General features: G+C 43.2%; 1 protein-coding gene and 1 long non-coding RNA gene across 4 annotated transcripts; both read right to left on the bottom strand.

Moving 5' to 3' along the window:
* Positions 1-30,760: 30,760 nt before the first annotated feature.
* On the bottom strand, positions 30,761-35,775 carry LOC311010200 (uncharacterized protein). 2 transcript variants are annotated; one of them, XR_014596748.1, is made up of 5 exons: positions 35,567-35,775; positions 35,017-35,385; positions 34,222-34,359; positions 31,366-31,415; positions 30,761-31,285 (listed from the first exon to the last, which is right to left on the bottom strand). XR_014596748.1 is itself a non-coding variant. In XM_084004808.1 (5 exons), exons 1-5 carry the CDS (start codon positions 35,601-35,603, stop codon positions 31,166-31,168), a joined length of 726 nt encoding a protein of 241 aa, XP_083860934.1. In that variant the 5' UTR covers positions 35,604-35,775; the 3' UTR covers positions 30,761-31,165. The 2 variants fall into 2 exon arrangements, 1 of the variants encoding a protein (XP_083860934.1); XM_084004808.1 differs by having other exon boundaries at positions 34,222-34,371.
* Positions 35,776-42,288: 6,513 nt separating this feature from the next.
* Positions 42,289-46,776, bottom strand: LOC311010220. 2 transcript variants are annotated; one of them, XR_014596750.1, is made up of 5 exons: positions 46,568-46,776; positions 46,018-46,386; positions 45,223-45,372; positions 43,192-43,241; positions 42,289-43,111 (listed from the first exon to the last, which is right to left on the bottom strand). It is a non-coding gene; the product is annotated as an uncharacterized lncRNA (long non-coding RNA). The 2 variants fall into 2 exon arrangements; XR_014596751.1 differs by having other exon boundaries at positions 45,223-45,360.
* Between the last annotated feature and the right edge of the window lie 25,313 nt (positions 46,777-72,089).

Raw genomic sequence — 72,089 nt, 5'->3', positions numbered from 1 at the left:
AAGAAGTCTTATTGGTCTTAGATTTCCACATTTGTTGCAAGGTTTACCAGGTTTGGGCAGTAGAGTTATCAGAGCTCCTCTTAGTGAAACAGGGAGGATTCCTTTTTCAAATGAATCCGAAAACATGTCAAAAAGAGGGGAGAGCAAGTTGTCTTTAAATTTTTTATAAATTTCTGTCGGCAGCCCATCTGGGCCTGGGGTTTTGCCTGTTTTCAAATGATCTATCGCTATAGATAATTTGTTATAGCTCCTTAGTTATAGCTGCCCGAGGATCTGCACTTATTAATCCTGAAATGTTAGGTATTTTGAGAGTATCTAAGAAAATATTTTGTTCTTGCCCCACGTGCGTTATATCTGAGCTGTATAACTTCTCAAAAAAGATCTTAAAAGTTTCACTGATTTCTAGTGGGTCAACAATAATCTGTCCGTCACTATTTTCAACTGAGGTAATGTTTTTCTCATTTTGTAATTGTTTGAGGCGCCAGGCCAATAGTTTCCCGGGCTTCTCCCCCTGGTCATAAAATGCCTGCTTAAGACGCAGAAGATGTGAAGCTGCTTTAGAGGCAGAAAATTTGTTATACTCTGTTCTTAGTAGCAGAAGTTTTCGATGAATGTTTGGACATAATGATTGATGGTATTCCCCCTCAAGCAATTCAATCTCTGTTTCCAACTTTTTTGTTTTCTGATAAGTTTGTTTTGCCTTAAAACTCGTAAAACTAATTATCTGACCTCTTATGTAGGCCTTAAAGGCTTTCCACCTTAAAGAGGGTGGTGTTTCATCTTTATTCGTTTCGAAAAAGATATTAATTTGGTTATCTATGAAAGATATAAATTCTGAGTCTAGGAGCCATTTTTGTTTAAATCTCCACCGGGGGGGGTCTCTTCTTAGTCTTAAATCTTCATATATTAATGAATTTGGTGCATGATCAGATATTAAGATGCTATCATAGTGACAGTCCTTTATTTTATTTTTTAAGTTAGCAGAAACTAAAAAATAATCGATACGCGAGTATGATTTATGTGTATTTGAGTAACAGGAGTATTTTAAACCCTTGGGATTCATATCCCTCCAAATGTCTGTCAAATTAAGTTCCTCCTTAAAGTGTTGAATAGTTTGTCTACTTTTGTTATGAGAGTTATCAATACCTGAGCTTCTATCCAGTTCTGGGTTCAATGTGCAATTAAAATCCCCTGCTATAATACAGCTACCGGCCAGAGATGAAATTGTAAGAAAGAGATTATGAAAAAACTTTGGGTCATCAATGTTAGGAGCATATATATTTATCAGGTTTATTTTTTTCCGTCATAAGTGTGCCCTGTAGAATAATGTATCTCCCAGTCTTGTCTTTAATAACCCTTGTCACATGAAATGGTATGGATTTATCAGTCAAAATCATAACCCCTCTTGCCTGGGAAGTAAAGGGTGCTGAATATATATTGCCCTGCCACCTCCTCCTAATCTTCGCCTCTTGACTAGATAACAGGTGGGTTTCCTGAAGTAGCATAATATCAGAGTGTATAGATTTCACCCTAGTCATTACCTGTTTTACCTTTTTCAGTTTTTGTAGTCCCCTGCAGTTCCAAGAAGATATTTTAATTCTTAATCCACCAGACATAACGTATAACATTGCATTGGTTTCTCAGTACATTCTGATAATTTAAAGACAGAGGGCCCTAGTTTCGTGGCGCAGCGCAGGGCGGCGCAGGGTGGCGGAGCCGGCGCAATGCAAGTTTCGACCCGCGCAGCCTTGCGCACGGTCAGTTTGGCAGTTTGGTGGATCGCCTGCGCCAAGATGGGTGTGGCGGCGCAGCAGGGGGAGGCGTCACAGATTCAGCTTGGCGTAGCGGAAGTTTCGTGGCAAAAAGCCTCGCCGAGACTGCGCTGAAAGCTCGCCAGCTCCAACCTGGTCTACTTTCGGCGCAAGGCGCAAGGCGCAAGGCGTAAATAAAGTCCATTCATTCAAGGGGAATCACAGCTGGCGGAGTGGAAGTTTGGCTGACGGCGCGCAGTGCGCACACGTCACCGAGACCTCACAGGCAGGTTTCCACAGTTCCAGGCACATTTAAATGCAATAAATAATCACAACAAACACTATTTAATGCAACTAATTGAATCAACACGTGAATTTATATCTATATAGATTGTCCCGTCACATCTGACGTCAGATCAAAGGCGGATGGCACGCGTAACGGAAACTCAGCCTCTCGGACCAAAACATCTCCCTCTCTCTCTCCTGTTTTAACTCAGCCTCTCGGACCAAAACATCTCCCTCTCTCTCTCCTGTTTTTTATAATATCGGCATTGTTATTATTATGATACGCGCGCACATCGCGTGATGCGCGTGATGCGCGTGGTGGGAGCGGCGGCGCTGCTTCTGTCATCGGGTTGTCAAGTGACGGATCTTGCACTGCACCTCCCCTAACACATTAAAGGAGAGGAGAGGAGCTCATTTGATTGGTGAAGATCTGAATCGGCTGTGTTAATCCTAGTCCACGCCTTGTCTCCTCCTCGTCTCCCACTCACGCCTTCTTCTCCTCCCTCTTTCCCACTTGCGCCGGTGGGCGAGACGGGAGGTGTGCCTGCGCGAGCCTGCGCGGTGCACGAAACTTGCAAAGTCCAGGTGGACACACCCCGTCAGCGCGGCGCAGGTGCGCTGAAAGCTGACTGCGCCTGGTCTACGAAACTAGGGCCCAGAGAAACAAGAAAACTCCTGGATGTTAAAACCGACATCCATAATAATAAACACTGAACAATATTCCCCTTTTTAATTTAAAACTTTGAACTTTGTTACCCACCTCCCTCCCCCTATATATATTGGTACCTGTCTAACAGCTAAAGGCTGTTCCACACAAAAGTGAGGATCAACCGACTGTGCCTGAACACGGTTCCCCTTACCCCACCCCGCTTTTTACACAGGAAACTCGCTATTATATACTTTCAGAAAATTAGGCTACAGTATTAATATTAGCTGTGAGCCTCATGTCAAACATAGTAAGCAAATTATTTATCTCCTCCTTTTTCTTCTCCTTTTTTTAAATTTATTTATTCATTTTTATATTTTTTATTAGTTAACTTAAGGCTCAGTATTTATCCACCCATATCCATAGGCCTACACTGTAATGTGATGGTGACTACTTATCTTACCCAGGTCCACTTTCTGCTCTCAGATTCTTAACAAAGTTCTCTGCTTCTGCTGGCTGGTTAAAGATGCGAGACTGTCCGTTGTGTGTCACCAACAGCCGTGCGGGAGGAATCATGCCGTATCGGATCCCCATGCTCGGAGCTGCTGTCTCACAGCGTCAAACTCTTTCTGTTTTTTGTGTACGCCGGTTGCGAGGTCTCTTTGCCCTGGCAGCTTTTATCACGGTCGTTTTATCCTTGTAATTTAAGAACTTCATGATAAGAGGCCTTGGTGCAGCAGCATTTGATGTACTCTTCATGCTGACCCGATGCGCTCTCTCCACTATCAGAGCGGTGCGTAACGGTGCCAAGTTCAGAGCATCGGGTAGCCAGTTTTCCAAGAAGGCGCACGCTTCCTCTCCCTCTGCGCCCTTGGGTAGGTTAACCAGTCTCAAGTTAGATCGTCGCGATCTGGCCTCCAGATCCCGCACTTTTTCCTCAAGACCTTTATTTTTTTTTCAAGAGCTTGAACGCTGGCTTGCAGACTGGTGATGCTGTCTTCTGCTGTGGATATCCGGATTTCCGCCTCACCGACCCGTTCAGTACACTCATTAACATCTTTCTTCACATTCTCTATTGCTGACAAAATGCCATCTAGTTTGGAGGAAAAATCAGATTTCAAGTTTGCAATTGCAGCGAGTATTGCGTCTGAGCCTACTTCGGCCGTCATTCTCTTCTCAGTCGGCTCGCTGTTTTCCTCCTCCATTGCCTCGCGTGTGCTTGTATTAGCCTCGTTAGCTTCTTGGCTAGCTTCAAGGTTCAGCTTAGAAGTGAAGTTGGATAACTTAGACTGAACCGGTGGCTTGCTGGTGGTTTTTGAGTTTCTTGTAGTGTGAGGCATCACAGCTGTCCTTAGACGTCGTTCAGTGTCTCATATACCGAGTATTGTCCAGAGGTTTACAGAAAGATAGCGGAGCCAAAGCAAGCACGTCCTCTCAGCAAGCCGCCATTACCGGAACTCCCACATGTCTTTCTGAGTCAATCTCAAAACTCACCATCACCCACAAGAACTCCCCCGACAACCTGGTCAACTGCTACAACTCATCACTCTCATCCTGCCTTGACCAGCTTGCACCCATTCAGTCTAAATTGGTCTCATTTACCCACTCTGCCCCATGGTACACCGACAAACTTCACCGTCTCAAATCCAAACAACGCCAACTGGAACGGCTTGCCATGAAAACAGGTCTTACTGTCCACCTGGAAATGTACAACACCTCAAGCTATACAAAGACACCCTGAACTCAGCCCGCTCCTCTCACTACTCTGGAATCATCGAGTCTGGCAGCAGCAATCCAAGGACCCTCTTCAATACCATTAACACACTCCTCAAGCCAATGGACACCATCTCGCACTCCTTCTCAGTTGAAAAAAATGCAATAACTTCCTATCCTTCTTCAATGACAAAATCATCACAATCCACAGCCAGTTGACCACTTACCCCGCTCCACATCCCGAACCTGAGCCCCCCCTTACCACCGGTCAATCCTTCTCCACATTTGCTACCATCACCTCCTGGGACCTCTCCTCCATAGTCTCAACCATGAAATCATCAACCTGCAACCTGGACCCGCTTCCCACCACACTTCTAAAGGCCTGTCTCCCCACTCTCTCCACCCTCATCACAACCACTGTAAACTCCTCTCTTTGCTCTGGCCATGTCCCCTCCTCCCTAAAGCTTGCTTCAGTCACCCCCGTATTAAAGAAACCCAGCCTGGATCCCGATTCCCCTAACAACTACCGCCCCATTTCCAATCTGCCTTCTCTGTCTAAAATCCTGGAACGTGCTGTTGCCAAACAACTCATCACCTACCTAGACTTCTCAACGAATGAAAGATTAACTATTCACCTTTAAAAGATATACAGACAAAGGTCCCCTCGCAGCAGATGAGTAAACATTCTCCTTCAGGTCACCGGACCGACCTGGAGGAAATGTGAGGCCGCTTTATGGCTCGGTTAGAGGATTTACGAACCCTTAAATCAGAGCATCTACAAGTTCTCCACGCACCCCCGAACAAGGAGGACCAGACCTTCAGAGTCACCAGACTTTAAGGCACCTAAACGCAGCTGGAAACTGATTAACACCTTTGTTTGACAGAGAGGATAACACCTTATCTCTTCCTCACCATTTGCTCCTAAGTCATGTTGAAGACCCCTTCCTCCCCTCTCGGAGTCATAAACTAACGACCTGGTCTGCTGGCATGTAGAGAGAGGTCACATGAACTCTGCAGGAAATCATGTTCACATTTTGACCAATCCAAGAAAAGGATGAGATATGTGTTCAATATTAGTTTATAACCATCCATAATAATCATTGAGGAATTATAAGCATACTGGCGAACTTCCCGTCGTTCTACGCCGAAGGACAGAGAAGTTACCAAAAAGGCTAAAAATTAACATTGTCATTGTAATGGACTTAACTACTGCACTCACGCAGTCAGACGAAAATATGTTTGCTCATTAATCTGGCCGTATCACCAAGGACAAAATGCTTACTAAGTTACCAAACTTGTTTGGGCTAGCTTGATAGGTTTGCATTGTATGTGTTGGTTCAAAGTTCCTTTCAACTCTACCAAAAATGATTTGTACAGAGAAATGTTTACAGTTCATGTTTCATTTGTTTTATCATTCTGTGTGAGAACTATATGCAATGTGCCAACTTTGACCATAACGGCGAGATGGTGTTCAAACGTTCTAGTCATAGGATTGCATTTCGTTTTGTTTAACCGTTTAAATCACAAATATTTCGGACTGTAACTCGAACGGGTCCCTCCTGGACACGCCCACTCGGTCAGCATAAAAGCTGCGTGTTACAGACACCCGTTGCGCTGGGCTCCCAGCTCTTCCCTCCCGGGCGTTGGCCTCCCAGCTCTTGCATCCCGGGCTCTGGCCTCCCCGCTCGTGCTACCAGGCGCTGGCCACCCGGCCTTCGCCTTTGCTCTTACCCTCTTCAAGTTTCTTACTTTTCTTAGTTCCCAATTTTTACCCCTTTTATTGGAATAGTTCGTTCAACATTAGATTCTTCATTTTTGCATTTTTAGCTTTTCTTTTTCCGCAAGCCTTTTTGATCACTGCTAACTCAACCAGCGGCCGCAAGATTTTGTATATTGACTAACGCTTATACCTAAGTCACCCAAGGCCGAACTGAAGAAGAAGACAGCTGTTGAACTAAGACGTATTACGGCAAAGAAGGACGCCCGTTACGAAACTACCGCAGATCGGCGCTAACGGTTCCCTCGGGCCACGGCAAGGAAGGTCTCTTCGGGTCTACGTCACCGACGGAAGAGCGACCGCTTGGAGTTTCAGTAAGCCGAGAAGAAGCGTCCCAAAGTAAGACCGAATCCGCATTCAACAGGAATGACCGAGTTGCAGGGTGAAACTAAGTATAGCGTCTGTTAATATCTAATATCTGTGAGGTCATTTATCCCATTATTCACCTTTTCCTCTTACTAAGGAGTCAAAATTCTTAGGAAGAACACACTCGCCTTCATCGCCAAACGTGCTAGATGAGCTGTTAATCACATTTCCAGTTATATTTCTGGCGTTGTATTGGTGTTTTGTTTATTACATCTGTTCACTTTTGTTTAATCCCTAGTTAATCAATAAATTCCCCTAAAGCATAAAGTCGTTGTCCGTGGATATTTCTTCTGTGCAGAATACAAAGATCCCTATTTGAAGAACTTATGATCTAAGGAAATGAGACTGATTTATTAAATGATATTGATTAATTGTTAATTAATTAATAAGTGGTCATTAGAGTCATTAACGTGAATTCTATAAAGTTCTGTCTGACCAACAGATGGTGCCCCTTTTACGAGAGCAGGTATTCAAATTGTAGATTAATACACATTGATATACATATTTTAATATCATCCTTAGTCTCCTTACATACACAGTTTACATAGGTACCATTAGGTATTAGGCTACCTTGTTTTCCTACACCAATGACACACAGCTTTACCTCCCCTCCAAAACCATCACTGCCTCCACCCTCACAACCCTCTCAAACTGCTTGACTGACATTAAGACCTGGATGCAAAATAACTTTCTCAAACTCAACTCCAACAAATCCGAAGTCCTCATCATTGGTCCTGACTCCCTCACCCACTCCACTCAGAACTTCTCCCTCAACATTGGCTCCACCATCACCCCCCTCCACCACCACAACAGGTCTCTCTTGTAAATGAGACCCTGGGTCTCAATGAGATTTTACCTGTATAAATAAAGGTTAATAATAAAAATTAAAAATTATCCGTAACCTTGGAGTTATCCTGGACCCCACTCTCTCCTTCCTCCCCCATATCAACCATATTACCAAAACAGCCTTTTTCCACCTCCGAAACATCGCCCGCCTCCGCCCCAACCTGTCAACTACTGCTGCTGAGACACTCATCCATGCTTTCATTACATCCAGGCTCGACTATTGCAACAGTCTTCTCTACGGCACCACCACCAAAGTCTTAAATAAACTCCAATACGTCCAAAACTATGCTGCACGCCTCCTCAGCGGTACCCGCTCCAGAGAACACATCACACCTGTCCTCCGTGAACTTCATTGGCTTCCAATTAAACACCGGATCAACTTCAAAATCCTACTCACCACCTACAAGGCCCTCAACAACTTAGCCCCCCCCTACATTGCTGACCTCCTTCATCACCACGCCCCCTCCCAGTCCCTCAGGTCCGTCTCTGCCAATCTGCTGCAAGTCCCCCGGACAAAGCGCCGGACTTGGGGTGATCGGGCCTTCTCAGTTGCTGCCCCCACCCTATGGATTTCACTCCCCTCCCACATCAAAGTCTCCCCAACCCTCTCCTTTTTCAAATCTGCACTCAAAACTCACCTTTTTACACTAGCCTTCCCCACCTAGCTCCCACCCTATTCTTCATGTTTTAACCTCTGTTTTGTTTTTAACCCTTGTATAAATAAATAAAGATTTGTCTGCATAGTTTTAATAGGGCAATATTGTAAAGCAACTTTGAGTACCACATAAAGCGCTATATAAATGTGATTTATTATTATTATTATTATTATAGCTTTCCTTTGTGCTTTTGAGGGTGAGCATCGTTATGGAGTATTGGCGTGTCTCGCCATGTATGCATGTGACCCCCAGACTGCATACTAGGTAGGGTAATTGGGCGAACTCCGGCCGCACAAGTGTCACCAGTTGAGGGGGAGGCGCCGTGCAGGGTTGACCCGGCGCACCCTTTCATTGTCAGCAACAGTGTTGGGCAAGTTACTTCAAAAGTGTAATGCATTATTTATTACTTGTTACTGTCATTTCAAAGTAATTAGTTACATTACAATATTACTGTCTTTGAATTGTAAGGCATTACACTACTTTTACATTACTTTTGCATTACTTTTCGCCAAAATAAAAGGAAATATGGATTTTTTGTTCTCAATAGATCTTCTTGTGTTCAATGCAGCTCATTACACAGCAGGAGGTGATGTTTTTCGCTTCAAAATAAAAGAACGAAAAACGGTAAATGACTCGTATCCCGTTATTCGTTTTAAAAACGGAAAACGAGAAATGGAAAACGACTCGTTAACTGATATTAGATATTGTGTTCATGAATGGGATTCGGGGATGAAATAACAGTGCCATTTTTCATTCCAGATTTGCCGTACGTCTTTTTTAATGACCCTGAAGGCGCTGCGAAATTACCTGAAAGCCTACCTGAGACATTTAGGGGAGCTCTAAAACACTGTTCATTAACGCTCTGACAGCGTCTGACGCTTGCCTTTTGAAGTAAACCGACTGTTTTAAACTCGCACCAAAAGCGTTATGACGCTGACATAAAACCGGTTCAAAACCGACAGGGAGAATCGGAGCCTCTGCCTCTTCGCTGCCGCCTCTCAGCTGTTGATCCTCGGTGTGCCGGGTCGGCTGCGCTCTGACTGACCGGGATCCGCTCCGTGAGTCGGTGTCCAGCTCATGGAGCCTGTTAACAACAGCGCTTAATTAACATAGTAGAGTTACACGGACCGGCTTTCACACTTTTCCAAAAGTGGAGCGTATGGCCATCTCGTGATCGCGAATGCATTGTACTGAGATTTGTACCGAGTAAAATATTACCAGTTTTTTTTTTGTAATGCCTTACATTACCGCGTTACAGCAAAACGTAATGCATTACAGTAATGCATTACTTTTGTAACGCGTTACTCCCAACACTGGTCAGCAATACATTGTCAGTAATTGAGGAATCAAACTTCCTCAAATACTCAAGCAATACATTAAATACATGTTGGTAAAGGAGCAGTAGGATGTCATTTACCTTCAGATCTGACCACTTTTTCGTAAGTTCCGCCACCAGCTGACGCCGACTGCAGCAGTAATGTGTTGCCACTCGCACTGCGTCTTTTTATTCATGATCAATAATTTAATTTAGTGGCCACAGCAGCGGGATCACGAATTAAAAGACGCAGTGCGAGTGGCAACACATTGCTGCTGCAGTCGGCGTCAGCTGGACCGAGCGGACGGTGGCAGAACTTACGAAAAAGTGGTCCGATCTGAAGGTAAATTACATCTTTCCGCTCCTTTACCAACATGTATTTAATGTATTGCTTGCGTATTTGAGGAAGTTTGATTTTTATGTGACTTTGACGGGGATTGTGTCTGAAAAGGAGGGAGACAGACGCAACCATTAGACCAGAGGGATAAGGGTGAAAAGATTTTAAACTTTTATTGTATATAAAACAAAACGTTAAATAGTTTCTGTCCTTCCAGAGTGCGCTGCTGTTTGCGCCGGACCCGGACGCTGTGCTGAGGGCATGGCACATCAAGCGGTCAGGTGCTCACTGATGCCGTCCTGCAACTTCAGCGAGACACAATTGCCGCCATCAACAACGTTGCAGATGAGCTACAGCAAACGTGCACTGTGATTAATAAAAGAATACGTTTACAATGAACATTGTTGTCTTTATTATCTTACAAACGCATGACATCCTCACGGATTCTTGCACCCTGTTGATACCCCTCCAGTCGGGCAGGGGGCCGTGGCTCGGGGTCATAATGCTGGGGACTCTACCAGCTTTGCCGGATGGTGGAGTCTGCCTCCTGAAGTTCGGTAAAGTTGCGCTCTCCACGCTCCACGACTGAGCGCGCACGAGCGTGGCACTCATTATAGCGCATTTCCTCTGCGCTCTGGTGGTTTAAAAACGAGGATAAAGTGTAACAAGTATACGATGGCTTAATGGCTGTATGTATGTGTGTTGATGACATATGCACAGTAAATAAGGAGAATGTTTAGTTATTCTGCAGTGATCTAATGGAGGATATTTATTGTATCCTGTATTACATGCAGACGGGCCGTCTCCTCCTGCTGCGGTGACAGCGCTAATTCAATATTTCGAAATTATTTTGATTAAAGATACAAGTCAGATTTTAAAAGAAGGTGTTAATATGAAAAATAATATCACTCCGTAAAAGTGTCACTGCTGGAGTTCATCATGATAACGCGGATCTAACGTATAATATGGAGTGAAATTTAATGTGTGCGAGCCATCTTAACTGTAATAGTTGTTCTCACGTTTACTTCCTACAATCTGACATCTGTATCCCTGATTCCCCTCCAGTCTCCAGAATGTGCGTACCGGTACGCATGACTCAGAGTTTGCTTACGGGTACGCACACTTTCCCGTCAAGTTTGGTTTTTATAGATCACAACCTTTGCGTGGAAAGTGGCGTACGCACGCTTTACGCAAGCTTTATAAATGAGCTTTATGAGGCAAAACGTTAAATAGTTTCTGTCCTTCCAGAGTCTGCAGCGTGTGGCGTAGAGGAGGGTGATGTGAGGCCCCTGCCTAGCCAAGCCTGGTGGGTCTTGTGTCTGTATTTTCCCCACAGATCTATGGGTACCTGGGAGGCTGTGGGTGTGGCAGTCAGCGTTGATTTGGAGCACCTGTGCCTTGCTGCCACAGATGATAAAAGGCCCTCCCCCAGTGCTGTTCGCTCTCTGCTTTTGATGCTTCCACCGGCCAGCAGCCGCAGGCCTTTTGTTTGTTTGATTCTGGTTCTGTTTTCACTCCACAACACCCTACACTTCATTATTCACACACCCACACTTACATGACTGATATTACTGACTAACACACCTATTTGTACATTATTGTTTAGTTGTCTATTTTGTTACAATAAATATCTTTACTTCCCTGCCATCCTTTGCGTCCCTTTCTGTATATGTCATGGCCTAGGAGCCGGGTTATGACATGTTGGGGGCTCGTCCGTTTTTTTTTTTCCCCGATTTGTCCGCATTTCTGGGTAAGATTTGTGAGTTTGTAGTTTTGGGGTATTTGGTGTTTAGTTGTGCGTCGTTTTTTGGCTTGTCTGCAGCTTTGGGATTTGTTAAAAAGAAGGCACTACATATCCATCGTGGCCTGTGTGGCGCGGATTGTAGGGGTTTTTGTGCTGCGGACTTTGGGATTTGCTGCTCTTATGCGTAAAGTTGGCGCGCTCGTGGCGCGCTCTGAGCCTTTGTTCCATGTGCGTCAGAGCACGCGTACGCTCAAGGCCTTTGTTACCTTGTTTACCAGTGCAGGTAAGCTATTGTCTGCTCGCGTGGGGCTGTGTATGGAAGGACGGTTCTTCGGGGATGGCTTTGTAGGGTAAGTTGAACCACTTGTTTATGGCTTTAGTTTTGTGAAGCGTTTGTTGTGGTGTTTCTTCATCGATTTTGCAGAGAGAGTTTGTTTGCTCGTTGTTTATGCTGGTAGCAGCAGGGCCTGATGATACTGTGTTGTCCCGTGCGTAGTTGTGTGTGTGATCTGGCGAGGAGTTTTTCCCCTTGTAGGCTGTGGCGACGTTCTTCTTTGAGTTCGTTGAGCTGGGTGTGGGATAGTGTTGTGGCGAACGTGGCCGAAGCTTTGCTTGGGAGCATGTCCGTGGTTTCGGGAGAGTTACGAGCCTGCTAGTCGCTCTCCTGATCCAGCGGTCTTTAGTGCGTAAGTACCCACCATAAGTGGCCACATGAAGACTTGGGGGGAGTTAGTTAGATGGACTTCTGGTTAGATAGCGGGGAAACTCCAAACCGGGTTTAGGATTATTTTTTAGTGCGCACGGGTAAGCCCTGTGTCTGTTGGGTCCGGTTGTGTGCGTAAAGTTTGATTTGCTCAGTTTCTCAGCTTTGTACACAGTGGAAATGTCTGAAATTAAGGACTTTATTACTGCTCCATCTCAGGAGTTGTTAGATTTGTTTACGAAGGAGCAGTTGCTCATAGTTGCTGAGCATTGTCGGAGACAAACGCCTTAAAGAAAATATTAAAGCGGCTATAAAAACAAAATTGGTTGAGGAGGGACTGATGCCTGGAGACAAACGGGAGTCTCCAAGTCCTGCTGCTGTACAGTTTTTGACACAGGGATTAACTTTCGAGCAGCAAAAAGAGATTATGGTTTTGCAAATGGAACATGAAAAAATTAAACAGGAATTGGAGATAAAAAGGCAACTTGAAGTAGAGAGAATCCGCCAAGAATTTGAGAGGGCAAAATTAGACCTGGAGAGGCAGCGCTTGGCTTTGGTCAGAGATGGCATGTTGTCTAGTGAGGATCAGGGCAGACAGGTGGCTAGCTCTTCTGCTCATCGCTTTGATGTGAATAACTTGCGCTTGCTACCTCAGTTTAATGACAGGGATCCGGACACTTTTTTTTCGTTATTTGAACGTGTGTCTAAAGCTAGAAACTGGCCTGATGCAGACTGCGCCCTTATGCTGCAGTGTGTCCTCTCAGGGAAAGCGCAAGAGGCTTATTCATCCTTGAGTCTTGAGGATAGCTCTAGCTATTCTAAAATAAAATCTGCGGTGCTTAAGGCATATGAGCTCGTGCCCGAGGCATATCGCCAGCGCTTTAGGTCCTGGGAGAGGAAAAATGGCCAAACATACGTAGAGTTTGTTAGGGATCTGTCAACTCACTTTAAGCGGTGGTTATCTGCCCTTGATGTCACTACGTTTGAGAATCTGTGTGATGTGATGATTCTGGAGCAGCTTAAAAATTCTCTTCCAGAGCGCATTGCGAAATACATCACAGAGCAGAAAGTCACTGCCGCTGCTGCTGCTGCAGTATCAGCAGATGAGTATACGTTGCTTCATAAGAACAGTTTCAGAGAGCGCTCTGTGGGGCGTGATGCTTTTGGTGGGCGAGGAAATTATTCCGACACTGTTTCGGCTGAGATGCAACCTTCAAAGAAAGTTGTTTTGAAATCTGATTTTAAAACAGGCGGCAACACTGACAGTGGTAACCTTTGTAATTATTGTCATGAGAAAGGGCACTGGAAGGCAGATTGTCCTGTGCTTAAGGCTAAAACCAGGGGAATGAGAGCGAAGCCTGCTGCGTTCGCTGCCCCAGTTAAAAGCTGCTGTGTTTCGGAGGTGCCGGTCTCTCATGCTTGTGAACCTGGTGTCTTGGCGGCTTATGCTCCTTTCATTCGGGAAGGGCTTGTGTCAATTGTAGGAGGTGATGTTAAGGTCCCGATAAAGATCCTGAGGGATACGGGGGCTTATGATTCCTACATTATCGACTCTGTTTTGCCTTTGTCCGGAGAGACGGATACTGGTGGCTGTGTTCTCAGTCGTGGGATGGGGCTGAAAATTCTTCCTGTTCCTTTGCATAAGATGAGTTTGAACTGTGAGCTGGTTAATGGTGAGGTGGCTGTTGGTGTGCGGCCAGCGTTGCCTATTGAAGGTGTGCATTTTATCTTGGGCAACGGTTTGGCTGGTGGCAAAGTTTGGGCTGACACTCCTCCCTCACCTGTGGTTACATCTGGTCCATCTAATTTTGTGTCTGGGGGCCCCGGTTGCACTCCAGAAGTCTTGCCATCGTGCGTAATTACGCGCGCTATGAGCAAGTCGGATCCTGACGCGACATCTGAAGGTGACAGTGATATATTGTTGGAGGTTCCGTCGCTGTCAGAGCTCCCTGTGTCGCTGTCACATAGTGAGGTGGTGCAGGAGCAAAGTAATGATCCCTCTTTAAAAGAACTATTTGAGCGTGTTTTGCCGACCTCGGAGATAAGTAGTGCGGCAACTGGATACTTCTTGCATAATGGTTTGCTGGTTAGAAAGTGGGTTCCGGTTAGTGTAAACGGTGTGGATGCTGATGTTTTCCAGATGGTGGTGCCAGTTAAATTCCGCCCTCTTGTCTTGAAAGTGGCACATGATGAGTGTGGACACTTTGGTGTGCGCAAGACGTACCTTAACATCCTTAAACACTACTTTTGGCCGTGTGTCAAGCGGGATGTTACCACATATATTAAAACCTGTCATGTGTGCCAGCTCACAGGAAAGCCTAATCAGAAGGTCAAGCCTGCACCACTACAGCCTATTCCGGTTGTGAGTGAACCGTTTACACATCTGATTGTGGACTGTGTGGGTCCGTTACCATCTGCCAAGTCTGGCTGTAAATATCTGCTCACCGTGATGTGTCAGAGCACCAGATATCCGGCTGCGTATCCCCTGAGGTCAATTACAACGAAGGCTGTGGTTAAGGCATTGGCTCAGTTCATTTCAGTTTTTGGCATTCCTCAGGTGGTCCAAAGTGACCAAGGTTCAAATTTTACATCTAAAATGTTTTGGCAAGTGTTGACGCTTCTGCGTATTGCGCAGAACCAATCATCGGCTTACCATGTGCAGAGCCAGGGTGCTTTGGAGCGGTTCCACCAGACTCTTAAGTCTCTTCTGCGTGTGTAACCTTCTTCTTAGTCTTCTCGGGTTCTGTCTGATCAACTAGGTTCGGATAAGGAGACTGGCAGTAGCACTGAGCATGAGAGCAATTGATCTCCAACCCACATAACACACAACACAAAATATGGTATAAATGTTTATATTCAAGTATTCAGTTTTGTTTCTCAACTTAAATTGTTCAGCCTTGCACACATTAAATGAAATGCAGTTCGCTTTCACATAAATTAAATTCGCAGAATGAAATAAAATTAGCTGACCAGGTAAGTACCGGTATAGAAAATAATAAAGATAAAATAAAATAAAATGTCTCTTTCCCCTTTAATGGGTTGAATTGTCCTTTTTATTCCTCCAAGGAGAAAACAGTTCTTTAAGTTCCTTTGTCAGTTTGTTTTTTAGCAAAAAAACGTAAAAAAAAATAGGAAAAAAGTCAAAAATAGGAAAAAGTCAAAAATACTGAGATCTCAGAAAAGAAAGTGCAGATAAAATGTGTTACTCCTCAGGACTGAGTCCTGTCCTACCACACTGGTGCCACACTGGTCCCGATGAACCAAGAGTCTCCATGCAGCATGGCGGTGGTACAGGTTGCAGTTGAACCAAGAGCCTCCGCGCGGCAACGGCGGTGGTTTGGATCACAGTTGAACAGAAGAACTCGTCCCTCAAAAAAACCAGCCTGCATAACATGCAGCGTAATTATTCATCAGCTTAATTTACTGTCTGTTTACTTTTCCTCAGTGCACATTACACAATACAGCTTCATTAAATGAAATATAAGCAACTCAACTACAGGAAATATGAAATACATTAAATGCTGCATCATTTTAGCATCTGAGCTACGGCGACGGCTGTGGAGCCGTGCTCGGCCTCGTTAACAGGCCGCAGCTGAGCTAACAGCTCTGTAAATTGCTACACGTTCGTCACGGTAACACACAATAACAACATATCGTCACAGCATCACAAAAAAACATTTCTTAGTACCATTAAACATTTGACTATTCTGACTGGCTTTCTTTCTTTGTGTACTAAACCAGAATGATACTGCTAATTGAGCTAACGAGCTATCGGTGCAGCTAACTCACCAAAATAGTTCAGAAAAGTCCGAGGAAACACTCGTCCGAGTCACTCCCGAGATCGGTTTCACTTCCACCAGGTAAGTTTCTCTTCACACTCACTTCCTAACGACAGTTTTATCACAACTTCCACGAAATATCATCACTTTTCTCTGTCCCTCACCTTCTCACACACACCGAGGCCTGCAGGTGATGCGTTCAGGTAAGCTTGGAAATTCTACTATCGGACGAAAAACAACTACAATACAGGAAACCTATGATGTATTCAAGGAAACTGGTATTTCTGAGTGTTGTAATTCTAACCAGGGTTACACTCTCCCCCTCTAGACTGCATGAGTCCCTGCATGCATACCTGCCCCTACAGGTACAGATACGTGCGAAATGGCAGTTCCTAAAGCCTGAAAGAACGAACTGATGGCCAAGGTTAAAGGCTTCCCCAGCTCATCATAAGTGAGTTTCCGAGGCGGACGTCTCTCCCTAACAGAACGCCTGACATTGGTGTTCTCAGACTCTAGACTCTCAGATGTTACATTGTCAGTGTCTGCAACTACAGGGTCTGTGGTGATGAGATCTGTGTTCTCTCTAACAGGTGAGATGTGTGTCATATCAGGTCCTGGAATGTCAATAACAACATGGTCTGGGGGCCTACAGTGTGAAGTAGGATGTGTAACTGAACTACTACTCTCAGAACTGACAAGAGGAGTTTCTGGTTGAAGCTCGTGAGTAGGTCTCTCAGGTAAGTGTGTGGAGCTTTGGGGCACAAACGAAGGGGTGTCAGGGTTTAATAACCTGGAATCTGGTTGAGGCTCACTGAAGCCACCTTCCCTCTGTAGGAAAGGACCCCTAGTGATGATTTCTGGCACCCATGGGCTGGGATACAGTTCATCCTCATCACTGTACGACTCGTCCTCCTGACAGTCAACATCCTCTTGTGCGTCTTTTGTTGTTTTGTCCCGCAGTCTCATTTTCTTTGCCGTGTCAGTGGGATAACTGTGCTCTCTGATCTCTGTTACAGGTAGGAACCCGCACGGCAGAAGAAGATCTCTATGCAACGTGCGGTGCGGACCCTCCCCTGTTTCAGGTTTGATTACATAAACAGGACTGTCTCTAATCCGTCTGACAACAACATGGATTTTCTGTTCCCACCGATCTGCTAGTTTGTGTTTCCCCCTGATATTCACGTTTCTCACTAAGACCCTATCCCCCTCTAAGAGTTCAGCTGCCCTGACCTTCTTGTCAAACCTAGCCTTGTTCTTCCCTCCCATCTTCTGGAAGTTTTTAGCAGCTAAAGAGTAGCTCTCTTGTAGGCGCTGACGAAGGCCCTTGACATACTCCGAGTGAGTCTTGTGGTTCCCCATATCAGGGTGGATTCCCAGGACTAGATCAATTGGCAGTCTAGGCTGCCTACCAAACATTAGTTCATAAGGCGAAAAGCCTGTTGTATCGTTTCTCGTGCAATTGTATGAGTGAACCAATGGTTTGACAAAATCTCTTTGACAAAAAATGATTCAAAGTCTCTGCCTTGGTCGCTGAGCAGACGACTGGGGAACCCGTAGTGAACAATAAAGTTTTCCCATAAAGCCTTTGCGACAGTTTTGGCTTTCTGATCTCTAGTCGGCACTGCCACAGCGAATTTTGTAAAGTGGTCAGTGATGACTAAAATGTTTCTCGTGTCTCTGTTATCCGGCTCAAGGGATAGATAATCCACACAAAGAAGCTCGAGCGGGTAAGTAGCGGAAATATTCTCCAAGGGCGCAGCCTTTTGAGGCACAGCCTTCCTCCTGAAACAGCGTTCGCACTTTTTGCATTTCTCCTCAATGTCTCTGGCCATCTTTGGCCAGTAGAACCTGGCACGAGCAAGATGAAGTGCGCGCTCAGAACCAAGATGGCCAACATCAGGATGTTCAAGGTTTGTCTCTCTGAAACTGGGTTTTACAGCTCTCCTTACAAAGGTGATGACACGTGAGATAGATGGATCATTATTTTGAGCATTACACCAGTCAGAGTTAGTCATGGATGGTAGAGTGTCCTCGCCAAAAACATCAGGCACAATAGAAGGATCAACAACAAGAGACTCTGCAACGACTGGTTGCTCTGAATGATGGTGGTGTTCACCTTTAAATATCACAAGATGACGTTGACACAATGCAGCGAACACTTCATGACCCATGTCATCTCTTGTCTCCATGAGCCGTTTTTTCATGTCCTCAATTCTCTCCCTTTCTTTAGTGAAAGCTTCATCCTCAAAAGGCGGACCTTAAGGTCGCCGGGACAACCCGTCTGCATCGCGGTTGGCCTGCCCTGCTCTGTACTTGATGGTAAACTGGTAAGTAGAAAGAGCGGCTAACCAGCGGTGTCCAGCAGCGTCTAACTTTGCAGATGTCAATATGTATGTGAGGGGGTTGTTGTCGGTAAGTATAGTGAAACTTGATCCATAAAGGTAATCATTGAACTTCTCACAAACCGCCCACTTTAAGGCCAAGAATTCGAGCTTGTGAGTGGGATAGTTTCTCTCGCTCTTGGAAAGACCTCGACTGGCGTACGCGACAACTCTGAGCTTCCCCTCCTGCTCTTGGTAGAGCGCAGCGCCCAATCCGTCGCAACAAGCGTCAGTATGTACAACATACGGCAGTTGTGGATTCGCAAAGGCAAGGATGGGCGCAGACGTCAATTTCTCGATCAAAGTTCTGAATGCATTCTCACACTCGGGAGTCCACTCCTCACCAAGTGGTACATTGGGGCTCACAAGAGGCGTGGTGCGCTCCCTCTTGTACACTTTGCCTCTCTTCTTCGGTGGGTAGTAGCCTGCTGTCAGGCTATTAAGAGGTTTGGCTATCTGGGAATACCCATCGACGAACCGCCGATAGTAACCAGCGAAGCCTAAAAAACATTTTAGTTCTTTCCTGTTTAAAGGACGAGGCCAATCTCTCAGGGCGGATACCTTGTCAGGGTCTGTATGAACTCCCCGCGCATCGACCACATGGCCAAGATACTTGACTGACGTCTTAAAGAAGTGACATTTTTCTGGAGAAAGCTTTAGACCGTAGTCCTTAAGACGGTTCAGCACCTTCATGAGCCGTGCTTCGTGTTCTTCCAATGTGTCTGAAAAGACAATCAAGTCGTCCAGAAACACTAATACCTCATTGAGGTGCAAGTCGCCGACACACCTCTCCATAAGGCGCTGGAAGGTGCTTGGCGCGTTCGTGACACCCTGCGGCATGCGATTGAATTCGAAGAAGCCGAGGGGACAAGTGAAAGCGGTTTTAGGCTTATCTTCTTCAGCCATCTCAACCTGGTAATAACCAGGTCCATGACTGAGAACAATTTAGCGCCGCTTAGGGCCGCAAAGGTCTCCTCAATGTTCGGAAGAGAATATGCGTCTCTGATAGTTCGAGCATTTAGCTTCCTGTAGTCGATGCATAGTCTGATTGAGCCATTCTTTTTTCGCACTAAGACTACTGGCGACGCGAAAGGGCTCTGTGACTCTTTAATGATTCCTGCGTCGAGCAGTTCTTTAAGATGTTGCTTGACCGCCTCCCTGTCGCTGGGATGAATAGGCCTTGGCCTCTCCTTAAAAGGAGTCTCGTCATGAAGCCTGATGTGATGTCGCACAGCAGTGGTGTGACCATGTGACAGGTCACCCACAGCAAAGACTTCTGAAATGGATCTAAGCTTGGTGGCGATACGGTCTTTCCACTGTTCAGATATTGGCGAATCTTCGAGATTGAACTTGAGTTTGTCAATGTCAGGTTTGTTGTGACGAGAGTCACCTTGCTCTGGCCCAAGCGGTGTGATCTGCTGAGTTGCACATATTTGAGCAATGATGCATTTTGGCTGCAGTGTAACATCGTGGTCACTAAGGTTACGCAGGACGACAGGGACCTTGCTGCTGGACTTTAAGGGAATGTCCATTAGTGCAGCTTCAAGGAACACGCCACCTGGCAACCTATGACGTTCGTTGGGTTCAAGTACAAATGTAGTTTGACTGTTCTTTTTCAGCCTGACATCACCTGTGACGCAGCAATTTTGTTTTGCAGGGATGGTGATGGGATTTCCACCATGCAACCTGACAGGATGTGCATGGTTGTCAAGGTCATGGATCCGGGCAATGTGCTGGAAGATCACCGCAAGGTCTCTAGAGGTGAGTTGGCGAATGAACTCTGGACCATCTCGTTCAAGTACTTGTTCATAGAGTCGTAATAACACGTTAGTACCAATCAACAGGGGCGTCCTGCTGTTGAACTGACACTCTGGCACCACGAGTGCTAACACAACTAGTTCCTCTTCCCTGCCAGGAACGGACAGAGGGAAAGAGACACGAGCTTCTATGTAGCCAAGGTAGGGGACCTGCTGTCCACCAGCTCCCTCGATTTCAAGAAGAGCATGAATTGGATGTACAGGTAAGTGAGATAGATGGTTCTTATGAAAACACTCGGACACTGTTGTAACTTGTGACCCGGTGTCCATGATGGACTCACACAGTACACCCTCAAGGAAGACAGAAGCTACACAACGAGGACCTATAAGTCCTGGAGGTATGGATCGCTCTGTGCCACGGTAGGTTTCAGTCATTGTGTGTGTTATAACTTTCTTTTGTGTTTCAGCACCATTAACTGATCTGTCGGGACAGGGGTTATCCTCAACTACAGCTCCTGGATGTCCCATGGCAGAAGCTGCTGCTAGTTTAAAGCAAATGGAGAAGCAGCCTGCTGAGCTAAGAACTTATCCTGCCTCTCTCTAAGTTCTGCATTTTTCTTGCGAACTAGTGTGGGGTTGGGTTCGTTTGAGCAATGAGCAGCAATGTGGTTGTCTTCCCCACACTTAAAACAAAACCACGGCCTGGGCATCCCAGGCACCTTAAAGGGTCTCCTCATGTTATTACTACTGATTGCGAAGCAGTCTTTCCTTTGAGTACTCTCACTCTCTCTCTGATTTTGTGCTAGTTTTTCAACTTGCTTTGTCAGTTCAGCTATCTTGTTCTCAATGCTAGAGGTTTCATCTTGCTTTGGTTTTACCACTGGGGGAGGGTTAGCTAGAAAGCTTAGCTTTTCTAGCTGTTTAGTTAGCTCATTCACTTTCTTTTCAAGCTTTGATGCCTCATTTTGTTTTGTGTTAGGCAATGGGACAGGTTCACAGTCATAAGAGGGCATATCAAAAACATGGTGGGCATACATGTTAGCTTTTGAAGCACCTAAATGTTTTTTCATCCTATCTAACTTTGCCGAACGACGGTCTTCCTCAATTCTCAACATGAGGAGGAATTCGGGGAATGTTGGCGGATTGCTCCTTTTGCACTCTAACTGTAGGCCTATGATGATGCTCTGATCCCAACAGCCCCTACAGAATTGTCTGAGCAAGTGGTCGTTGGAATTTTCAGCTGAGACTCCCCCTCTAGAAATTGCCCTTGTGAGGAGGCTATGGAGCCTGTTCAGGTATGCTGATGGCTTCTCTCCATTATTTTGGTTAGAGCTGAGAAATGCAGCGAATAACTCCTCTCCATCCTCCACGACACCAAAAGCAGAATCAAGTTGAGTGACGTAGACGCTTGGTGGTGAAGAGATGCCAAGAGGCTTCACAACATCAGCTGCTGGACTCAGCAAGCTCTCAAGAATCCTTCTCACCTTGTGAGCGTCGTTCAAGGAAGAATCGTTAAGGAGAAGATCAGCTTGGGTGCGCCACGTTTCATAATCCACCTCACCATTTGGTCTTGGCATTCGTCCAGAGAAGGTGCGCATCCTTATTTGTGGGGATGATGAAGTGGTGGACTCACTTCGGATGACATGCTCCACAATCATTTTCTGGATCTGGGGGGGATTAAAAACATTCTCATTGACGTGGGCTGGGCTCATTGGTACACTAGCAGGTGCACTATGAACATGTGTGGGCTCTGCAGGCTCATTTTAATCATTATTAGGCGTGTTATCATTTTGAGTTGCATGTGGCGTATTAGCACTACTGTGTACATTGTGTGATGTGCTCTGGTTTCCCTGCAGCTCCCCCTGAAGCACACTCAAGAAACCTGCCCTGCCACTACCTGCAACAGACTCTAGCTCATCCAGGTATCTGCGAGCTATTTCCCTCCCCATCTCTTCCTGACAAACATCTCTAATGGTTCTCGCAAACCACGACACAGCAGGGTCCTTTGGACTTGGTAAGGTACCCAAGGTAGTGGGGTCGATTCTATAGATAGACCTGTCAGATGCGTACTGGATCAGGGCTCTACCCTCTGGTTGTCCTGATTCATCAGGGATCCAGACTATTTTAGAAATGTCTCCATTAACTCTGAACACAGTATTTATTTCTTCATCTGTGTAATCTGATCCTATACCTGTTACATATAGGGAGTTCTGACCATTAACCTCAAAACGGTTGCAAATATCCATATCTGACTCAGTGAACTCAAATCTCAAAGGTGTGTATTGTGGGGTGGAAGATCAAAAAGCTACTATTTGACCAATCTCCTGGCTGGCTCGCCACTTTATGTAACCTTCTTCTTAGTCTTCTCGGGTTCTGTCTGATCAACTAGGTTCGGATAAGGAGACTGGCAGTAGCACTGAGCATGAGAGCAATTGATCTCTAACCCACATAACACACAACACAAAATATGGTATAAATGTTTATATTCAAGTATTCAGTTTTGTTTCTCAACTTAAATTGTTCAGCCTTGCACACATTAAATGAAATGCAGTTCGCTTTCACATAAATTAAATTCGCAGAATGAAATAAAATTCGCTGACCAGGTAAGTACCGGTATAGAAAATAATAAAGATAAAATAAAATAAAATGTCTCTTTCCCCTTTAATGGGTTGAATTGTCCTTTTTATTCCTCCAAGGAGAAAACAGTTCTTTAAGTTCCTTTGTCAGTTTGTTTTTTAGCAAAAAAACGTAAAAAAAAATAGGAAAAAAGTCAAAAATAGGAAAAAGTCAAAAATAGGAAAAAGTAAAAAATACTGAGATCTCAGAAAAGAAAGTGCAAATAAAATGTGTTACTCCTCAGGACTGAGTCCTGTCCTACCACACTGGTGCCACACTGGTCCCGATGAACCAAGAGTCTCCATGCAGCATGGCGGTGGTACAGGTTGCAGTTGAACCAAGAGCCTCCGCGCGGCAACGGCGGTGGTTTGGATCACAGTTGAACAGAAGAACTCGTCCCTCAAAAAAACCAGCCTGCATAACATGCAGCGTAATTATTCATCAGCTTAATTTACTGTCTGTTTACTTTTCCTCAGTGCACATTACACAATACAGCTTCATTAAATGAAATATAAGCAACTCAACTACAGGAAATATGAAATACATTAAATGCTGCATCATTTTAGCATCTGAGCTACGGCGACGGCTGTGGAGCCGTGCTCGGCCTCGTTAACAGGCCGCAGCTGAGCTAACAGCTCTGTAAATTGCTACACGTTCGTCACGGTAACACACAATAACAACATATCGTCACAGCATCACAAAAAAACATTTCTTAGTACCATTAAACATTTGACTATTCTGACTGGCTTTCTTTCTTTGTGTACTAAACCAGAATGATACTGCTAATTGAGCTAATGAGCTATTGGTGCAGCTAACTCACCAAAATAGTTCAGAAAAGTCCGTGGAAACACTCGTCCGAGTCGCTCCCGAGATCGGTTTCACTTCCACCAGGTAAGTTTCACTTCACACTCACTTCCTAACGACAGTTTTATCACAACTTCCACGAAATATCATCACTTTTCTCTGTCCCTCACCTTCTCACACACACCGAGGCCTGCAGGTGATGCGTTCAGGTAAGCTCGGAAATTCTACTATCGGACGAAAAACAACTACAATACAGGAAACCTATGATGTATTCAAGGAAACTGGTATTTCTGAGTGTTGTAATTCTAACCAGGGTTACACGTGCATATTGTACAGAGCTAGATAGAGACTGGGAGGAGGGGTTGCCATGGCTTCTGTTGGCTGCTAGGGAGGCAGTACAGGAGAGTACAGGCTTCAGCCCAAATGAGTTGGTCTTTGGACATGCTGTGCGTGGTCCCCTGGCTGTGCTGAAGGGGGACTGTGTGGATATGAATCCACCTACTAACCTGGTGGAATATGTGAATGGGTTCAGACATCGTTTGTTTGTGGCTGGTTGCATGGCGAGAGAAAAGCTGGGCTTGTCCCAGAGGAGAATGAAAGAATTGTATGACCGTCGTACAGAGCGCCATGAGTTCAATCCAGGAGACCAGGGGCCTCATGTACTAAGAATTGCGTGGATTTCCTACTGAAAAATGGCGTACGCTAGAATCCAGAAACTGTCGTACGCACAAAAAAAATCAGATGTATCAAAGTGTGCGTACACATGGATCCAAGCACTTTTCCTTTGTACATCCCAATCAACGTGGAATTAAGCGCACATGTGGAAGTGCTAAACTCCTCCCTGTCCACGCCTCCATTTAAATATGCAAATGAATTTAAATAGGGCCTGCACCGGGGATTCCCCTCTCTGCACCATCAGATCTACAAAATGAAAAAGGGAAGAATCGCAACTTCACCGAGTCTGAGCTCGAAACGCTCTTAAACGAAATCGAGACTCGAAGAACAGTATTATTTGGTAGCCTCTCATCAGGCATTAACACAAAAAAAAAGAAATGTGAGTGGGAGCGTGTGTGTGAGGCAGTGAACACTGTGGGGTCGGAGCAGCGCACACTCCCTGAAATAAAAAAGAAATGGTCCGACGTGAAGGTGGAGGTGAAGAGGAGGATTTCGGCCCACCGCCGAAGCGTGACCGCAACGGGCGGGGGGACAGGAGGATATTAATATATTATATATTATATTATCATATATATTAATGACTGCAGAAGTGCGCCGTGGCTACAGTGTGTGACATTTCCAACTTTACGCACGCGTTTATCGACACAAATACTGAACACAAGGAGACAATAAAGGGCTTGTTAGATAGCTCTGCAGCTCTATTTTCACCAGGAAAAAACAAATGCACATATTTGAATGCACGTGCCCAAATGGGCATTGTGCTGGTTTACATTCGGGGCGCAATTAAACGGATACATTTACTCACCGAGAAGCCACCCATCGCGCACCGTGCCAGCCTCCAGCCTGTTACCAACCATGCTATTAGTAAGAATGAACGAGCGTTGAACCAGGCCACCTTGCCACGATGTTGGTGAGCTGCATTTGCGCATCACATATTATTTGAACATTTATTGAATGAAAATGTTTCCTGTTGACAAAAACAAATTCATCCTGTGATGGCGCTTTTATAGCAACATGTGTGCAGTCAATAGCTCTGATTACATTAGGGAAACCGGCTCTTGCTGCAAATTGCGCTTTAATGTTGGCCTGTTCAACAGCATTGTATGGGAATTTGATGTACCTGGATGACATTCTTATGATCCCGTTCCACACAGCTGGCATGGCTAGGCTCAGAGTGGACTGGCACACTCCTGACCGGTCGGCCAGTTTCCTCTGGAAGGCTCCTGTTGCCAGAAACCCCAGAGTGGTCAGCACCTGTGTGGGCACGGACAACCCCTGGCTCCTGGCTGTGTTTCTTTCTAGGGCCGGCCGCAGCTCTGCGCACAGCAGTAACACTGGCCTCGGCAACCTTAAACGACTCATGATCAGTTGTCGTCATTTGCTAACATATCCTCCCGTTCTCTAAACACCCTCTCACGTCTGATGTTACCGTTTGCGATGTCTTCTAACAAGGCCAAGGCTGCCATTGTTAATGCCATTTTTTCATCACTTTGTGCATGCTTTTATATCCAGGGCCCTCATTTATAAAACTGAGCGTAGGATCCTTACTAAAAGTGTACGTACGGCAAAAAGCCAAAGTTTACGTGAGCCGAAAAAAAATCTGATTTATAAAACTGTGCGCACCCAAGCTGTACGCAATGTTCCCTTTATAAATCACAGGATCACCTACAAGTGTGAGTACCTGAATCCCGCCCTGTACACGCCCACTTTTTACTATGTTAATGAGCCGGCATGCAATCGTTTCCGTGTGGTGAATCACGGCGACAGGAAATGTAACTTTTCAGAAACGGAGAAGGAGACACTTGTTGGGGAGGTGGAGGCCCGGACAATAATTTAATTTAGTGGTCACAGCAGCGGGATCACGAATAAAAAGAAGCAGTGCGAGGGCAACACATTGCTGATGCTGTCCACGGCGTCAGTGGGATGGAGCGGACGGTGATCTGAAGGTAAATGACATCTTTCCGCTCCTAACATGGATTTAATGTATTGCTAGAGTATTTGAGGAAGTTTGATTTTGATGTGACTTTGACGGGGATTGTGTCTGAAAAGGAGGGAGACACAGACGCGACTGAGACCAGAGGGATAAGGGTGAACAGATTTTAAACTTTTATTGTATATAAAACAAAACGTTAAATAGTTTCTGTCCTTCCAGAGTCTGCAGCGTGTGGCGTAGAGGAGGGTGACGGTGGGGAGGGTGATGTGAGGAGGGTGAAGGTGACGGGCCCTCGGCACAGCGTCCGGGTCCGGCGCAAAGCAGCAGCGCACCCCGGACGAATGGCACATCAAGCGGTCGGGTGCTCACTGATGCCGTCCTGCAACTTCAGCGAAACACAATCACCGCCATCAACAACGTTGCAGATGAGCTACGGCAAACGCGCACTGTGATTAATAAAATAATACGTTTACAATGAACATTGATTGTTGTCTTCCTTATCTTACAAACGCAGCATGACATCCTCACGGATTCTTGCGCCCTGTTGATACCCCTCCAGTCGGGCACGGGGCCGTGGCTCGGGCTCATCATGCTGGGGTCTCTACCACCTTTGCCGGGTGGTAGATTCTGCCTCCTGAAGTTCGGTAAAGTTGCGCTCTCCACGCTCCACGACTGAGCGCGCACGAGCGTGGCACTCATTATAGCGCATTTCCTCTGCGCTCTGGTGGTTTAAAAACGAGAATAAAGTGTAACAATTATACGATGGCTTAATGGCTGTATGTATGTGTGTTGATGATATATGCACATAAATAAGGAGAATATTTAGTTATTCCCGCTGTGTTCTACAGTGATCTAATGGAAGGTATTACATGCAATTGGGCCGTCTCCTCCTCCTGCGGTGACAGCGCTGATTCAATATTTCAAAATGATTTTGATTTAAGATACAAGTCAGATTTTAAAAGAAGGTGTTAATATGAAAAACACTATCACTCATTAAAAGCGTCAAAAACATAGCTGGAGTTCATCATGATAACGCAGATCTAACGTATGATATGGAGTATAATTAAATGTGTGCGAGTCATCAAAAATATATAGTTCTTCTCAGGTTTACTGCTGATTCCCTTCCAGTCTCCAGAATGTGTGTACCGGTACGCATGCCTCAGAGTTTGCTTACGGGTACGCACACTTTCCCGTCAAGTTTGGTTTTTATAGATCACAACATTTGCGTGGAAAGTGGCGTACGCACGTTTCCAGCCCCGTTTTGTGCGTACGCAAGCTTTATAAATGAGGGCCCTGGGGCCTCATGTACTAAGAATTGCGTGGATTTCCTACTGAAACATGGCGTACGCTAGAATCCAGAAACTGTCGTACGCACACAAGAAATCAGATGTATCAAAGTGTGCGTACGCATGGATCCAAGCACTTTTCCTTTGTACATCCCAATCAACGTGGAATTGAGCGCACATGTAGAAGTGCTAAACTCCTCCCTGTCCACGCCTCCATGCAAATGCATTTAAATAGGGCCTGCACCGGGGATTCCCCTCTCTGCACCATCAGATCTACAAAATGAGTAAAGGGAAGAAGCGCAACTTCACCGAGTCTGAGCTGGAAACGCTCTTAAACGAAGTCGAGACTCGAAGACCAGTATTATTTGGTAGCCTCTCATCAGGCATAAACACAAAAAAAAAGAAATGTGAGTGGGAGCGTGTGTGTGAGGCAGTCAACGCTGTGGGGTCGGAGCAGCGCACGAATCACTATTACTTTTTGTAAAATATATATATATATATGCTACCGTTAGTGGGAAACAAACAGAAGGACAAAACAACTTCATTACAAGGATTGACAAGACTGATCACACTTATATTAATGACCGTGGCTACTGCAGTGTGACATTTCCAACTTTACGCACGCGTTTATCGACACAAATACTGAACACAAGGAGACAATAAAGGGCTTGTTAGATAGCTCTGCCGCTCTATTTTCACCAGGGAAAAACAAATGCACATATTTGAATGCACGTGCCCAAATGGGCATTGTGCTGGTTTACATTCGGGGCACAATTAAACGGATACATTTACTCACCGAGAAGCCACCCATCGCGCACCGTGCCAGCCTCCAGCCTGTTACCAACCATGCTATTAGTAAGAATGAACGAGCGTTGAACCAGGCCACCTTGCCACGATGTTGGTGAGCTGCATTTGCGCATCACATATTATTTGAACATTTATTGAATGAAAATGTTTCCTGTTGACAAAAACAAATTCATCCTGTGATGGCGCTTACAGCAACATGTGTGCAGTCAATAGCTCCGATTACATTAGGGAAACCGGCTCTTGCTGCAAATTGCGCTTTAATGTTGGCCTGTTCAACAGCATTGTATGGGAATTTGATGTACCTGGATGACATTCTTATGATCCCGTCCGACACAGCTGGCATGGCTCGGCTCAGAGTGGACTGGCACACTCCTGACCGGTCGGCCAGTTCCCTCTGGAAGGCTCCTGTTGCCAGAAACCCCAGAGTGGTCAGCACCTGTGTGGGCACGGACAACCCCTGGCTCCTGGCTGTGTTTCTTTCTAGGGCCGGCCACAGCTCTGTGCACAGCTCCAGTAACACTTGCCTCGGCAACCTAAAACGACTCATGAGCCAGTTGTCGTCATTTGCTAACATATCCTCCCGTTCTCTAAACACCCTCTCACGTCTGATGTTACCGTTTGCGATGTCTTCTAACAAGGCCAAGGCTGCCATTGTTAATGCCATTTTTTCATCACTTTGCGCATGCTTTTATATCCATCCATATGATTGCAAACACGTGTGTGTTAATTGTCCATTAATGTGTCTCTGATGTGCACATTACTCTGAGGACTAATTGTTTTCACATAATTAACAGTTTCCCAGCATCACCTCAGAGTGTCGCCAAAGGAACAATAGCTGTAGAAACGTGCGTACGCCAGCCATGAAGCTGGCGTGGGACACCGCACATTTCCACGCTCATTTCACTTTTGATACATCTGAACGTTGGCGTGGAAAATTAGCGCTAATTTGCTAGCATGTAGCTTGTCCTTAGGATCCAAAGGGGGGTGAAGTTAGAAGCGACCAAGCACTTCCACGTTGTCCCTATTTAAATACGGTTACGCGAGTAGTTACACGACCCAAGTTTGGTTACACAAAATGAAACATGCCAATTTTTCTAAGCGGATAACAAGGATAACTATATAGTATGGCGGAATAACAACTGGAAGCACTTCGACGTCGGCGCAGTAATATCATCACTCCGCTCCCCCTCTTACTTCCGTCAATAGAACTTACGTGACTGCACGCCGTCGCCTGCGCTACCTGTAGTAGTTTGTGCACAGTTGAGGAAGCATCAGGTTGTAGTAAGATAGTTTGTGAACAATCAAACATCATGGTTATAACGTGGATCGTACAGGGTTGTGAAAACAAGCAGAAGGTATATAGTCCCGTCATGTTTTGAGTGATGATATTACTGCGCCGACGTCGAAGTGCTTCCAGTTGTTATTCCGCCATACTATATAGTTATCCTTGTTATCCGCTTAGAAAAATTGGCATGATTCATTTTGTGTAACCAAACTTGGGTCGTGTAACTACTCGCGTAACCGTATTCAAATAGGGACAACGTGGAAGTGCTTGGTCGCTTCTAACTTCACCCCCCTTTGGATCCTAAGGAATATACTGGGACAAGCTACATGCTAGCAAATTAGCGCTGCGCGGAGTGCGCGCAAGAGCCATTGAGTGCACGCACAGAGGAGAGGGAGGTATGTATCACCTCGTCTAAGATCAGAGCAGAACATAGTTCAGTATGGAAATGCGGTGGTGTTTTCCTTTAAACGACTCATGAGCCAGTTGTCGTCATTTGCTAACATATCCTCCCGTTTTCTAAACACCCTCTCACGTCTGATGTTACCGTTTGCGATGTCTTCTAACAAGGCCAAGGCTGCCATTGTTAATGCCAAATTTTCATCACTTTGCGCATGCTTTTATATCCATCCATATGATTGCAAACACGTGTGTGTTAATTGTCCATTAATGTGTCTCTGATGTGCACATTACTCTGAGGACTAATTGTTTTCACATAATTAACAGTTTCCCAGCATCACCTCAGAGTGTCGCCAAAGGAACAATAGCTGTAGAAACGTGCGTACGCCAGCCATGAAGCTGCCGTGGGACACCGCACATTTCCACGCTCATTTCACTTTTGATACATCTGAACGTTGGTGTGGAAAATTACGTACGCCATGCTTTTGTGCGTACGCAACATTGATACATGAGGCCCCTGGTCTTTTCCATCTGGCTGATTGCAGTGATGTCACAGGAACTCCATATTTGGGCATAGGCTTGATTGAAGGTCTAGCCGGCTGTGTCCCATGGGCTCCCTCTAGGGGCCGGAGTGTAAATACCGGAAATGGCACATAATGGTGGTTTCGTACTTCTCCTCTTATGCTCCTCCGTGGCCCGGTTTCATAGTACTTTGCCAGGTGTTTATTTGTCTGTGGTCATATTGTTGGCAGCAGTTGTATGGTAACTCGGAATGGGAGAATATAGGGTTTAATTATTGGGATATCATCACAAGTGATTTGAAAAAAAATTCTAGTTCACTATTATGATAGAACAACAACACAGGTTACACAAATATATGTTTTAATGTATTCATCCTTATTTAATGCTTGGAGGCATGATCATTCATGAGCATCTAATATATGATGATTTGGATGTTCAATAAGAAAATGTTGTGTCCCATCTGTTATGCAATAACAATATTTGTTTCCGAACTGACTGTTTAGTGATTCCAGTATGTTTTGGTGCACATTTATGGACATTTGGTTGATTATTGGGTAATACCATTAATACATTTTGGCCAGGATAATCGTGATATGAACTATTCATATCGTGATTTGAACAATTCACATAATAACAGTGGAGTCATGGCACATTTTTCAGATGTCTAGTTGAGCTCAAAAGAAACTTTGAGTTTGAAGATGGCCGTGGTCCAAGAAAGGTCACTGTTGAGGTGATCCCGTCGGAAGATGGTATGTAGTTATGTTTGTTTTGTTTTGTTTTAAACTCTACATCCTGGAGGTATTGATGGCAGAATAGGTGCTGAAGTCAGAAGTCCGGCTTTTCTTCTTCTGTGGTCTCTGTGATGCCTGCTGGATTTCTAGTGCAGCATAACACACGTCTTCATCCTAAAATTTGACATTTGAGAAAATCGTGATTGTGTATTGATTTATTGCCATGTTTCAATGTATTTTACTGTTAGACCTACCTGATGCAGTCTTGTTTGAGGTCTTTGCTGATCAGCTTCAGTTTCTTTTGCTGCAGAAATCAATACGTCACTACATCAGAGAGGTCGCATTAAACAAATGCTTTCCCTCTTTGACTAAAATGTATTTTCTTTACAATGACGGAAACATTTTGATGGACTACAACTCTGATGGTGTTCTGAATTTAAAAAAAAAGAAAAAAATTGCAGACCTAACCAAATACTTGCCCTCCTGGCCTTTTTTTTTTGACAATGACAGAAACATTTTGACAAACTCTGAGGTTGTGCAAAGGCAGTTAGGCAATTTCATTATTTCTATTGATCTGAATTTAGAAAAACTGCAAACCTAATGTACACGTCAGGCCCTTGGTCATCTCTGAAACTAGCATGTTGGCTTATTCTGCACTTTCTCTGTTAAATCAACTAAAGGCACACTGTTTGATAAAGGTGACTATGACATCCACCTAATGTTTTTGCATCATCGCGGTACCTCTCCTGGATGGTACCACAGCTCATACACTGAGAATCTCTTTCTATTGTTTTGTATGCAACCTACTGATTTTAAGTTACTGCCTAGTGCCTAAGAGTTACAAGTGTTGCACATCGTCAAATAATGGTCATATGCCTCATAATCACTTCAGCAGTTTGAATATTTTCAAGTCAAGTTGCAGCGCAATGTTTCACTGGTGCATGCATGTTAGGGATCGCCCTTTCGCTCATATGTTGGCGACTAGCTCACACATAGCATGGTTCCAGTATATTATCAAGTCCCAGGAAGCAATGCTTTTGAGCGTCTCTACAGCCTCAGTTATATTTTGGGCAGGTGGAGAATGTGATGGTCACTTGACTACAAATGTCTCCTCCAATGCGATTTGATTGGCCTCGGACGTATCTGCTCGTAGCGTTTCTGGGTCTGGTTAAATGGTTTGGGAGATTTGTGATATTTCCACAACATTTTGCCTCTAGTTTACACATCCTGCATATGGATTTGCTTTTTTCCATCTCTCCTGTGTACTTTTTAAACCTAAAATTCTGCAGATGTACACCACAAAGGCCACTTAGACTAAGTGTAAGTTTATTTGTTTATTGTTAATAAACCCCTTTTGAACATACTGCTGTGTTCATTAATGTTAATCATGTATAATAATGAATTATATCAACCTCTTCTCTGCAAATAATTCACAATTCCTTAAACTGTTTGTATTCATATGCTAATAGTTATTAATTATTGGCATTTGAGTATAAACTCCTTTATACTGAGTCCAGGGGTGCAGTCGAATAGTCTTTTTTGCTTAGGAAGGTTCCTAACTGAAGAAGTGACCCGGAAGTAAACAAGTGGCCGCCATGATAAGAGCTGTTCGAATTCTCTAAATGCATAGGAAAGGAGCTCCAATGCTTCCTTTCAGAGCTCCTTTAGCATAGGATGCAACGGACCTTCCTATGCGATAGGAAAGGAGATTACGCCGACCCACAATTCTTTGCGAGAGCAACATTTAAAGTGCCGCACACGTCGGCCGTTCATGAAAACAAACGATATGTGCATTTACATATTTAACAATGACTTTCATGCAGACATATAGTAATTGGAATAGTGATGATAAATGTGTGGACAGTGATAATAATTTAATGATACTTTTATTTATTTCAATCATTTTACAAATGTTTGACAAAAACGAAACTAAAACCACCAATGAAAAGTAAATAAAACAACGGTCAAACAGAAAGGAGGAGCTGCTGGACCTGAAGCTGTTCAGTGAACCAGCTGTATATAAAACCAACATGTGGAGAAGTGGACGACGCGTTTTTTGTAGTCCATTATTGTAGTTTCCCCAGCGCAGACGCACGTCAATCGCCGGTGCCGATCATCAGCTGTCAATCATCAGCGGCCGCAATAATGACGTAGCTTAGTGAAAGTCCGGTCGGATTCTCTGAGCACCGCGGTAGACTATTCCTAAGCCCTTTTGAGTTCTCCTATCGCCTTTCCTTAACCCCGTAACGTTTTCCCCAGAGGTCAAGGAATAGGAGTTAGGAATAGGAGTTAGGACCTTATTTTTTGACTATTCGACTGCACCCCAGGTTAGGTTATCTTTTCCCTCATTCTAGGGTGGTGCCCAGTTTTTTATTAATTATATTGATAATATTATTAATATCTACAGTTGTATTGATATTAATATCAATCTGCTCCTTCTAGTTCCCCAACAGCGTGTTCCATACATTATTTATTTAAAAAACACTAATACAAATATACACTGTAGTGTCGGTGCACATTCATTGTATCAAATTGATCGTCCATCCATCCATCCTCTACCGTTTATCCTGTATTCAGGGTCGCGGGGGGACTGGAGCCGATCCCAGCTCAAATTGATCGTCAAAAAAGATGGCTAGAATAATTTCCAAAATTCAAAACATTTTTATCCACTGAAATATTCTGTTTCAATACACGTTGATTGGCATTCAGCCTTTCAAAAACAACTTTTTTACTGAGCTCAAAAAATGTTTTGCCCTCTCACGGCTGCTTGCTGCACACAAAGCCCATAGAAATAAATTATATTTCTATTAGATACCACCTTTAATCAGACCTTTAATCATGATAATGATATGTCTCATTATCATGAAATATGAAAACGACCAATCATCGTAGATTATGAAGACATTTTTACGGAATTATCAAAATTACAGACATCAAGAAAGTCTAACTCAACCACTGCCCCAGCATAGTACACTTAAACTCAAACACACATCAATATAAGAGACTTGAATCCAGGTTTCTCTGTGATTTAAATTCATTTTGTTGATTATCACAAATATATTTCTGACATCATAATGTTAAGCTCGAAACAAGAGATATACAGTACTTACCTTTTTTCATGCAGAGGTGATGAACCACAAGAGTTGAGATAAGAGAGGAAAGAACAGCTAAAGCTGGACACAAAGAGTAGAGCAGAATCCAACATGCACCACTGTCTCGTGGAGTCTCATGGTGAGGCTCGCTGGAGTCTGAATCAGAGTCTGAATCAGAAAACAAAGGTGTTTCAATGAGCTTCATTAAACTCTGGTCTCACCAAAATGCCAAATTTAAAACATGCTGTGCAAGCTGCTCTGAAGTGTAATAGCTGTTCCATGACCTCAGGGACCAAGAACCCCAACAATAAAACACTGTTGGGTTTGAATTAAATTCAGCAGCATTCAGGTTTTCATTGAGCATAAAAAATTACTATACTTCATTGACATTCGACACATTGTTCTGCCAAAACCCATGCTTGGTGTTGACCTTGTCTGTTTTGGTGGACTTTTTTCAAGTTTGGCCCCATTTCGGAATTAGCTTCAAAGAAATATCTATTTGTCTTTGGTTTATCACACCTTCATCTCTTTCAAGAATAAAGTGAAATGTGCAGCGTTTAACTTTGTTTAAACCTCAGATTTAAAAAGTAAAATTATGCTAAATCTCACAATGCACAAACATACTAATGTACACTATTTCATTCCAGACTGGCATGTTGACACACATAGTGTTAAGATACAGTATGTTTCATGTGCTCTGTTTCATGTTTTCCTACTGTATATTGATTGATTGAAGAATTAGTCAAATACAGATACATTCAGTGGAGGTCACACATAGATCTTACAGGCATAAAGTCAGACCAGCGTACTTACTGAAGAGGATCCTTGTTGTGACGCTGCCATATTTATAAACAGATGTGCTTCTCCTCTCTTCAGTTCCACAGTAGTAAAGTCCTTCATCAGAATCAGTGATGTTCTCGATTAGCAGGTCATAGGAATCAGAAGAATTGTTTCTCACAAATTTAAAACGAGGCAGAATATTTCTGGGATCATCGGTTAACTTGAGTGAACGGTAGTTTATTTTAAGGACAAGAGAAGGCTGGTTCTCATGAGAGCAGTTCCTGTACCACACTATGAATACTCCAGATGATACTTTACAGTCACAGTAGAGAGTGACGTTGTCTCCTGGTCTGACTATCACCTTCAACACTGATCCAGAATCATCACTGCAGGATACAACTCCTGGAATACAAACAACGGTAAATGCAGATTGAAACGTGTACACTGTTGCACGGTTCCACATGACAGAAGATCCAGGTTCCTACTCAATACAACACCAATGAGAATGTAGGTATGATTTCATCTAAAAATGGAACCTAATATTCCTAATTAAATAATCAAAAATGTATATCAAAAGAATTACCTAAGAGAGCGACCAAAAAAATGTGCAGAATGTCCATGTGTGATGATGATGATCGAGAGTCAAAATGACATCCAAGAAGGTCTTACTCACCTCTGCACTGAATCTTCCGCCAAAGGAAGTTCATGTGATTGGCCAGTCAAGTGGAACTTTTCTTCTGTGGCTGTTTTCTATTGATGTGAAGGTATGTGCTATTCTGGGCTTTTGTGTTAACTCCGTGATTACTTGGTAACTGTACAATATGACCAACCCCACGACACTCCAGCATCTAACAGAGGTTTTTCCATTTACATGATAGATTTAGGCTTGGTAATACTTAAGGACCAGTAGACGTAAAAAATACTCGAATTGGACAACAAATGTTTGTGCAGTGCACAGAGTGCAGAAGCTTCCAATTCTGGGAAGTTGTCATATAGACCCCTTTTACCATTGATGTCATCAAAACATTCATTGGCATGTTGGCAACGGAATTGCCGTTTTTCTCCAGCCATCCAGACGAGTTAACAAACTGTAAACATTGAAGTAAAACTGTTACCAGCATCAAAATGTCTGATTGTGATATATTAGGTTCCCAGAATCGATATTCCAACAGAGGACTGAAGTTTTACAGAATTCCAACAGGATCACAACCATTTCAGATCAACAGGTGCTTTGGTTTAACGAGTGACAGTGTTAACTGATCACTTTCAGCTGAATACATCCGTGGTTGCTCATAGTAACTTAAAATGGTTGGCGTAGAGAAAAAACACTGATGAGTACGTATTGATTAATTGAAGGCAAGACAACAGCTGCCATCATTACGTGCAACCACAGACACATTTGACTGAGAGTCACCAGTTAACACGGTCACTTGTTAAACCAAAACACCCACAGTGTCTTTGGCTGCAGCTATGTTCGTTTGAAGCGGTTGTTTTAAAGACTCAAATTAAAACTTTGGGCCCTAGTTTCGTAGACCAGGCGCAGTCAGCTCTCTGCGCACCTGCGCCACGCCGACGGGGTGTGTCCGCCTGAACTTTGCAAGTTTCGTGCACCGCGCAGGCTCACGCAGGCACACCTCCCGTCACTCCCACCCGCGCAAGTGGGAAAGAGGGAGGAGAAGAAGGCATGAGTGGGAGACGAGGAGGAGAAGAGGCGTGGACTGGGATTAACACAGCCGATACAGATCTTCACCAATCAAATGAGCTCCTCTCCTCACCTTTAATGCGTTAGGGGAGGTTCAGTGCAAGTTCCGTCACTTGACAACCCGATGACAGAAGCAGCGCCGGCGCTCCCACCACGCGCATCACGCACTGTGCGCGCGTATCATAATAATAACAATGCCGATATTATAGAAAACAGGAGAGAGAGAGGGAGATGTTTTGGTCCGAGAGGCTGAGTTTCCGTTACGCGTGCCATCTGCCTTTGATCTGACGTCAGATGTGACCATTGTAAATTCTATTGCATGAATGCCAAACACGCTATTTCCTCTGTTGGCTGCAATACTCAAAACAAAAGCCTGCATATACTTGCATTGTCAGAGGACGTCACGACCCAGTGGAGTCACTTAATATCTGATGGAAATGTGCCTACTTTGGAAAATGTTTGTGTGCAAATCATTATCATTTCACTGAAGACAGCCTTGTCAACATGGGTCACTACTAATCTGGATTCGCCTCCAACCTGTGGATAAAGCTTGATGCTAACTATCCCTGACTCAACCACAGACATTAAAGCTGTATGTTTTGCCACTTTTATGTTGTTTTACCGTTTATCTTGGCGAATTGCTTGATAAAGTTAGAGTTAGCATGTTGCGTGGCTAAAATGGCTAGCTTCCAATGAACTTCCATAGTAGTGATCCAGCCTTGATAGATCAATGTTGGTGTAACGTTGACGTTATGTAGTACTACTGTGAGAGGCTTTTCTCATGTTAAACAACATTCAAAACCTGGAAAATAACATGATCAATATACTTGGGAATGTTGTGTTGAATTACACTCAACAAAAATATAAACGCAACACTTTTGTTTTTGCTCCCATTTTTCATGAGATGGACTTAAAGATCTAAAATTCATTCCAGATACACAATATTACCATTTCTCTCAAACATTGTTCACAAATCTGTCTAAATGTGTGATAGTGAGCACTTCTGCTTTGCTGAGATAATCCATCCCACCTCACAGGTGTGCCACATCAAGATGCTGATCTGACATCATGATTAGTGCACAGGTGTGCCTTATACTGCCCACAATAAAAGGCCACTCTGAAATGTGCAGTTTTGTCTCACAGCAAAATGCCACAGATGCCACAAGCATTGAGGGAGCGTGCAATTGGCATGCTGACAGCAGGAATGTCAACCAGATCTGTTGCTCATGCATTGAATGTTCATTTCTCCACCATAAGCCGTCTCCAAAGGCGTTTCAGAGAATATGGCAGTACATCCAACCGGCCTCACAACCGCAGACCACGTGTAACCACACCAGCCCAGGACCTCCACATCCAGCAGGTTCACCTCCAAGATCGTCTGAGACCAGCCACTCAGACAGCTGCTGAAACAATTGGTTTGCATAACCAAACAATTTCTGCACAAACTGTCAGAAACCGTCTCAGGGAAGCTCAACTGCATGCTCGTCGTCCTCATCGGGGTCTTGACCTGACTCCAGCTCGTCGCCGTAACAGACTTGAGTGGGCAAATGCTCACATTCGATGGCGTCTGGCACGTTGGAGAGGTGTTCTCTTCACGGATGAATCTCGGTTTACATTGTTCAGGGCAGATGGCAGACAGCGTGTGTGGCGTCGTGTGGGTGAACGCTTTGCTGATGTCAATGTTGTGGATCGAGTGGCCCATGGTGGTGGTGGGGTTATGGTATGGGCAGGCATCTGTTATGGACGAAGAACACAGGTGCATTTTATTGATGGCATTTTGAATGCACAGAGATACCGTGATGAGATCCTGAGGCCCATTGTTGTGCCATACATCCATGAACATCACCTCATGTTTCAGCAAGATAATGCACGGCCCCATGTTGCAAGGATCTGTACACAATTCTTGGAAGCTGAAAATGTCCCAGTTCACACGTCACCCATTGAGCATGTTTGGGATGTGCTTGACCGGCGTATACGACAGCGTGTACCAGTTCCCACTAATATCCAGCAACTTCGCACAGCCATTGAAGAGGAGTGGACCAACATTCCACAGGCCACAATTGACAATCTGATAAACTCTATGCGAAGAAGATGTGTTGCACTGCATGAGGCAAATGGTGGTCACACCAGATACTGACTGGTTCTGAGTCCCCAGACCCCCAATAAAGCAAAAAAATGCACATTTCAGGGTGGCCTTTTATTGTGGACAGTATAAGGTACACCTGTGCACTAATCATGATGTCAGATCAGCATCTTGATGTGGCACACCTGTGAGGTGGGATGGATTATCTCAGCAAAGCAGAAGTGCTCACTATCACACATTTAGACTGATTTGTGAACAATGTTTGAGAGAAATGGTAATATTGTGTATCTGGAATGAATTTTAGATCTTTTAGTCCATCTCATGAAAAATGGGAGCAAAAACAAAAGTGTTGCGTTTATATTTTTGTTGAGTGTACATTAGCATTAACATAGCCTATCGATCCGACCACAATTGACAAAACAAGCTTTTTAAAAGTTATTTTATACTGCTGTAGCTAAAGCACTACTTCACCAGTGAAAACATTAATCTGTATTGAAAGTGGGTGATATATGTAGTCCATCCATCCATTTTCTACCGCTTATCCTGTGTTCAGGGTCACGGGGGGCTGGAGCCGATCCCAGCTATCATTGGGCGAAGGCAGGGTACACCCTGGACAGGTCGCCAGTCTATCACAAGGAGACATGTAGAGACAAACAACCATTCACACTCACATTCACACCTACGGGCAATTTAGAGTCATCAATTAACCTATCCCCATCCTGCATGTCTTTGGACTGTGGGAGGAAGCCGGAGAATCCAGGAGAACCCACGCTTACACGGGGAGAACATGCAAACTCCACACAGAAGGAATCCGGGGCCGACCCGGGAATCGAACCCGGGGTCCTTTCGCTGTGAGTCGAGAATGCTACCCACTACACCACCGTGCAGCCAATATATGTAGTTGAAATGTAAAATTTATTTCGAGCCTTCTTGACCGAGAAAAGGCAGACTGACTTTTTGGCGCATGTGGATGGAAGACAACAACTTCCACAATGCACAGTTTCGCAGGCCACTCCCACTGATGCGGACCGACCAGTGGTGGCGATTACCGACCAACCGGTGGTGCCGATTGCAGAACGACTGGTGGTAGCGAGCCCAGACTGACAGGCGGCCAGTGGATTTTGGAGCGCAGAGCAGCATTTTTATTCTAAAATGACCGGTCCAGTTCCGCACCCCGAGTCTGCTGTGAGGTCCCACCACTGATCTGTACTAGGTCTGTAGCCTTAAGCCTTGGTTATGCTTCCGCGTAGTGATCACGCAATGGCCACGCAGTTGCTTGGACAGTTGTGAGACCGTGATGGTTCTGCGTTGGGTTTACGTGCCGAAATGCAATTCAATGCCACATCGGTAGAGGGCGCTATGTTTTTTTCTTAAGACTGACCGACTGACTGAGACTCTTGTGACGTATATCGTCGTTAGCCTCGTTATAGCCTATTTGTTTACCTTCCGGCTGGATGGAGACCGATACAGAGAGACTGCTGGCGTTGGAGATCGTGATTTTCGATTGAGACTTTTAAAAATGGCGGTGTTTATGAGTGGAAACCGAAAAAGCGGTCTCCAGCGGATGTAGTTAGCCGACCAATCACAGCCAATGCCGCTGCGTTGGTGCTGCGTCGGTGCTGCGTCGCCTTGACGCATGTCTAGGATTTTTGGGAGGTGCACGTCAGGCCCTTGCGGTGGACGTAAGGGGGGTCCACAAGGACATAATGGGTCCGTAAGCCCCCTTGCGTTGTGTCAACGCGGAAGCATAACTTGGGCATTAGTGGGGTCCGCCCCCTATAGACTGGTTGAAAACATTAGGTACTAGTGTTGTCGTCTTACCCCCTCTAACCTAAGCAGCCTCCGATGACACAAAATGACAATATTTGCATCATCGGAGACTCTTTTTTCAGAAGAGAAATACGGAGATCTCCCATCTCTGGGGAAAATGAGGGAATGATGCATGACCATTCAAAAATACTTCCGGGTTTCTAACGATACAATGCTTAATGCAAATGGGTAAAGTATTCCTTGATGTGCCTTGTTATTCAAAATGAATATAGCGTATGTCAAACTCACCGCGCACCTCTGAACTCAGACGGGATGCTGTTTGATTAGCCAGGGTATCTGAGACTTCCAAAACATGTACAAAGCAGCAATAGGGGTTATTTAAGCCATCAATGATGAAAAATTGGCGGCTCAACAGATGCTTGGTGTGAACGCCACTTGAGTGTATGTCATCATGGCCAAATGTTGTCCTGAAGGCAACCGACTCTATCGGTAAATACCACAGATGCAGTTTAGAGTACTTTGCCAGGCGTTTATACGTCTTCGGGCATATTTTTTGGCTGCAGTAGTATGGTAACTAGGAATGAGACGATATAGGTTTTTTTAATCACAATTTTTGTTCATGGTAAATATTGTCATGAGTAAATGCTGTAATAGATGTTTAGTTCACTATTATGATGGATGGAAAAATAAAAATGATCCTGATTTAACCAATTCTGGATACAAAATATTTTTTAAATATTTATCATTCATTTATGCTGGGAGACCATATGATTCATGATAATCTTGTTTATGATAATTTGGATGAACAATTGTGTCTCATCTGTTATGCAATACAAATATTTAGTTTCCTAACTAAATGTGAAGTTATTTCAGTATGTTTTGGTGCACATGTTTGACCATTTTTATGATTATCGGGATAATATCTGTGCCGCCCTTAATATATGTGCTTAACTCTTGAATGGCCGTCCTATTTTTGAAGAAAAGGCTGAAAACAACATACCCAAAGTAAAATGGTTACTGTTTTTGAACCCCTATGACTACAGGCACAAAGCTGAGCATTCCTGAAAGATAACCCTTTGAATTTTCTGCCAGTGAAGCACTGGCTCTCTTGATGGACAGATTGTTCAGCCAATTCGGATCGCAGAATCGTGGAAGGGGGCCTATTTTGTCGCCAAGAAGCCGCCGTACACGGAAATACGAAGCTTTGTTGTTCGCCCGTCATCGAAGAGCGATAACTAGCTATAAACAATATTTTGTTCAGAAACTCACAACGTCAACACATGGCGTGTTATGGATGGAGTAAGCGTGCTCGTGGGACTAACTGAAGTGGCTACTTTTGTTCGTTGGACTCTTACCTTTCTCTGGATATAAGGATTAGCATGCTACATGTTGTTTTTGGACTTCCAGACAGCTCGAAAGGTAGGGAACGCTTGGCTTGTTGTTGTTATTTTTCTGTGCACTCCTTGCACACATGCTGTGTTTGCTTTTGATGTGTTTTCCGTGAGCCTAAAACGGCTTACTTTGTTCTATTCGCGAGACTCGTAGCTTTCAAATGATGTGTAATATGACGCAGACGCATTTAAAATAATATGCGATTAAACGGAATGAATGCGAAACTAGTGCAAAAACGGCCCGCATGAGGGTCCTGACTAAATATCAGGATTTATATTGGCATTAATTTAAATGCCTTCTTTTTTTCATTTATCCACAGGTTTATTGACTTGTAAGTGTGGAACTGAGAACACACAAACATGGCATAATCAGATAAATTACTTGTGCTTGTAAATATATGTAAACATATATAAACATATCTTTATTGTTAGTTATAACTCATTTTCCACCTTCTCACTTCACTCAAGTTTACATGTTTCACATATTTAATTTTTTTATACTATCAATCAAGTGACTCATAACATTCATATTTCGAACATGTCATTGATCAGCTACTATTCTCCTCGTGACTGTAAGCAAAGCATACATTATGAATCAAATCAATAGACTAGCTTGTTGGCCGTTTTACAACATGAAATCAACTGAGACTTTCTTATCAGCATTTTTCCTCGAACTTCACAAACAATCTTTTTTTTTACTGACAAATAATGAACAAAAGGACATAAACTGACAATACATACTGATGACGCCCCGTATAGCATAAGATGTGAACAGATGTTTGCTGATGTCAACAGATGGTGTAGAATAGCTGTTCTATATGCAATATGCCTCCTCTAGAACTCTTCCTGTGTCTTTTCAAGAGACCACTCCCCCCTAATGGCAGTATTTTAGACTACGAGAACTATTAAAACTAAACCATGGTGACAGAAAGATATCGTTAATCGCAATTATTTTGGCCAGTGATATGAAATATTCATCATTCGTCATAATCGTGCAGTCATGGCACTTTACAGATGTCTAGTTGAAGATAGGCGTGGTCCAAGCAAGGACTTTATGCCCCTGCCCTGATTTGGTGTCGCTGCTGCAGTGATCCCATCGCAAGATGAATAAATTATGGTAGAATAGATGCTGAAGTCAAAAGTCTGCTGGATTTCTAGTGCAGCATAACACACATCTTCATCCTACAATTTGAGGTTTGAGAAAATTTTGATTGCGTATTGATTTATTGCCATGTTTCAATGTATTTTACTGTTACACCTACCTGATGCAGTCTTGTTTGAGGTCTTTGCTGATCAGCTTGAGGTTCTTTTGCTGCAGATATCAATACATAACTACATCAGAGAGGTCGCATTAAACAAATGCTTTCCCTCTTTGACTAAAATGTATTTTCTTTACAATGACGGAAACATTTTGATGGACTACAACTCTGATGGTGTTCTGAATTTAAAAAAAAAGAAAAAAATTGCATACCTAACCAAATACTACAATGACAGAAACATTTTGACAAACTCTGAGGTTGTGCAAAGGCAGTTAGGCAATTTCATGATTTCTATTGATCTGAATTTAGAATAACTGCAAACCTAATGTACACGTCAGGCCCTTGGTCATCTCTGAAACTAGCATGTTGGCTTATTCTGCACTTTCTCTGTTAAATCAACTAAAGGCACACTGTTTGATAAAGGTGACTATGACATCCACCTAATGTTTTTGCATCATCGTCGTACCTCTCCTGGATGGTACCACAGCTCATACACTGAGAATCTCTTTCTATTGTTTTGTATGCAACCTACTGATTTTGAGTTACTGTCTAGTGCCTAAGAGTTACAAGTGTTGCACATCGTCAAATAATGGTCATATGCCTCATAATCACTTCAGCAGTTTGAATATTTTCAAGTCAAGTTGCAGCGCAATGTTTCACTGGTGCATGCATGTTAGGGATCGCCCTTTCGCTCATATGTTGGCGACTAGCTCACACATAGCATGGTTCCAGTATATTATCAAGTCCCAGGAAGCAATGCTTTTGAGCGTCTCTACAGCCTCAGTTATATTTTGGGCAGGTGGAGAATGTGATGGTGACTTGACTACAAATGTCTCCTCCAATGCAGTTTGATTGGCCTCGGACGTATCTGCTCGTAGCGTTTCTGGGTCTGGTTAAATGGTTTGGGAGATTTGTGATATTTCCACAACATTTTGCCTCTAGTTTACACATCCTGCATATGGATTTGCTTTTTTCCATCTCTCCTGTGTACTTTTTAAACCTAAAATTCTGCAGATGTACACCACAAAGGCCACTTAGACTAAGTGTAAATTTATTTGTTTATTGTTAATAAACCCCTTTTGAACATACTGCTGTGTTCATTAATGTTAATCATGTATAATAATGAATTATATCAACCTCTTCTCTGCAAATAATTCACAATTCCTTAAACTGTTTGTATTCATATGCTAATAGTTATTAATTATTGGCATTTGAGTATAAACTCCTTTAGTCCAGGTTAGGTTATCTGTTCCCTCATTCTAGGGTGGTGCCCAGTTTTTTATTAATTATATTGATAATATTATTAATATCTACAGTTGTATTGATATTAATAATGATGTATTAATAACTGAATCTGCTCCTGCTAGTTCCCCAACAGCGTGTTCCATACATTATTTATTTAAAAAACACTAATACAAATATACACTGTAGTGTCGGTGCACATTCATTGTATCAAATTGATCGTCCATCCATCCATCGTCTACCGCTTATCCTGTATTCAGGGTCGCGGGGGGACTGGAGCCGATCCCAGCTCAAATAGATCGTAAAAAAAGATGGCTAGAATAATTTCCAAAATTCAAAACATTTTTATCCACTGAAATATTCTGTTTCAATACACGTTGATTGGCATTCAGCCTTTCAAAAACAACTTTTTTACTGAGCTCAAAAAATTGTTGCCCTCTCACGACTGCTTGCAGCACACAAAGCCCATAGAAATAAATTATATTTCTATTAGATACCACCTTTAATCAGACCTTTAATCATGATAATGATATGTCTCATTATCATGAAATATGAAAACGACCAATCATCGTAGATTATGAAGACATTTTTACGGAATTATCAAAATTACAGACATCAAGAAAGTCTAACTCAACCACTGCCCCAGCATAGTACACTTAAACTCAAACACACATCAATATAAGAGACTTGAATCCAGGTTTCTCTGTGATTTAAATTCATTTTGTTGATTATCACAAATATATTTCTGACATCATAATGTTAAGCTCGAAACAAGAGATATACAGTACTTACCTTTTTTCATGCAGAGGTGATGAACCACAAGAGTTGAGATAAGAGAGGAAAGAACAGCTAAAGCTGGACACAAAGAGTAGAGCAGAATCCAACATGCACCACTGTCTCGTGGAGTCTCATGGTGAGGCTCGCTGGAGTCTGAATCAGAGTCTGAATCAGAAAACAAAGGTGTTTCAATGAGCTTCATTAAACTCTGGTCTCACCAAAATGCCAAATTTAAAACATGCTGTGCAAGCTGCTCTGAAGTGTAATAGCTGTTCCATGACCTCAGGGACCAAGAACCCCAACAATAAAACACTGTTGGGTTTGAATTAAATTCAGCAGCATTCAGGTTTTCATTGAGCATAAAAAATTACTATACTTCATTGACATTCGACACATTGTTCTGCCAAAACCCATGCTTGGTGTTGACCTTGTCTGTTTTGGTGGACTTTTTTCAAGTTTGGCCCCATTTCGGAATTAGCTTCAAAGAAATATCTATTTGTCTTTGGTTTATCACACCTTCATATCTTTCAAGAATAAAGTGAAATGTGCAGCGTTTAACTTTGTTTAAACCTCAGATTTAAAAAGTAAAATTATGCTAAATCTCACAATGCACAAACATACTAATGTACACTATTTCATTCCAGACTGGCATGTTGACACACATAGTGTTAAGATACAGTATGTTTCATGTGCTCTGTTTCATGTTTTCCTACTGTATATTGATTGATTGAAGAATTAGTCAAATACAGATACATTCAGTGGAGGTCACACATAGATCTTACAGGCATAAAGTCAGACCAGCGTACTTACTGAAGAGGATCCTTGTTGTGACGCTGCCATATTTATAAACAGATGTGCTTCTCCTCTCTTCAGTTCCACAGTAGTAAAGTCCTTCATCAGAATCAGTGATGTTCTCGATTAGCAGGTCATAGGAATCAGAAGAATTGTTTCTCACAAATTTAAAACGAGGCAGAATATTTCTGGGATCATCGGTTAACTTGAGTGAACGGTAGTTTATTTTAAGGACAAGAGAAGGCTGGTTCTCATGAGAGCAGTTCCTGTACCACACTATGAATACTCCAGATGATACTTTACAGTCACAGTAGAGAGTGACGTTGTCTCCTGGTCTGACTATCACCTTCAACACTGATCCAGAATCATCACTGCAGGATACAACTCCTGGAATACAAACAACGGTAAATGCAGATTGAAACGTGTACACTGTTGCACGGTTCCACATGACAGAAGATCCAGGTTCCTACTCAATACAACACCAATGAGAATGTAGGTATGATTTCATCTAAAAATGGAACCTAATATTCCTAATTAAATAATCAAAAATGTATATCAAAAGAATTACCTAAGAGAGCGACCAAAAAAATGTGCAGAATGTCCATGTGTGATGATGATGATCGAGAGTCAAAATGACATCCAAGAAGGTCTTACTCACCTCTGCACTGAATCTTCCGCCAAAGGAAGTTCATGTGATTGGCCAGTCAAGTGGAACTTTTCTTCTGTGGCTGTTTTCTATTGATGTGAAGGTATGTGCTATTCTGGGCTTTTGTGTTAACTCCGTGATTACTTGGTAACTGTACAATATGACCAACCCCACGACACTCCAGCATCTAACAGAGGTTTTTCCATTTACATGATAGATTTAGGCTTGGTAATACTTAAGGACCAGTAGACGTAAAAAATACTCGAATTGGACAACAAATGTTTGTGCAGTGCACAGAGTGCAGAAGCTTCCAATTCTGGGAAGTTGTCATATAGACCCCTTTTACCATTGATGTCATCAAAACATTCATTGGCATGTTGGCAACGGAATTGCCGTTTTTCTCCAGCCATCCAGACGAGTTAACAAACTGTAAACATTGAAGTAAAACTGTTACCAGCATCAAAATGTCTGATTGTGATATATTAGGTTCCCAGAATCGATATTCCAACAGAGGACTGAAGTTTTACAGAATTCCAACAGGATCACAACCATTTCAGATCAACAGGTGCTTTGGTTTAACGAGTGACAGTGTTAACTGATCACTTTCAGCTGAATACATCCGTGGTTGCTCATAGTAACTTAAAATGGTTGGCGTAGAGAAAAAACACTGATGAGTACGTATTGATTAATTGAAGGCAAGACAACAGCTGCCATCATTACGTGCAACCACAGACACATTTGACTGAGAGTCACCAGTTAACACGGTCACTTGTTAAACCAAAACACCCACAGTGTCTTTGGCTGCAGCTATGTTCGTTTGAAGCGGTTGTTTTAAAGACTCAAATTAAAACTTTGGGCCCTAGTTTCGTAGACCAGCTCTCTGCGCACCTGCGCCACGCCGACGGGGTGTGTCCGCCTGAACTTTGCAAGTTTCGTGCACCGCGCAGGCTCACGCAGGCACACCTCCCGTCACTCCCACCCGCGCAAGTGGGAAAGAGGGAGGAGAAGAAGGCATGAGTGGGAGACGAGGAGGAGAAGAGGCGTGGACTGGGATTAACACAGCCGATACAGATCTTCACCAATCAAATGAGCTCCTCTCCTCACCTTTAATGCGTTAGGGGAGGTTTAGTGCAAGTTCTGTCACTTGACAACCCGATGACAGAAGCAGCGCCGGCGCTCCCACCACGCGCATCACGCACTGTGCGCGCGTATCATAATAATAACAATGCCAATATTATAGAAAACAGGAGAGAGAGAGGGAGATGTTTTGGTCCGAGAGGCTGAGTTTCCGTTACGCGTGCCATCTGCCTTTGATCTGACGTCAGATGTGACCATTGTAAATTCTATTGCATGAATGCCAAACACGCTATTTCCTCTGTTGGCTGCAATACTCAAAACAAAAGCCTGCATATACTTGCATTGTCAGAGGACGTCACGACCCAGTGGAGTCACTTAATATCTGATGGAAATGTGCCTACTTTGGAAAATGTTTGTGTGTAAATCATTATCATTTCACTGAAGACAGCCTTGTCAACATGGGTCACTACTAATCTGGATTCGCCTCTAACCTGTGGATAAAGCTTGATGCTAACTATCCCTGACTCAACCACAGACATTAAAGCTGTATGTTTTGCCACTTTTATGTTGTTTTACCGTTTATCTTGGCGAATTGCTTGATAAAGTTAGAGTTAGCATGTTGCGTGGCTAAAAGTCCACTTCCATAGTAGTGATCCAGCCTTGATAGATCAATGTTGGTGTAACGTTGACGTTATGTAGTACTACTGTGAGAGGCTTTTCTCATGTTAAACAACATTCAAAACCTGGAAAATAACATGATCAATATACTTGGGAATGTTGTGTTGAATTACACTCAACAAAAATATAAACGCAACACTTTTGTTTTTGCTCCCATTTTTCATGAGATGGACTTAAAGATCTAAAATTCATTCCAGATACACAATATTACCATTTCTCTCAAACATTGTTCACAAATCTGTCTAAATGTGTGATAGTGAGCACTTCTGCTTTGCTGAGATAATCCATCCCACCTCACAGGTGTGCCACATCAAGATGCTGATCTGACATCATGATTAGTGCACAGGTGTGCCTTATACTGCCAACAATAAAAGGCCACTCTGAAATGTGCAGTTTTGTCTCACAGCAAAATGCCACAGATGCCACAAGCATTGAGGGAGCGTGCAATTGGCATGCTGACAGCAGGAATGTCAACCAGATCTGTTGCTCATGCATTGAATGTTCATTTCTCCACCATAAGCCGTCTCCAAAGGCGTTTCAGAGAATATGGCAGTACATCCAACCGGCCTCACAACCGCAGACCACGTGTAACCACACCAGCCCAGGACCTCCACATCCAGCAGGTTCACCTCCAAGATCGTCTGAGACCAGCCACTCAGACAGCTGCTGAAACAATTGGTTTGCATAACCAAACAATTTCTGCACAAACTGTCAGAAACCGTCTCAGGGAAGCTCAACTGCATGCTCGTCGTCCTCATCGGGGTCTTGACCTGACTCCAGCTCGTCGCCGTAACAGACTTGAGTGGGCAAATGCTCACATTCGATGGCGTCTGGCACGTTGGAGAGGTGTTCTCTTCACGGATGAATCTCGGTTTACATTGTTCAGGGCAGATGGCAGACAGCGTGTGTGGCGTCGTGTGGGTGAACGCTTTGCTGATGTCAATGTTGTGGATCGAGTGGCCCATGGTGGTGGTGGGGTTATGGTATGGGCAGGCATCTGTTATGGACGAAGAACACAGGTGCATTTTATTGATGGCATTTTGAATGCACAGAGATACCGTGATGAGATCCTGAGGCCCATTGTTGTGCCATACATCCATGAACATCACCTCATGTTTCAGCAAGATAATGCACGGCCCCATGTTGCAAGGATCTGTACACAATTCTTGGAAGCTGAAAATGTCCCAGTTCACACGTCACCCATTGAGCATGTTTGGGATGTGCTTGACCGGCGTATACGACAGCGTGTACCAGTTCCCACTAATATCCAGCAACTTCGCACAGCCATTGAAGAGGAATGGACCAACATTCCACAGGCCACAATTGACAATCTGATAAACTCTATGCGAAGAAGATGTGTTGCACTGCATGAGGCAAATGGTGGTCACACCAGATACTGACTGGTTCTGAGTCCCCAGACCCCCAATAAAGCAAAAAAATGCACATTTCAGGGTGGCCTTTTATTGTGGACAGTATAAGGTACACCTGTGCACTAATCATGATGTCAGATCAGCATCTTGATGTGGCACACCTGTGAGGTGGGATGGATTATCTCAGCAAAGCAGAAGTGCTCACTATCACACATTTAGACTGATTTGTGAACAATGTTTGAGAGAAATGGTAATATTGTGTATCTGGAATGAATTTTAGATCTTTTAGTCCATCTCATGAAAAATGGGAGCAAAAACAAAAGTGTTGCGTTTATATTTTTGTTGAGTGTACATTAGCATTAACATAGCCTATCGATCCGACCACAATTGACAAAACAAGCTTTTTAAAAGTTATTTTATACTGCTGTAGCTAAAGCACTACTTCACCAGTGAAAACATTAATCTGTATTGAAAGTGGGTGATATATGTAGTCCATCCATCCATTTTCTACCGCTTATCCTGTGTTCAGGGTCACGGGGGGCTGGAGCCGATCCCAGCTATCATTGGGCGAAGGCAGGGTACACCCTGGACAGGTCGCCAGTCTATCACAAGGAGACATGTAGAGACAAACAACCATTCACACTCACATTCACACCTACGGGCAATTTAGAGTCATCAATTAACCTATCCCCATCCTGCATGTCTTTGGACTGTGGGAGGAAGCCGGAGAATCCAGGAGAACCCACGCTTACACGGGGAGAACATGCAAACTCCACACAGAAGGAATCCGGGGCCGACCCGGGAATCGAACCCGGGGTCCTTTCGCTGTGAGTCGAGAATGCTACCCACTACACCACCGTGCAGCCAATATATGTAGTTGAAATGTAAAATTTATTTCGAGCCTTCTTGACCGAGAAAAGGCAGACTGACTTTTTGGCGCATGTGGATGGAAGACAACAACTTCCACAATGCACAGTTTCGCAGGCCACTCCCACTGATGCGGACCGACCAGTGGTGGCGATTACCGACCAACCGGTGGTGCCGATTGCAGAACGACTGGTGGTAGCGAGCCCAGACTGACAGGCGGCCAGTGGATTTTGGAGCGCAGAGCAGCATTTTTATTCTAAAATGACCGGTCCAGTTCCGCACCCCGAGTCTGCTGTGAGGTCCCACCACTGATCTGTACTAGGTCTGTAGCCTTAAGCCTTGGTTATGCTTCCGCGTAGTGATCACGCAATGGCCACGCAGTTGCTTGGACAGTTGTGAGACCGTGATGGTTCTGCGTTGGGTTTACGTGCCGAAATGCAATTCAATGCCACATCGGTAGAGGGCGCTATGTTTTTTTCTTAAGACTGACCGACTGACTGAGACTCTTGTGACGTATATCGTCGTTAGCCTCGTTATAGCCTATTTGTTTACCTTCCGGCTGGATGGAGACCGATACAGAGAGACTGCTGGCGTTGGAGATCGTGATTTTCGATTGAGACTTTTAAAAATGGCGGTGTTTATGAGTGGAAACCGAAAAAGCGGTCTCCAGCGGATGTAGTTAGCCGACCAATCACAGCCAATGCCGCTGCGTTGGTGCTGCGTCGGTGCTGCGTCGCCTTGACGCATGTCTAGGATTTTTGGGAGGTGCACGTCAGGCCCTTGCGGTGGACGTAAGGGGGGTCCACAAGGACATAATGGGTCCGTAAGCCCCCTTGCGTTGTGTCAACGCGGAAGCATAACTTGGGCATTAGTGGGGTCCGCCCCCTATAGACTGGTTGAAAACATTAGGTACTAGTGTTGTCGTCTTACCCCCTCTAACCTAAGCAGCCTCCGATGACACAAAATGACAATATTTGCATCATCGGAGACTCTTTTTTCAGAAGAGAAATACGGAGATCTCCCATCTCTGGGGAAAATGAGGGAATGATGCACGACCATTCAAAAATACTTCCGGGTTTCTAACGATACAATGCTTAATGCAAATGGGTAAAGTATTCCTTGATGTGCCTTGTTATTCAAAATGAATATAGCGTATGTCAAACTCACCGCGCACCTCTGAACTCAGACGGGATGCTGTTTGATTAGCCAGGGTATCTGAGACTTCCAAAACATGTACAAAGCAGCAATAGGGGTTATTTAAGCCATCAATGATGAAAAATTGGCGGCTCAACAGATGCTTGGTGTGAACGCCACTTGAGTGTATGTCATCATGGCCAAATGTTGTCCTGAAGGCAACCGACTCTATCGGTAAATACCACAGATGCAGTTTAGAGTACTTTGCCAGGCGTTTATACGTCTTCGGGCATATTTTTTGGCTGCAGTAGTATGGTAACTAGGAATGAGACGATATAGGTTTTTTTAATCACAATTTTTGTTCATGGTAAATATTGTCATGAGTAAATGCTGTAATAGATGTTTAGTTCACTATTATGATGGATGGAAAAATAAAAATGATCCTGATTTAACCAATTCTGGATACAAAATATTTTTTAAATATTTATCATTCATTTATGCTGGGAGACCATATGATTCATGATAATCTTGTTTATGATAATTTGGATGAACAATTGTGTCTCATCTGTTATGCAATACAAATATTTAGTTTCCTAACTAAATGTGAAGTTATTTCAGTATGTTTTGGTGCACATGTTTGACCATTTTTATGATTATCGGGATAATATCTGTGCCGCCCTTAATATATGTGCTTAACTCTTGAATGGCCGTCCTATTTTTGAAGAAAAGGCTGAAAACGACATACCCAAAGTAAAATGGTTACTGTTTTTGAACCCCTATGACTACAGGCACAAAGCTGAGCATTCCTGAAAGATAACCCTTTGAATTTTCTTCTGCAAGTGTCAGATTTACTCTAAGGGCCCTAGTTTCGTAGACCAGGCGCAGTCAGCTTTCAGCGCACCTGCGCCGCGCCGACGGGGTGTGTCCGCCTGGACTTTGCAAGTTTCGTGCACCGCGCAGGCTCGCGCAGGCACACCTCCCGTCTCGCCCACCGGCGCAAGTGGGAAAGAGGGAGGACAAGAAGGCGTGAGTGGGAGACGAGGAGGAGATGAGGCGTGGACTGGGATTAATACAGCCGATTCCGATCTTCACCAATCAAATGAGCTCCTCTCCTCTCCTTTAATGCGTTAGGGGAGGTTCAGTGCAAGTTCCGTCACTTGACAACCCGATGACAGAAGCAGCGCCGCCGCTCCCACCACGCGCATCACACGCTGTGCGTATCATAATTATAACAATGCCCATATTATAAAAAACAGGAGAGAGAGAGGGAGATGTTTTGGTCCGAGAGGCTGAGTTTCCGTTACGCGTGCCATCCGCCTTTGATCTGACGTCAGATGTGACGGGACAATCTATATAGATATAAATTCACGTGTTGATTCAATCAGTTCCATTAAATAGTGTTTGTTGTGATTATTTATTGCATTTAAATGTGCCTGGAACTGTGGAAACCTGCCTGTGAGGTCTCGGTGACGTGTGCGCACTGCGGGCAGTCAGCCAAACTTCCACTCCGCCAGCTGTGATTCACATTGAATGAATGGACTTTATTTACGCCTTGCGCCTTGCGCCGAAAGTAGACCAGGTTGGAGCTGGCGAGCTTTCAGCGCAGTCTCGGCGAGGCTTTTTGCCACGAAACTTCCGCTACGCCAAGCTGAATCTGTGACGCCTCCCCCTGCTGCGCCGCCACACCCATCTTGGCGCAGGCGATCCACCAAACTGCCAAACTGACGGTGCGCAAGGCTGCGCTGGTCGAAACTTGCATTGCGCCGGCTCCGCCACCCTGCGCCGCCCTGCGCTGCGCCACGAAACTAGGGCCCCTAGTCACTAGCCTGCTCAGACAGAAGACTGTGGAAGCAAGCTGTGCAGTGTGTATTGATTTACGCTGATGTCAATCGAACTGTTATGATTCTCATAGGGGTGTGAATCTTTGGCTTCACAACGATTCGATTCGATTAACGATACAGTAGTTGGCGATTCGATTCAAGGACAATTTCTTTTTTGTAACGATTCGATTCGATTCGATTCTGTAAACCACGATTCGATTCAGTAACAAGTAATAAACATGCAATAATGCGAGTGAGACTGAAAAAATAACATATTTATTCTACAAAAAAGTAAACCTGCATAATATTTTATGCTAAATACAAAAATGTAATTAAAATATGCTTGGTTATTTATTTTCAGTAGACAACATGCTGGCAGGGGAGCGAGTGTCTTAAACATATTAAAACATTAATCATAAGTAAGAATCACGATTAATCCAATTAAATGCATTCATATCGATTATTGTTGAAGCCAAAATGATTCATTCTATTTATTTATTTTAGCAGATCGATTTAGTATAATCTATAGGACTCGATCTATAGACAATCGATTCATCGATTAATCGAATTAATCGTTACACCTCTAGATTCTCAGGTAAAGTTATTATTCTTGTATTGCTTTACAAAATGCTTTACAGCAGAACATCACAACAGTAACCTACAACGAGTGACACAGCCTGTCAAACTCCACGTTCCTACATCCAATGTGTCAAACCAGGGACCACACTAAATGTCTGGTAGCGGGTGAGTTGGTCATATTCTTTGTCACATAATTTCACACAATTCACAAATACTCTCTAAAATAGTTGTCAGACTTAATCATTCAATCATGTTGACATAGTCAGTAATGTTGTATTATGATGTGATATGTTTACAAACAAGAGGATTTTGAATGGACCTGTTAGTATTCAACAACAGGCAAACGCGGCCGGTGAAAGATGGAAGAGGTTTATTATAATGAGGCACTGAGGTGACTTGGGGGATTAGGGGGTCCCGAGGTTTACGAGATGGCGGGTACAGTTGAGTGACAGAGTCCGTGGATGGCTGGTGTACTGTTTCAATACCCTGTTTGAGGCCTAAGGTGTGTGCTCCTGTACGCCGCTCACGTACATTTAACCCTTCAACTGCATCCCAGTTCTCAGTTATTTTTAACAAATGTAGGATCTCAGATGAAAACTGTGATCTTAGCGCTGAGGAGTGTCTTAACAGTTTTAACCCCATATGTAAAAATATATTGGATTCTGTTGCTCCTCTTAGATCCAGACGCACTAAAGCACTTTCTGAGCCTTGGTTGAATGACTCCACCTGCTCTCTCAGACGCTCATGTCGGCGTGCTGAGAGAAAGTGGAAGAAGGACAAACTCCATGTCTCCTTAGAGGCCTTAAAGGTCGCTTTATCCATCTATCAGACAGCTGTAAAAGAGGCTAAAACAAAGTATCTATCTAATCTTGTCCTCACAAACAGTCACAAGCCTCAAGTTCTCTTTAACATTATAAACTCTCTTGTAAATCCCTGTGAGGTTCCTTCCATCCTGCCATCAGCTTCCCTTTGTGAAGACTTAAATTTTGTATTGGAAAAATCTCTGCTCTCAGGTCTAAGTTACACGCCCTGGCTGCCCCCGATTTTGTTGTTACACTGATGTGCCCTGCTGTTTTTGACCAGTTTGAGCCTGTGTCGCTGTCATCACTTTCAGATATAGTGAAGGGTCTGCGGCCTACGAACTGCCCCTCTGATAGCATTCCCTCTCGCTTTCTCAAAGAAATGTTTGATACTGTTGGCTCAAGTGTTCTTGTTCTTATAAACACTTGTCTCAGTGCAGGCTGTGTCCCAGCTGCCTTTAAACATGCTGTAGTACAGCCTCTAATCAATAAGAAAAATCTAGACCCTTCTGTTCTTTCTAATTTTAGACCTATCTCTAAGCTACCGTTTCTGTCGAAGGTTCTGGAGAAGGTAGTCTATGTTCAGCTACAATTATTTTTAACTCTCCATGGCATCAATGAAAAATTCCAGTCTGGCTTTAAACCGTGCTACAGTGACTACATTGACTACAGTCAGTAGTCAGTGTAGTCAGTGTAGTCAGTGACTACACTGACTACACTCACGTGACTACAGTGACTACAGCTAACCGTGCTACAGCTAACTGAAAATGTTAAAAATAACCGAGCATATTTTAATTACCCCGTGACCCTGAATACAGGATAAGCGGTAGACAATGGATGGATGGATGGATGGATAGATATTTTAATTACATTTTTGTATTCAGCATAAAATATTATGCAGGTTTACTTTTTTATAGAATAAATATGTTATTTTTTCACCTTTCAGAAGAATACAGATAGTCTCACTCGCATTATTGCATGTTTATTTAATGGATATAAAATTTTGGTTACAAGTTACTGAATCGAATCGTGGTTTACAGAATCGAATCGAATCGAATTGTTACCCAAAAAAAACGTCCTTGAATCGAATCGCCAACTACTGTATCGTTAATCGAATCGAATCGCTGTGAAGCCAAAGATTGACACCCCTAGTATCAGTGCATCCCTATTTGTAGAGTGTTCTGTCTTCTTTCCATCCCTACAAAAATATACAGAGAAAATGGGAATTTTTCGGGTATAATTACGAATGGTGATTACAGTAACATTACTAACAGAATGAGAGAGAAAAGAGAGGCGAAAGTAGCATTAGCCACCTAGCTATTCTTAGTGACCATGCCGAGATGTCATGAGAATGAGGCAAATATTTTACTTGTGCGAGTTGATAGGGTTTTGTTACGCAAAAGCCTATCAGCGTTTAGATTTTCATCCTGTCATCACTGAATCAGAAATGGAGACAAAATATATTATAGCAGTCTTTGGTCTCCCAGAGCTCGACCATAGAACCTCACATAAGTACAGAGACTAAACCAAACTATGTGGATAAATCAGAAACTGGTGCACCTCTAATGTCATGGAATCTGGCGTTCTGCACATGACCAGAATTTTTTGATCAGCCAAACTTAAACGCAACCTCTTCTGTAGAAAAAATGATCAAGTTGAAGTTGTTATTTTGGAGATCTGATGTTGTAGCTAAACACAGTAGCGTGAGACAGTCCCGGCGACATGGGCGGGCATTGGCGGGCCGTGCCCGCTCACAGAGTCAGCCATGCCCGCCCTGGGCTGGAAGCTGTTTAAATTATTTGGGTTTTGTTTTTTACCTCGGAGTGGCCAACACTCTTCTATTCCTATCTCAGTTTGTCGATCATACAATTCAACCAATCCAATCAACGAACAAACGTGCTGGCCAATTACAGGTGTTGGGGGGGCGGGTAACAAGTTATTTAGCTGTGGTGTTCGGTATGGATGTCTGTATTTTCCCCCCAAAAATACGCGGACAAGAAGTGAGGATGCGAACGGGAGCGAGCAAGAAGCAGCGATATTCACTTCTACTGGAAACGTCAGCACTGAAGTCAACCGTAACACTGGAGTAAACATTCATGCTAGGAGAGGTAGCTCCCTAGCTGCTGTACCGCTCCCAGTATGAATGTTTACTTCAGTGTTCAGGTTGACATCAGTGCTTCTGTTTCCAGTAGAAGTGAAGCTGTATGGTGCTATCTGCATGCCACAACCCTTGTTGCCAGTCTTCTTGAATAAATGCTCGAGTTGCATAAATGGACACAGCACTACATTATTTTGTTTGTTTTTTAGATTTTGGGATGAACTGCCCCTTTTTAGTAAGAGGAACATTACTTCTCCGCACCGTAGCACTGGTCACGAAGCCATTGTTGTGCCTGAAGCAGATAAAATGTAGGTTGAAAAACTTTGCCCCCCTGAAAAAATGTAATGCCCCCCCCCCCTACATTTTTTTCTGTAGCTGGGTCTGGCGTGAGAAGTATATTTGTCGACACTTTCACAGTTTCTGAGTGCACATATCGCCTCAGTGGACTCATGAGATGCGGTGGTAGGATGTGTTTAAAGCTTTGTGTCAGAAACCACCAAACGTGCTTGTCTTTTCGCTGGGGCAGGAACATGGTCTAATGCAGCGGGTGCTATAATTTTAGCTGTCTACAGGTGCCTGTGTGCATTTCCACGCTTCACGCTTTGATACTGTGCAGCCTTTGATGCTCTGTTGTTTTACAGGAAATACTCACCACATATAAGGTTCAGTGTGACTCAGAGGTATGGTGTCTGAAAGAGAGCTGATGAAGGTACATTTATTTCCATCTGCTGTGGCAAGAACATTTATTTTTATACTAATTTACAACATAGCATCTTTGTTTCCAGCCTCTTACCATAGTTTGACACTTTCGCCTCAGAGACTAGAGCTGATTACTCCTTTTTTAAGCTAAGCAAGGATCTTCAGAAATGATAAATTCTTGTTTTAAACTCCACCTTTGAAATTAATTTTGAAGACATAATAATCCCTTCTTTAGAAGGACCAAATCATTTTTTTTCATTTGAGATTTACAATGACAAAGGTTCAGTCGAGGCTTTTACTTCCATTCAGAAGTTGAAGTTGAAATGTACAGATTAAACCAGAGGTGTCCAGGTACTGGCCTGGGTCTAACCTGAAATCTAATTGTTGCATCCCATCATCTTAAAATATGATTGGCTATGTTCTCAGTCAGAGACGGGACACAGTTTGAAGATACAGCCAGACTTTCTTTTATAGGTCCAAGTCATTGTTGAATTTGAGGAACAGTTTGAGATGGTGCCACTCTGTTGTTGTATGATTGGTAGGTATACTTATCTTGAAATGAAATCATAAACACAGGAATGTAAGAAACTGTAATTTCACAGAAATGGTAAATAATGCCTTTAAAAAAATAATGGAACCAAAACCACAATCATTCTGTTCCCATTACCCAAGAGTTTTTGTGGACTAAACTAAAAGGACATATGACTCAAACACCTGTCTTGTGTGATGAAACACATTGGCAGTTAACATAAACCATGTGGAAATTACATTTTCCTCAAATGTATAAATAATAAATGACACATCATTTACTTATTTCACAAAAATCTTTTCATAGAGCCAGTAAAGGTGCACCATGTACAATATGTGTTGTGCTTTGATCATGGATTCCTACTTTACAGACAAAGGTCTCAAACTTGATGAAACATTTTATTTTTGATTGAATCAATTCTAAATCCATAACTCTCCCATTGTGTCATTCGTAGTCTACTCTTCTAAACACTACTACGACACTTCAGATATGAATTTCACCGTGTTGACATTTTTTCAGGAATGCTGATGATTTTGAGCAAGCCCTTTTATCAAGGTCATCGATGTTAGCTTTAAACACGGTGTTCTCCGTCTTGAGAGCAGCGCATCTTGCTTGTAGTGCCACAATTCTGTCATTGTGTTCCGATAGTGTGTGCTCGACCCCATTTAATGTTTGGCCCTGAGAGTCAGTGGTGGATCGAATCTTATCCAAAGATGCTGAGATTGGCCAAAGTGCACTCTCGAGTGCTTCTTTCAACAGTGAAGTCAGACCAGCACAAAGTTTGTCAATCTCCATGGCAGTATGTCATCACCGGACTCATAGTTTCTTGCAGGGTTAGCACGGCCCCTTCACTTCTGCCTTTTTTTCTTTTTTCTATCTTTCCTTTCCGCTTTGCAGTTGAATTGGGGTTCTGTTCCAGTAATCATGAAACATTTAACAAATTGAAGGCTGTTTCTAGGAGCCTCCCTCACATTTGTCTTGCTTGTGACATTCTGAACCAGAAGTCCGTAGACTCCACTCTGATCTAGTGGCTTTGATTCAAATACGCCCGCTGACCAAACATTTAAGGCCTCACAAAACTGCTATTGGCCACCCTCCAGACACAAATGCCTTTAATGAGGCTCTGTGTTAACACAATAGGCAGCTGGCTATATGGACCCACACAGTCAATAGGTTGCAGTTGTATCAATATTATTTTATAGACAAGAAAACATACCAAAGTAATGTCATAGAGATCTTTCATGAACCTGAAATACCACAGCTGCCAAGTCCACTGCTTTGGACTAATCCCTTTGTTTACACCTGGTCTCGCTGCAATGAAGGATTATGAATAAATAAGGATATTGCTTCCTATTTCCTCTCTAATTTCCTCCCTGCATTGTCTGCTGGGATCACATAACTGATGTGTCTTATTTTTTTTGTAATCATTTCAATAAAAGTAGACCAAAATACATTATAGCCAACATGTTACTATAATGCTAAGGATGTTCCCAGTAAAGCCCCGATATGATCACACTATTGGCATCAAGCTCACAGCATTTTTTAAGGCTAAAATAAAATGGGGTCATATCTGAAATTCTGTCTGTTCCTTAACTTACAGTAAGCTTTTAAAGTATCATCATGCAGACTACATTTCTGAAAAATGAGACTTGAACTGCAGTCCAAGGAGGGTGGTTCTCTAAACAGAAATGGTGTGTGACAGAGCGGCGCCTGGAGACTTATTAAATGATGCTGATTAAAATGAACTAAAGTGGGCTAAAAAATTAAGTCAACTGAAATGCAAAGCAAGCTGGAAAGGAAGCTTTTCAAAACTGCTTATATTTTTCAGCGCTGCGGTGTGTGCGCTGGATCTGGCTGTGTGTTTCTGCAAGTCTCTGTGTGTGTATTTATTTTCACAATACTGTTGCTATGCTAGTTGGTGCAGATGTTATCCAGGGGATTTTCAGCTTTGCTGTTCTCAGCTCAAGCCCCTCTGCAGCATCAAGGGAGGGGCTGGGCCCTGCAGAAACCACAACTGTTTCCATCCACTTGTCAAATGTCAACTGCTTGGTCACCATCTACAGCCCCCTGTTAGTGTGTGTGTGTGTGTGTGCGTGTGTGCGTGTGTGTGTGTGTGTGTGTGTGTGTGTGTGTGTGTGTGTGTGTGTGTGTGTGTGTGTTTTGCGTTTGATTCTGAAACTACAACACAGGAAACGGTTAACGCAGGCCTCCAGGGCAGTGTGAACATTTGTTTGAGACGTGCAAATCATTATCAACTGAATGACTGTCTTGTCAGTGCAATGATGGCAGCTTTATTATTGTGCCTTTTATTTATTTAGGCTATTTTATGTGACCTTTATTTAACCAGGAAGGTCTCTTGACACTGCAGTTAATTATTCGAGGGAATCTTGGACAAAATGGCAACACAATCTTGTCCTGAACTAACATTTACCCAAAGACGATAAATAAGGGAACGTGGGGGATAGATTATTACAAGCACACAATTTCCTTGTTAAACTATTCAGTAAAAAAATTGATAAAACCAAGCACTTAGCCATTCTCACTCATGAGGAAATCTCTATGCCGTTATGTTTTAAAGCATTTAAGGTCACTAGTTCACTCAGAGGAAATGGAGTTATTTTACCAGTCTCTATACGTAGCCTTGGTACAGACAGTAAAGAGCAGGAAGTCCTGCGAGCACGAGGCATAAGATGGAAGGCGCCTTCATCTTATGCGCCATCTTATGGATATCCTCATAAATTAAGGAACAGAGGTGGATTATAATAATAAATAAATAATACAAATAATTAATTTCCGTTAATTTACTTTATGTGACAATGCAAGTTACCAGAAGGACATTTATTTAAAGCACTTGGTTTTTGTTTCTTTTGATTTTTTTTTTTTTTTTGTCATTTTGTTACATGAATCTGGAGGAACCATTGAGTATTCATCTCAGTATGTTTTATGGACAAACATTGCATTCCTTTTGTTTGTGTACAGACATCTTTTATGTTGGAATGTGAACTCTCTCTCTATCTCTGTGTGTGTGTGTGTGTGTGTGTGTGTGTGTGTGTGTGTGTGTGCGTGCGTGCGTGCGTGCATGTGTGTGTGATATGTGTATTTGTTTGTACACCATGTCTGTGTGTAGTATACCTGAATGGATGTTTGTATCCCCAATGACACACACAAGGTCAGCACTATCCTGCACTACAGCAGCTGCAAATGTAACTTCAACAGCCAGCTTTCAAGCGTGTTTCCTTTCAGTGTCACTAGATGGCGATGTGGCTATTTATTGAGGCCATTACAGACAAACTGCCTGTTTAGTACATCTATTATGTAGACTCACTGTGCTCATCTCCATTTAGCACTGCACAGTGTTATTGGCAGCCCTATAGCCATCAGTGTATATTAATTGTATTTGAGCGAGAGTTTGTTTTGTGCAAGAAGAAAAAAAGCAATTCAGGGTGGTCTAAAATTACATCCAGTGATTTTCTCTGCATTATGGCAAAAAAAAGGACAGGCTTGATTACAGCCTTCACTTTGTATTTTTTACCTTCTATGTCTCCTTGCCTTGTGAATACACTGAGAATTCAGACAATACAGCACTCACACTAATATTAGGAACACTAATACATATCGAAATCCCCTTTTCAGTTCTAGCCATTTGGAAACCATTATCCGTGATGAGGAGTCATATGTAATGACTTACGATGTGACAAAGCTGCCCACATGTCAGTGCAGCATGAAGTTTGTCAAATGTTTGGTAAATTGTCCCTTCAGGCAATGCACCTTACAGCACAGAGAAGACTTGGCATGGGTGGACATTATAACATGCACCCGGACAATGCCGTACAAAGTCCTTGCGATTTCATGACTGTTACTCATCCAGCTTGATTCTTTCAGCGGTGTTGACTCCAAGGACTCTGGAGGAAGACAAAGGAGTGAGAAGCCATCACAATCGCCAACTTTAGAAATGACCATAGGTTTGAATAGACCTTTCTGACAGCAGACATTTTGACTTTTTATAACAGGAAAAGCACAGGTGAAACAAATTTGGCGAATGATGGCTCCGTTCCATTTCTGCGTCACAGTAAGAAGTGGCAGTGAGCCAGCTTGCCAAATACCAGGACCCCGAAAACAGCTCACCGAAATAGAATGCAATCATTTTTAATGTTATTATTGCACCTGCTATGACACAGCAAATGTTAATTTACTAAAAGGTCATTATGACCGGAACAAAGGAAGATATGAGGTGCCATCAGCATAAATGATTAAGGGGTTCGTCAAGACAACAGAACCGAAGCCCCTCACAACACAATCTAATCAACATTGCTAGTTTTGTGAGAAATTAGCATCGATTTGAACTGAAATGTCTTCAACATTACCATGTAATAGGCCTCATGAATTTCGTTCAGGTGGAGAAGAATTTGGAGCAACATCCTCACCAAATCAGCCCAAGCATCTTGTATACAGTCGATAGTGGCCAAATCATACTGGTCTTCACTCGTCACACTGGGTCCTATCACCAGTGGGTACCACGCTGGTGTTGTGATGCTTTTTGATCATCCAAGTAGGTAGAAGAGCAAAATCCCTGCTGATGCAAGTCCTGTGATAGATGTTAGATGAAAGAAATAAGTAAAAAACTCTGTAAAAGATACAGGAAGGGAATGCTCGGTTCAGACAGACACAGTCTGTTTGTTAAAAACTGAAACCTTTGAAGCGTAACTATCTGGCCATCAATGGGTTGTTCCTTCCCAAATAAAGTCAATCAGAATTAGATGGAATTTTGTTCTACACAAATTATTATTCTATATCAGGATTGATATCTGTACACTTTTATGTCTTGTCTCATCACTGACAAATTAATGGAAATCAATATTAACTTTAGCCAGATTAAACTTTTTGGATGGATTCAGGAAACTTTAGAGCATCAATAAAAAGAGGCGACTCGGAAGGTGAATGTCTTCATATGATCACAGAACAATCTGCTTCAATAAAGACATAAATTGTGTGCCTGCACGAATGCAATAGAAGTTATCATAACCATGAAGCTATCTTTTAAGCCATCAGTCACATTTGTGCTTCCATCTACTACAATTCTCTACGGACAACTCTGCAGCTTTTATTTGCTTTACAAATGCATTTTTGCTATCAAGTACTGCATACATCTGTAGCTTAAAAAAAGAGATGTTTACCGACAGTGCTTCAGAAAAAAGGGTTATTTGTCCTTGCAAAGATCCATGCAATTTTAATAGACTCTTCAATTAAACCATATGAGGTGGAGGTTGTTCCGTGGATGCATTTTACCATTCACAAAGCAAAGCAGAATGCTGCTGGATTGTGATGCACCTGAGGTCACACTCCCAGGAGGATAAGTATCATTGAATTTTTAGTGCATGTTTTGGCAATGGCATTCCAACACCTGAGTACCATTCATTTTATATATCAAACACAAATGGTTTAATCAGGCGTCGCCTGGGGTGCAGAATGTCAGGGGGCGCCCTCTTGTGGTGTATCCTTTTTATTTATTTATTTTTAAATGTATTTTAGAATGTGTATTGGGGGGGCTGCAAGGTGGTGTAGTGGGTAGCACTGTCGGCTGCAATAAAGTGAAATATGCAACTAGTATTACTGCATTAATTATGGTTACAGTAACAACATTGTCAACAAAAGATATGCTTCAAACAACAATAAACATATTGTGCCCCTTGAACTGTCACAAGTTGACAACATGATGTGGAATGAACTGCTGAACGTGGTGGATGATGGGTAGGCTACCGTTTGATGCTCTCTCAGTTGAAAGGACATTAGCTCAAATGATTTCAGAATGAAATACACCACTCTGAAGAATGGAAGTTCAGACAATTTTTTGTGGTCTCTGTGTAATTGTAATACACTGCTATAATTGTCATTATGGTTGAATGTCACAGTTACACCTTATAACAAATAAATATTAGTCTAATTATAGTCAAATTAATTAAAGGCTATTTCTGCAGTGCTACTTTATATGAAGCAGAATGAAACAAAGGACTTAATGCAGTGGTGTAATGTGTAGTATGTTTGAATACAGCTGCAGGTCAAGAAACATCCAGCACCACAACTTCCAGCTCTCCAGCTACGTCCAGTGATACACAGACTGCAATTCAGCCTGTATGTCAATATGGCCAGACACATAATTAATATTAGACTGCAACCATCTAATTCAAGTTGATACACAACAAACCTAGAATAACTTAATCCCATCAAAAAATGTTTTTTCTTTACCTTTTTTCACTCGTGTTTATTCCCTAATCTGTGGTAATCTATAAATCACTGTGTATATTTACTAAATGATAACTATATGTGTATGTATGCTTGGATATGCTGGAGGGTGAAGGAACAACAAGCACACCACACCATACTGCTGCTACTTTACAACTTCCAGACAGCCCATCAACTGGAACATAATCCTAAAGCAAGTGAGTCGATCATGCAGCACCTATAAATCCCCTGAGCCCTGTCTGAGGTGGAAAGGATGGAGTTAGTCAGCAGAGGACCATATCAGATCAAATCTATTCATTTAAAAAGAGCATCATCGTCCCTAAGTACTGTGCATACCTAAACATAACTGATGGTGTTGTCACCAGAGCTGGTAGTTTCAGCTTCGACATTCATAGGAGCGCAGTCGTCACATCACAGGGTGTGCGATGTTGGCGAGTTAAAGGTTGAGTAGGTGATTCTATTCAGAAACACTTTCTGTTATATTACTTGAAATCCTCATAACGTGCCGATAGCAATGAATACATTAAATGCTATGACATAAATCCATTTAAAAAATGTCATCTGTGGCCGTAGCAGGACTGTAAAAACCCCGTCCAATCAAAAAAGTCAGACTGGAGAAAATAATTGGACAGCCTGCCTGTCTGTCAATGTTTACTTCCTGATTGCACGCACTCTGTCGATCTCAAGCACTCTTCTTGCGTTCTCGGGGAACCGATGTCTGAATGAAGGGGGCGGGACTTTTTCGGTTCTGCGATGTGTTCAAAGTCAAAGTTTCTGTGTTTTTTCCAAATGGACTACTCTGCCTTTAAGTCAAACGAGTCAGGTCATTATTTTGCAGCTTGACACAAAGGAATACTGGCACGATTCTCATTTTCCATGGCTAATCCAGTATTTCTGATTAATGGCCCAGGTCGGCCCTCCACAGTTTCATGATGAACTTTTTACACGGCCTCCGTGTGTAGGAGGATCCTCTCCCCAGCGAGTGTATTTCCCCGTTGGGTTACGCCACGAACTTGTGGATCCCACTTTGAGCTTTACAGCACCCTGCACTGTGGACTTACTACTCGCTTCACCCTCTCTCCCTGCGGGGAGGAATGGGGGTCCCAGCATGACTGTCAACCGGGGCAGACAGTCCAGAGCGGGAGGGTTCTGTGGCCATGTTGGCGACCTGGCTGGCCGTCATGAAACACAGAGCCTGGCTCGCTAACCATGCTTTCTTACTAGAGCACAAACTTTTTCATAGATTTAGCTCCTCAAGTTAGCTCTCAAAGTGCATCAAATTGTTACATTTAACTTAAAAAAAATGCTAAATTCAGGGTAGAATAAATCACGATATATTGCTGAAAAAGAAAATATTTCATTTTTTGGTTCCAATACGCAGCCCTAATATTCACTACAGGAGGACCACTAGAGGTGGACGTTGTATTGCAAGATTCGATAGGTTGGTGGAAAACAAATGAAATGCTTTTTCACCTAACATTTAACTGATAACCTAACACTTCCTCATTATGTTATAATAACTCTGTATTTCTTTTAAAATATATTTGATGTTGCATTTGATGTTGCAGATATAGCGAATACTGCAGGCAACACACATAGCTGAAAGCTATAAAAGCACATCATTACTATATCCACAAGCAGGAGTGAAGTAAACTTCAAGAATGAAATGTATAACGCACCAAGCACTACTCCAGGGGGAAAGATAAAGAAAAAAGGCTGAAAGCCACTCCTCTCCCCACGACAACCCATCAAGGTCAATTTGCAGCGCTTTCTCATCTCGCCTCGAGTGCACCGCGCGCCTCGACTCGCAAATACACATTTGAACAACAGGGAATCGTCAGTCCGTCGGTGAGACACATTCAGTCATCGCGGCTCGCCCGCTCGCCAGTCTGAGGAAGAGGACAGAGCAGCTCTGCAGCAGTTACGTCACCGTGGAGCTGCAGACACGTCAGACAAATTACCCCAAAATCCTTCTCTGGGTGACTCCCACCTCGCTCCTTTCACGCAGAGCCAATTTCGAACAAACACACACACATACAATCACACACACACACACACACACACACACACACACACACACAAAAAGAGTCACAGAACTATAGTGTTGTTACGCACACACACACACACACAAATACACTCACTCATACAGCTCACTCTCACGGCATGCCAAAACTGGGGTCACAGCCACTCGTGGCGAACGATTGCCAAACAGACTTGAGCAGATGCAGAGATGAGGGGAGACCAAACTCACTCTCTCTCTCTCTCTATCTCTCTATCTCTCTCTCAGTGCCTCCCTTTGTGTCTGTTTGTCTCGGCTGTGCTTCAGCCTAAACCAACACTGTTTTTCACCCATTAGCCTTATTAATCTTTTTAATCAGCCCGAGTGTTCTCGCTCGTTGGCATGCCGACCCAGTGATGATTAACATTCGTCAGGTTAGTCACGATGTCAACCGCAGCCACCGAAGCTAAACACGACCCATTATCAGCCAATAGGTGACTTGTTCTCAATTACTGGCCGATACAAGATAGATCACACTTAGCGGCATTTCAGGAAGAGGCTCGGGCGCACACAGATGCTCAGATGATTTGCAAGAGCACGCACACCGACGCCCACGCACAATGTGAAGAAGTGGAGCAGGTTAAATGAAGCGAAGGAGACGAGGAGGGACGAGTTAAATGAAGGAGAGAAGAGGAGCTTTCCCCTCCACCTCATTCTAATCTGTTGTGATTGTATCCATAGTCAGGTCTGTCCGTGGCCAGATGGCCCGAAAGACACACACACACACACACACACACACACACACACACTCATTGCACAAAGATGCCCAGGAGCTGAACTCCTCAAAGGAAAGAAAATACTTTGCTAAATCTCTCAACACACCACATTATTTTACACCAACAGAAAATGGTTGGAAGTAGCAAAGAAAGAAAGTAGTAGAACATGCTTAAAGATACTCAATTAGAAAAGGGTAAATGAAAGAAAGGAGAAAAACGTGAAAGGGCAGTATACAGACAGGAAAAATAGGAAAATAAAGAACAAAATAAGACTTCTTTCTTTTTTTTTTTTTTGCAGTGTGTGACTGTTTCAACCCGCTGGCGAAACGGTTTGTGTTCAATCACACTTTCCTCCGAGACAGAAATTAGAGTGCTCTCTTTGGAGCCTCACGGCAAACACATTTGCACATTCCCAAAGACTTGCACACGCATTCGTCCTGTTAGCACACAGACTCGCATGCATCCGAATAACCGGAGACCGCTGGACTGCCTGCTTGCCTAGCTGCCTCGCTGGCTGGCTGGCTGGATGCTCAGGGGCAAGTCTGACATGAATCCTGTCTGATGCCTGTTTTTGCACTCCGATGATTCAATTAAGAGGGAGGATGGCTTGTGCACTGCTGCACACCGGTCAGAAGTTGTGCCAGAACCCCAGGCCATGGGCTAATAGCGAGAGGAGGGATACATTACATGATGTTACCTGCATGCGCTGACAAGAAGAGACAAGGCCTGACCTATGGGGCATCTTAGCCGGCTCGATGGCAATATGACCAGACCCACTCCGCAGGAAGATTTGGATCCACTACGCCGTGGACACTCACACTTGTACACACAGAACAGACTATATGCAAAGAAATATGTGATGGTTGAAAAGGAGTTTGCATACATAGCGTAGTTACCGTGCACATTGAAATGCCTACAGCATGCTCCTAGAACTACATCAGAAGAGACAGCTAGGGGTGCTGATTTAGATTTTTTTGCTTGACCGATAACCCTCGTTAATCGATTATTTACCAATTACACAATTAGTGCCTGGCATGCAAGTGTGTTGTGGTCACCCAGCTGCAGCGATATCTGGTGCACAAACTGGTTACATCGATTAAAACTGAGTCTCTGAAGAGTTAGTAGCCTATCCAATACGTTGCATCAGTATACTGCATTATTCACTACTACTACTGCAGGGATTCGATGTTGAGGACTTTATGGTAAGCTCATCTGCAAAATGAAAAAAAAAAAACCTATTTTGGACACTACTTGAGTAAATTTCTCTGTACCATTAATTAGTCACCGCTGTCGCACAAATAAAACGTACCAAAGCAACGACAGCCGATGGACCATGACGGATAAATACCGATAAATCTTTTTGTAATGTAAAAAGAATTACATGAAGCTATTTTGGTGAGTAAACTCTTTTCTTTGAGGAATTTCCCCTTGTAAGCAGTGATGTGTGATATGTTTAGGGCTTTTATTGTGAAGGGTAAGAATGGAATCAGCAGTATGCACTGTTGTTGTCAATATGGGGGCAATAAGCGTATTATCCCAAATCAATAAATAAATACAAACCATCTGTGTTGTGATGCTCTGCTCACATTGAATATTATCATGATGCATGAAGGAATAATGCTCGGTTAGTGACCATTGGTTATAGATACTTTTCAAGATGAAATTGTGTAATACTTATTAATATTATTATAATTCTCAATATAGACTTGGACAGCACTGCAACGTTATGAGCAGTGAGTGATTTCGGACACAGCCTCAGGGTTACGTTAAAGAGTTCAGTCCAGTTTAGAGAGAATCTGTGTGTGTGAAGATAAGTTTGAAACTATAAGATTATAGCTGTAAATGAAGCAATGTGTGAACAGTTTATTTGTCAGCGAATGAATGCTGAAATCCTCAAGACCCTAGTTAACTTCCTGTCCCTCTTGCCAGCCACCTGCTGATTAAAGTCGAGCTGAAAAGGCATTTCAAGAGAATTTATCTTCCGTATCGTGACATATTTCCGACTGAAACAGGATAGACAGACGGGACATTTGGGAGTAATTTGAATTGATCGTTCAAAAGATTATCTCACGACCTTCTCCAGCTCTGTGCCGCTAAAAGTTGCATATTGATTGATTGATTTATTGATTGGTTGTTATTTGTTGGTACTGGTTGTTGTAAACACACATCATATTTTGTTTTTCAGTAAGAAAAATACATTTGATTTTGACAAAAAAAATAAGATAAACATTTTTTTTATTGTTTTGGCATATATTAAAAAGGTTAAAAAGACATGTTTCAGTTCAGCTCGACTTTGATCTGTCAAATTACGTATTGTTGGTTAATGTTAAAATTCTAAATTAGGATCACTCAATGTTAATACATGAGCGGAGAAACATAACAAATGCAGATGTGAATGCTATATGCAGTCATATCTCAGCCTGATTAAATACCTGTGGAAGATTATCAACTGACATTTAGACGCTGCTGCACCACAATGTGGCGGCCCAACAATTTAGTGTATTATATGTTGATTCTTCCTCTAATTTGACACCCATCTTTATCAGGCAAACAAAATTTGTGTTGTTTAGCATCTTGCAATGAGGCAATTCAAAGTGATGAACATTGGACATAAAATTACAAGATCTGAAAGAACACAAGGCTATGAATATAAAATAAACAGACACATAGCAACATCACATCATTCAAAAACATCTCTATTTCAAATTGATTGATTGCTGCATTATACCATTGTTTTTTTATATATTATTTATTGATAGAAGACAAAAAGACAGAAATAGACTTGTTTACAGCCACTCCATTTATTTACCGGCCTGTCTTTGAAGTCCTCACAGAGGAACATTACAAACACCCCCTCCCCCACGTCCCCCCCCCCCCATATATATATATATATATTTGAATTAGTCTTGGATGTTGCAGTTATGTGAACTTCCACTGTTTTAAACACATATTCATTCTCAACATAACCAGATATGTAATAGTCATTTGCTTATGCTCAAATAAGTAAAATTGGCAAAATAGCTCATTCCAAAATGCATCGTCCACATGAACAGAAAGAGGCCTCTAACACACAATATAAACACAAGTACACTCACACGCAGATCACATATGGTCATCTCCATTGTAAGAGAGAAACACATGAAACTCACTCACCCATAACAACTCCCCACCCCCACTCCCACCACCTCCAGACACACACACACACACACATGCAATGCCTTGCATTTCTTGCCCTCCTTCTACTCCAATGCTCCGCTAATGTCATTCTTGACATGACACCAATGTTTTTTCCTCCACATACATGTCGAGGAGCAGTGAACATGGTGTCCCTTTAACTAGGGCAAGCATAAGGCCAGTGTGGAGGTTTGATGTTCTCCATGTGTGCGCTGGTGCGTTGTTCCCGGTGTCTTTAAAAGGGAGCACCATTGTTGGAGGGGAGATTGCGCCTCTGAAAGCAAAAATTCACTCAGGAAGCATTTGTTCCGGGAGGAAGATGAGTAAGGAGATGAGTTGTTTTTTTTCTGACATACTGTAGACACACACACGTTGGAACACACACCGCACACACAGATGCCGGGACGACAAGCTAGGACACACACCTGCACACTTACGTGCACTCCTCCTGAGGCAGAGGGACCGGAGACGAGTTGATGGAGGGCAGGTAGTGGATGATGCTAAGAGCGTCTTTTATTTAGGGGGAGAAGGGAAGCGGGGAGCTTGGACTGAAGCCTTTTCACTGATGAAAACTACACAAGAGGCATGAAAAATAGATGAATGGAAAGCCTTCCTTCCTGAATCATGTGCAGACCGGGATGTAGAAAGACAACAGAGGGGTAATGACTGAACATGGGGGTTATTTATCCTTCCTGTGAGTGGTTTCAGTGTGACCCCCTCAGGGCACTTTGCCGTGAAGCACGGCTGAAGCCACGCTCGCACACACACACGGTTCACAAGTTCAACAGGACCCCTTTAACATGAACCGATCGCATACTGTGCTCTTTACGGGGTCAGGCACGCACAGTGTAAAGCTGTAGCCTTCACTTTAGCAGGGTATTCCCACCGAGGCAGGAAGAAAGCCAAGCTGAGAACACATCAGGACATACAGATCATGCAAAGCCGTACAATACATCTAGAAAGACACGAGATGCCGCGATGATGAAAGTGAGGAAGAGCGAGCGTGTCATGGGGGAGTGAACGTGAGCATGATGGTCGGGTACATTCTTAACGCCATACAGACAAACAAATTCAAAGCCTTAACATCTCCCAATAGAATCATCTCTCATCGTCGTACCAACTGCTTTGAACTCAGCGAGAAGAGCTCGTTCTTTCAATCTGAAATCTTCCCGCAGGCTGTTCATCACAGCGAGGGCAGACACCGAGATGGATTCCCAGTACGCATTTGTTGACAAAGCATTTGGGACTGGAAGCAGAAGGGGATCTCGGGAACTCCTGCTTTAGCCACCTCTACAGTTTTCTGTAATCTAAATACATAAATAAAGGGAGAGCAGGCAGAATGGATTCATGAATAAATATGAGATACCACAGTGACTGAGCATTCACACGGACAAAATAGAAAGAAGGAAAGTGAGTTCAATTCTGTTTGCTGTTGTTGTATTTTTGTTCCTAACACATCTCAGAACACTCTGATAAATAGAATCTAATATGCAGAGATACTGAGCTAATGTGCATATCTAACAGGACCATATGTGCACAAAGCCCTCTTCCAGAGACAAAAACATATTTCTTCCAAAATCATTCAACCTTTAACCTCAACTTTT

The sequence above is a fragment of the Eutrigla gurnardus genome (assembly GCF_963514095.1).
Source record: "Eutrigla gurnardus genome assembly, chromosome: 3".
NCBI classification, from domain to species: domain Eukaryota; kingdom Metazoa; phylum Chordata; class Actinopteri; order Perciformes; family Triglidae; genus Eutrigla; species Eutrigla gurnardus.
This window is presented reverse-complemented; position numbering and strand designations above follow the sequence as displayed.

Coding starts and splice junctions, on each gene's coding strand:
- LOC311010200 (XM_084004808.1), bottom strand. CDS start 35,603: ATGGACATTCTGCACATTTTTTTGGTCGCTCTCTTAG. Junction 35,386..35,566: donor TTTTTTGGTCGCTCTCTTAG/GTAATTCTTTTG, acceptor TTTGTATTCCAG/GAGTTGTATCCTGCAGTGAT. Junction 34,372..35,016: donor CACAACAAGGATCCTCTTCA/GTAAGTACGCTG, acceptor TTTCTGATTCAG/ACTCTGATTCAGACTCCAGC.